At 36.9% G+C, this 50631-nt stretch overlaps 1 protein-coding gene across 3 annotated transcripts; it reads left to right on the top strand.

Moving 5' to 3' along the window:
• Positions 1–13063: 13063 nt before the first annotated feature.
• LOC130737490 (myosin-8-like) lies at positions 13064–37351 on the top strand. 3 transcript variants are annotated; one of them, XM_057589273.1, is made up of 40 exons: positions 13067–14083; positions 14704–14832; positions 17729–17872; positions 17965–18110; positions 18591–18747; positions 18847–18905; positions 19021–19180; positions 19341–19490; positions 19582–19724; positions 19918–20064; positions 20177–20278; positions 20917–20974; positions 21067–21168; positions 21556–21593; positions 21766–21892; positions 21978–22148; positions 22234–22365; positions 22454–22563; positions 22659–22719; positions 23045–23222; positions 23322–23527; positions 29495–29614; positions 30119–30217; positions 30360–30650; positions 31177–31281; positions 31372–31511; positions 31605–31719; positions 32039–32059; positions 32191–32247; positions 32361–32531; positions 32765–32920; positions 34173–34355; positions 35102–35200; positions 35310–35380; positions 35476–35575; positions 35882–35938; positions 36287–36343; positions 36463–36543; positions 36643–36722; positions 36808–37351. In XM_057589273.1, exons 1-40 carry the CDS (start codon positions 14081–14083, stop codon positions 36926–36928), a joined length of 4647 nt encoding a protein of 1548 aa, XP_057445256.1. In that variant the 5' UTR covers positions 13067–14080; the 3' UTR covers positions 36929–37351. The 3 variants fall into 3 exon arrangements, with proteins under 3 accessions (XP_057445258.1, XP_057445256.1, XP_057445257.1); XM_057589274.1 differs by lacking the exons at positions 13067–14083; positions 14704–14832 and adding an exon at positions 16852–17153; XM_057589275.1 differs by lacking the exons at positions 35102–35200; positions 35310–35380; positions 35476–35575; ... (3 more) ...; positions 36643–36722; positions 36808–37351 and having other exon boundaries at positions 13064–14083; positions 34196–34337.
• The last annotated feature ends 13280 nt before the right edge of the window (positions 37352–50631 follow it).

Below are 50631 nucleotides of genomic sequence, written 5' to 3'. Positions count from 1 at the left end.
GATTTGTCTTCTATTTTCTCTTAGCCCCAACCTTCTTGGGCCTGCCTCTTAGCCTTGAAATTTTAACGATCTCATTGGTTGGAGAAGGATGAGCAGATGAGGAAGGAAAAGAGGAAAGGTTGGGTCCCAAAATCTCCCGAAAAGGAGAACCAAGACCAGAGACATCGCCGCTCTAATCCACTCCAAGGCCTTCGCCCTCTCCAATCACCCCGACCACAAGAGAACCGAGAGCCAGAGGGTCGAGCTCCGGGAACAGGAAAACATCGAGAATCCTTTCACCCGAGCTTCTCCCCCTAACAAGCCTAAGATCCATCTCCACTTCTTCACAAAACTTACCTCTAGCGCTGGTACTGTGAGAAAACCGAAAAACATAGGCCTTCATGACGTCCCTAGGGAACTTGGCCGGAGCCACCAACAAGGCCGCCCCACCCACCCTAAGACCATCCAATGCACAGATAGCAGAAGAGGCTTGTTTCTCTGAGAGAAAGCGGACGAAACCAAAGCAAAATCGCCTCCCAAACTTGTTATTTCATTGTACAAAAACCCTTGATATGCGACCAAACAGAGAGAAGAGGCCCCGAATGTGATGGTAGCCAATCGTTTCTTCGATGTTGTCGACCAATAGAGTAGAAACACCGCGCCAAGACCCTCTGCTGCTCGAATCCAGAAATCCCTTCTCGTACCTTGTTTCCTTTTTTTTTTTCCGAAACAACACCATCGACTTCTAGGTCCAGGATCGGGTTTCCCCAAACCTGCTCCGGTTCATCGTCTTCCATCTCGACATCATCGTCGTCGGGCCTAGGCCGTGATCGCCTCCAGCCGCCGCATGGCCTGCTTGGGTTGGAGAAACCCTAGCAGAGCTTGGCATCGTTCTTTTAAGAAGTCACCAATATGTTGACTATTTTTCAATTTCCCCCATTTAATATATAAATATTTTAAATAAATAAAATAAATTTGATAACTAAAAGTGACTTGAACAAGTATTAGATGATACATGTGATAAACTAATATATAATTATTGTAAAGCAAGAGAATAAATTTTTAAAAAGTTAAATATATATAAGTAAAATTAACTTGAACAAGAATTAAATTTTTATATTTAAGGTAGAAAGTATGTCTAAGGAGAAATGTGTTATTATATGAGAAAAGCATGAATCAATCATGTATGTTAGTTCTAATATTGAATGCCCTGGATTAAAATATCAAGTTAAGAAATGTTTTAAAAATAATTAAACATTAAGTCACTGGTGGTGGTAGGTTTTGGAGAAGGTGGTATGTTGTGTTTTGGGGGGTTTTCGGTGGTGTTGTTGTTGGGTGAGGGGTGGGTTTTTGGTGATGGTTTGGGTGGGAGTGGGAGGAGGAGGAGAAGGAGAAGGAAGAAGAAGATAAATTTATGTGTTTGAAGACAAATTTCTGGGTTTTTGAGATAAAGATATGAATTTATGAGTATGAGATAATTGTGAAAGGAAGAAGAACTAAATTTGATGTAAGAAATTTGTGAGAGACTAAAATAGATGTGAAAGTCCGCGTGGACTGATGACTAGATAAAAATATTTCCACATAAGTTTTACGACATCATAAAATCTATTTTAAATCAAACAAAATTTTGCAGGGACAACAAGACATGATTTTTTTTAGGGACCATTTCAAATTCATGTCTATAGTAAAGGCAGAAAACATATCTAACCTAATTTTTTCAAGGGCCAAATTTAAATTCTTAGTTCTTATTTCTGAGCTACGAACTAAGAACTGAATTCTTAACAATTTGAGGGGGCTGACGTAGAGTTCTTAGTTCTTAAAAATAAGAATTAGTTCTTAGAGGAGGGCTCAATTTACTCCAAGAGTAAGTTAAAATACTTATTCCAAATCTTGTCCATAAATTTTATTAAAATCTAACGGATGAGATTAAAATTAAAAAGATATCACGTGACCTATCTCCACATTTCTTCCTTGCGTGTACCTTTCCCCTTTCCCCGTTCTTTCACCGTTCTTCCTCACAGCCACCCTATTTCTTCCTCATGCTTCTTTGCAAGCCCAATTTACTAGGTGTTTTCCTCGTTCTTCTTTCTCCACCTTCTCCTATTTATTTGCCTCTGAAGCTGCTGGGTGACACATCCTTCAGAAAGGGTAGCAACGACACCAATTAGGGATTATCTTATTCATAAGATCTATCTCAGTAAATTAAATCACACAATTGAGTATTGACAAGTAACAACTTGATTATGTATTGCACTCCTCAACTTGAAATGTGGTTTTTCATATTGATTCAACAATTATTCCCTACCTATATCAGTATCTCGTGGGAGACATAGGTAGCGTTTGGTGACGGAACGGAACATGACAGAACAGAACGGAACAGAATAGAACATGATGGAACAGGACAATAATGTTCTATGTGTTGTGTTTGATAACTCCAAGTCAATAGAACAGAACCATGATTTTAATTACATATATAACCCTGCATGTTTAATATTTGATTGAGGAAAACAAATTGAACTCAATTGAACATTTTGCATCGAAACCGTTTGTTATTGCTTACTTCATGAAATAATCACACTATCTCGTGGGAGACATAGGTAGCGTTTGGTGACGGAACGGAACAGGGAAGAACAGAATGGAATGGAACATAACAGGATGGAACAGGACAATAATGTTCTATGTGTTGTGTTTGGTAACTCCAAGTCAATAGAACAGAACCATGATTTTAATTACATATATAACCCTGCATGTTTAATATTTGATTGAGGAAAACAAATTGAACTCAATTGAACATTTTGCATAGAAACCGTTTGTTATTGCTTACTTCATGAAATAATCACTTATTTCTTTAAAATAATCACTTATACACCCTATGGTCACAATTATAAGCAAAAATGAACTTTTTAGATTCATTGAATAAATGATGTATGTGGTCATTAATATGGACCACATACATCATCTATTCAATGAATCTAAAACCAAACTTTTGCTTATAATAGTGACCGGAGGGTGTATATTGTTTAAGTTGTTTCAGTATGCTATTGAAGAAAGAAGAAACCTAATTATCTATTTAAGCTATTTTAAGTGCGTTTATTTAGATTAAAAATATTGATTTTTAACTATAATTTTTTTAAGAGATTTTGAGAAAAGCATAAATTGATTCCTGTTCGACTACTCTAATTAAAATCACTTTTTTTTTATCTTCCCACATCTATCATCATAGATTTTCATTATAAGTTAAAGTAACTGTTTCAAATAATTTGTTTTCAGCTTCAGTTGAAACAAACACAAAAAATGATTTTTTTGATTAAAAAGTGATTTTTTCAAAATAAGTTGAATTAAACGCATTCTAATTCGCTCGTTTATCATTGCTTACAAAAACTGATTTTACTTTTGAAAAAATAATTGATTTTAAGTTGATTCATGTTTGATTACTCTAATTAAAATCACTTTTTTTTATCTCCTCTCATCTATCATCATAGGTTTTCATGATAAGCTAAAGTAACTGTTTCAAATAATCAAATAATCTGTTTTCAGCTTAAGCTGAAACAAACACAAAAAGTGATATTTGATTAAAAAAGTGATTTTTTTTATTTTAAAAGTGATTTTTTGATTAAAAAGTAATTTTTCCAAAATAAGTTGAATCAAACGCACTCTAATTGGCTCCTTTATCGTTGCTTACAAAAAGTGATTTTACTTTTGAAAAAAATAATTGATTTTATTTTAAGTGATTTTTTTGAAAAAGTAGATTTTTATTTAACTTTGTCTACAAATATAATAAGTGCTTTCAATTTTATAAGTGATTTTAAACTGTTTAGATACATAAAATTTCAAATATAAATATGAGTATTTTTAAACTTGCAAAAGTTTTAAGAGAGTGTTCCGTTCTGTTCCCTTCCGTTCCACCCTTTTCCAGGGAACCAAAGTGTCTCATTCCTGGAGCCTTTTGTCTCGTTCCGTTCCATCTTAAAAACACGACAAACACAGAATGGAACCCATGTGTCCTGTTCCGTTCCCTTCCCACTTGTCTACCAAACGCTACCATAATTATAATGTAAAGCTTAGTCTAGGCATCAATTTTCGAGGCAGATAAGTGGCTGCAAGAGGTTGAAGCCACGAGGTTCCGAAGCTTTGATGATTAGAGGATTAGAGGCTCAAATTCGTCAAAACCATCCCCATCTTGTTTGACATGCTGGGTCCTTGACTTATTGGGAATATTTTACAGTGGAAACATGAATGTCTGTTGTTGCAGGAGCAGCGGGAGCGGTCATCTGTCTCATGTACTTAAGGAGGGGTGGTGGTCGTTTTGATGCAGGATCTTTTCAACAGATTGCGTAGGTTAGTAACTTCATAGGCATGTCATTGCTTCAAGGGGAATTTAGCTGGTGTTTTGGGCCGCATGGATGGATTATGGAGCTGATGTTGAGATTCGCTTGCTGAATTTGGCGGGTTTGTTGTTGGTGTCGTGGGCTGCTGGTGCTGTTGTTGTTTACTGTGCTGTATTGGTTTGAGGGTGTCGTTGTTGTTTCTTGCTGTTTGGTTTTTGCTGGCTAGGTTTTGTATTTTTTAGGGATGGTGTGGCATGTTTATGTGGGTTTAGCTTCTAGCATATGTGGTGATTTTGTAATAGGGATGCATAATTGGCTATCTTAAGGGTGTGGTACTCTTTTTCCTTGCTAGTTCTTAGCAAGGTTTTTAGTGAGGCTCACCTTTAAGGTCTTTATAGCCATTTTATGGAGGAGTTTACTTGGGAGCCGGATAGTTCTATTTGGGGGTATAGATGCTCTTGTAAGAGCTTTGATTGTCTAGGCTTGACTCATTATTAATAATACTTCTTTCATTTTCAAAAAAAAAAGTGGCTGCAAGAGGAGGAGAGGTGTACGAGCTTAGTGTTAGAGAAGTGGGAAACGATCGAAGACCTAATTGAAGGAACAAACACAGGTTCAAACGCAGTGCAAGGAAGGGTCACGTGATATCTTTTTAATTTTAATCTCATCCGTTAGATTTTAATAAAATTGAGGAACAAGATTTGGAGTAAGTATTTTAACTTACTCCTGGAGTAAATGAAGCTCTCCTCTAGTTCTTATATAAGGAGTTTTACTTTTTGAGTTATTAGCATAAAAATTTAATTTTTTCTCTCTCATTCATCAACTTATTTAATTTAGGTATTGAATTAGCATTTAAATTTAAATTAAAATGATATAAAAATAAAAAATATTACTAATATAATGGTATTGTGGGACCAGATGAATAATGTTAATAACTAAGAAGTCATAACTCATGGTTGGAGCAAAATCTGCTAAGTGTTGCTTAAGCATATGTGGTAGTACGAGTCCGCATGAATAATTCTAAGAACTAAGAACCTAGCATTGGAGATGCTCTTAATGTGTTTTATATTTTAGTTTTTGTATGGTTGATAAATCCGTGGATGCATGTACGGTTTCATGTTTATATATAATTAAATGTTTGAAGACACAAAAACTAAAAACTAATAAAAACTAATGTTTAATATAGCATGTATCGTTTTTAGAAAGCATAAAGATATATTAAAGAATATTTTTGGGAACAAAGATCAAAAGAGTACTGAGTAAAAAATGTGATTAGTAAAACAAAAAAGCTAATCACCTAACATTTAAACGCCAAACCCAAAAACCCTAAGATAAAAACACCAAGCAAAACCTCGATTAAGAATATACACAAAAGACTACCACATAAGAGCATCTCCAATGGAGTCCTTATTTTGAGACCTTAAAATAAGATCCGGATCTTGTTAGATCCCACCATTGGAGCTATCCTACATGGCATGAGATCTTAGCTTTTGCTAAGATCCGTGTCTTAGCTCAGGTACTCTCAAATCTGGGATCTTTAACAAAATAGTATTTTTTTTCTCTCTCCTTCAGTAACAGAATCAAAGTGAAAAATAGGGACGGAAAGAATGAATCAAATTCATTAACAAAGAATGATATACAAACTACAAACATCAGATTACAAAGATTAGGAAATGGAAAAAAAACCCTAAAAATTCCTAAAAATTAAAATTAAAATAAAACCCTAGATCTATCCTCACTATGTCTGCTAGGAGTGTTCGCAGTTCGGTTTAGACCGATTTTAGGTGAAACAAAAAACCGATCCAATCAAAATTCTTTGGTTCGGTTTCGTTCGATTGTTAGAAAAAAAAAATTCCAAAACCGAACCGAACCAAACAGATGATGAACGGTTTGGATCGGTTCGGTTCACCGGTTTCACAACGTTTTTTTTTAATATCAATTTCACAACTTTAAATTTATAGGAACCACATATGATTCACAACTTAACAATGCATAAAAATTCCAAATCAATAACTCAATCATAGCTTAATTCAAAATCCATAATCAACAACTTAAGTACTTAACAATGTAGAAATGATTAAATTAGTGTTTAATATTAGTACCATTAAAAATTAATAATAGAAGGGGGGGTTGAATAGAGTTTTCAGAATAAAACTTCCACCTTAAAGATTTTGACAAATCTTTCGAGACACAAGTAAAGTGCTAAAGATAAGAGATAGAAAAGCACACAAGTATTTTATCCTGGTTCACTTGATAAATCCCTCAAGCTAATCCAGTCCACCCGTTAAGGTGATTTCTTCCTTCTTAGAATGAAGGCAATCCACTATTCAGAGTTTGTTACAACTGCACTAGCAACCTGCTCAGTGACTAACAATACAATGAACTAGTAAACACTAAGATTCAGTCTCTTAGTCTTTTCAAGGATACTGACCTAACTGGTCCCTTAAGGAATCACCACTAAGATACACAGATCCTAGTCTTCTTAAGGATACTGACCTACCCGGTCCCTTAAGGAAAAACAAACAACTGTTTGAGGTTGGTGTTTACAAAGGTTTGCTTCTGAATAAGCTAAGTGTAAACTAAATAAGAACAGATGAAGAAAGTGGAGGCTTGAATCTTTTCTTGTATTGCAGCTCTTGGTTTCTTTCTCCTGTCTTTCTTCTTTTCTTCAGCCTTAAATAGTCCAAGGTGCAAAGGATATCTCTGTTGAGAGAATGTGACCGTTGGAGGGCATTTCTGGAATTTCCAGAACCTGCTGTGGCTGAACCTTGGTAGGTAGGCTTGTCAGAATAGTACACTGCTCTTGTACTACTTGATAGAGACATTTGCCTTTAACCATTGACTTCTGATCTGACGACGCTTCATGTTGGAACTTGTGAAGCTTGGTGATCAGAGTCAGAGGGAAGCTTGGATCCTCTGACCTTCGTAACTTCTGCTTCTGGACCTCAGAGTAGAAAGTACTTGGTCTTCAGAGCCAGCTTACTCTTGGACTTCAGAGTTTTCACTTCTTAGCTTCTGGACCTTCAGAGCTTCTGGACCTTCAGAGTCTCTGGACCTTTAGAGCCTTTGGTCTTCAGATCTTCTGATCCTCAGATCTTCTGATCTTCAGATCTTCTGATGAATATATCTTCTGGTATCAGAATCAGAACCTGTTTGTCAAAACACTCAAGACAAACGTTAGAGTACCATAATTGATCATCCACAAATAAATACTTGTTATCATGAAAACATAGAGTTGTACCACATGACCAAATCTTGATCTTACAATCTCCCCCTTTTTGATGATGACAAAACCATGTATTTTGATGAACAACTCTAAACAAATAAACTGAATACACTCAGAGTATAAGGTATCAGAGTTAAAGCTTATCCTGATGTGTATAGTTTATCTAGCTCCTTCTGAATCCAAGACTCGAGGTTGATTCTTAGCTAAGCTCCCCCTGAATCTAATACTTAATATCAACCTCGTTAGAAGTATCTAGATTCTGAGCTATATTGAAGTATGTGATCAGAGTTAATTGAGTCATAAGATGTATCAAAGCATTAAAAGAGATGACATCAATCAGAATGTATCGTCAGAGCATAGAAATTGATCACATAAGGGAGTTGTCAAGATACTATTAGTTCTCCCCCTTTTTGTCATAAGCAAAAAGAATGAAGGTGGAAAAAATTAGTAAGAGCATAAAACGAAATACTCCCCCTCAGAAGGAATACCAAGGGATACTTGGCTTCTGATTAGTATATCTTCTGATGAGAGCAGAAGTGTGATTCTGGTGACATCTCCATTCTGGACAAAATTTCATCTTCAGATACTTCAGAATGAGAAGCTATGAACCTACTCTTCTTCTGATGATGCAAGTCAGAAGTTGTAGTAGCATCTTCTGATGTTGTTGCTTCGGGTTTGTCAAGTTCTGAGTCTTTGTTTCTTTCTGAAACGGTCATGCTCATCTCTGCAAGCTTTTTCAGCTAGCTTTGACTTAACAGAGTCAAGCTTATCATTAATTCTAACATCAATAGCGTTCAGAATATCAACAGAGGGTTCTTATCAAAAACCAATGATTCATTGACGAAATCTTACTCTACTGATGCCTCCAAGATCAACTTCACCTTCAGGTTCAAGTTTTGGATCTTGGGACATATGCCTTTCTCCCGTCATGTGTTGCCTGCATCCACTGTCCAGGTTCCATGGTTGGAGTTTCGATGGACCTATTGAAGATATCTGCAACATATATAATCTTATCCCTAGGTACCCACTTTCTGGGTCCTTTCTTGTTAGTTAGCCCAGAAGTTCTGACAACTTTGGGTCTTTCAGCAGGATAATATAAAGGAATTTGAGCATTATATTTTGACATAGAGAAAGTTCCTTTCTTAAGAGATGATGGAGCAACTTCAGAAGGTTTAGAATAACCAATGCCATATATTCCATTTCTGCTTACGCCATAGATCATCGAAGCCATTAAGCTTCTATCTACGCTCTTAGCCAGGAATCTTTGAAAGAATTTTTCATACTTAAATTCATTCTTACAATCAGAGGCATCACAAGCAATAACTTCTTCTAACTTAATAATTTGATTTTTAAGCACAGATTTAGAGTTAACTAAAGCATGATTACTCACATTTAATTCAGAAATCTTTTTCTCATGTTCAACAGAGGTTTTAGAGGCAGCAGAGAAATTCTTTTTCAACTTCTGAACTTAAAGATGCTTTGTCTGAAATTATGGATAAATATAACTCAAACTAATAGTATCTTGACAACTCCCTTATGTGATCAATTTCTATGCTCTGACGATACATTCTGATTGATGTCATCTCTTTTAATGCTTTGATACATCTTATGACTCAATTAACTCTGATCACATACTTCAATATAGCTCAGAATCTAGATACTTCTAATGAGGTTGATATTAAGTATTAGATTCAGGGGGAGCTTAGCTCAGAATCAAGCTCGAGTCTTGGATTCAGAAGGAGTTAGATAAACTATACACATCAGGATAAGCTTTAACTCTGATACCTTATACTCTGAGTGTATTCAGTTTATTTGTTTAGAGTTGTTCATCAAAATACATGGTTTTGTCATCATCAAAAAGGGGGAGATTGTAAGATCAAGATTTGGTCATGTGGTACAACTCTATGTTTTGATGATAACAAGTATTTATTTGTGGATGAACAATTATGGTACTCTAACGTTTGTCTTGAGTGTTTTGACAAACAGGTTCTGATTCTGATACCAGAAGATATATTCATCAGAAGATCAGAAGATCTGAGGATCAGAAGTTCTGAGGATCAGAAGATCTGAAGACCAAAGGCTCTGAAGGTCCAGAGGCTCTGAAGGCCCAGAGGCTCTGAAGGTCCAGAAGCTCTGAAGGTCCAAAAGCTAAGAAGTGAAAACTCTGAAGTCCAAGAGTAAGCTGGCTCTGAAGACCAAGTACTTTCTACTCTGAGGTCCAGAAGCAGAAGTTACGAAGGTCAGAGGATCCAAGCTTACCTCTGACTCTGATCACCAAACTTCACAAGTTCCAACATGAAGCGTCGTCAGATCAGAAGTCAATGATTAAAGGCAAATGTCTCTATCAAGTAGTACAAGAGCAGTGTACTATTCTGACAAGCCTACCTACCAAGGTTCAGCCACAACAGGTTCTGGAAGTTCCAGAAATGCCCTCCAACGGTCACATTCTCTCAACAGAAATATCCTTTGCACCTTGGACTATTTAAGGCTGAAGAAAAGAAGAAAGACAGGAGAGAGAAACCAAGAGCTGCAATACAAGAAAAGATTCAAGCCTCCACTTTGCAGAATAGCTCTTGATCTGTGATGATCTCTGAACTCCTTCTTTTGATCTTCACTCATCTTCTCCCTTGGGATCTTTACACCATGTTCATCAACAGGAGGGGTGTAGCCATCAACAACAAAATCCCAGAGATCAGGATCAAAGCCAAGAAAGAAGCTTTTGATTCTGTCTTTCCAGAAATCCAATCTCTGACCATCAAAGATAGGTGGTCTTGCACTGTATTGATATTTGCTTGTAGTAGTGGTGGAATCCATGAGTTGTTCACACTGGCCCGGATCTACTGAACATTGTTAAGTGTGGTAATCAGAACTTGCGCTCTGATACCAATTGAAGGTGTGAAAAACGACTAGAAGGGGGGGGGGTTGAATAGAGTTTTCAGAATAAAACTTCCACCTTAAAGATTTTGACAAATCTTTCGAGACACAAGTAAAGTGCTAAAGATAAGAGATCGAAAAGCACACAAGTATTTTATCCTGGTTCACTTGATAAATCCCTCAAGCTAATCCAGTCCACCCGTTAAGGTGATTTCTTTCTTCTTAGAATGAAGGCAATCCACTATTCATAGTTTGTTACAACCGCACTAGCAACCTACTCAGTGACTAACAATACAATGAACTAGTAAACACTAAGATTCAGTCTCTTAGTCTTTTCAAGGATACTGACCTAACTGGTCCCTTAAGGAATCACCACTAAGATACACAGATCCTAGTCTTCTTAAGGATACTGACCTACCCGGTCCCTTAAGGAAAAACAAACAACTGTTTGAGGTTGGTGTTTACAAATGTTTGCTTCTGAATAAGCTAAGTGTAAACTAAATAAGAACAGATGAAGAAAGTGGAGGCTTGAATCTTTTCTTGTATTGCAGCTCTTGGTTTCTCTCTCCTGTCTTTCTTCTTTTCTTCAGCCTTAAATAGTTCAAGGTGCAAATGATATTTCTGTTGAGAGAATGTGACCGTTGGAGGGCATTTCTGGAACTTCCAGAACCTGCTGTGGCTGAACTTTGGTAGGTAGGCTTGTCAGAATAGTACACTGCTCTTGTACTACATGATAGAGACATTTGCCTTTAACCATTGACTTCTGATCTGACGACGCTTCATGTTGGAACTTGTGGTGATCAGAGTCAAAGGGAAGCTTGGATCCTCTGACCTTCGTAACTTCTGCTTCTGGACCTCAGAGTAGAAAATACTTGGTCTTCAGAGCCAGCTTACTCTTGGACTTCAGAGTTTTCACTTCTTAGCTTCTGGACCTTCAGAGCCTCTGGACCTTCAGAGCCTCTGGACCTTCAGAACCTTTGGTCTTCAGATCTTCTGATCCTCAGAACTTCTAATCTTCAGATCTTCTGATCTTCAAATCTTCTGATGAATATATCTTCTGGTATCAGAATCAGAACCTGTTTGTCAAAACACTCAAGACAAACGTTAATGTACCATAATTGTTCATCCACAAATAAATACTTGTTATCATCAAAACATAGAGTTGTACCACATGACCAAATCTTGATCTTACAGCATTTTTATCCAAAATATGGTATTGGGTGCTTGCATTTTTTACAGATAACATTTGAATTTCAACTTGCTGTCAATTTGAGCAAATTGTGGTGGTGGAATCATGACAGATGCAGCTAAATTTCACGATGAAAGGACCACACCTGGAATCAGTAGTGGAAAGGGATCCATTGAGGTTTATTTGTACATCCTTTGATGCATCCAAGGGCTGTCATTTAATATTTATTAAAATTTAAGGACTAGAATATTCTGGACCACAAGAAGAATCTGTTGGCCAATGTGACTGCAGGAGGGGCAGGACGGGAAAATCTGCACGCGAATTCATATTTTTTAGATTACAGTTATATAATAATAATAATAATAATAATAATAATAATAATGTAAAGTTAATTTGCTCCATAAACGTGGGATCGTGCACGATATTGTCCGGTGTGTGGATTAGAATATGAAACAATACATCATGCCATCGTCTCTTGTTCGCAGGCTCTTGCTATTTGGTTTGCCTCCCCATTGCTTTGCCAACTGGAACTCAAGGTGATCTTTCTTTTATGGCATGGCTAAAGAAGGTTCTTAAGATTTGTGATGATTCGAGGACCAAGAGTGTAATGTCGCTGATTTGAGCTATTTGGATAAGAAGGAATAGAATGAATTTTGATAGTTACCTCGTGTCAGTGGAGTAGACCATCTCCCTTGTCGATTGCATCTACAACTCGCAAGCACAAGATGACTTTATGCACAATATAAGGTCTCCAATGGTTTGGATTCCTCCACAGCCTGGCATGTTAAAAGCAAACATAGATGCTACTTTCTTGAAGGAAAGTTTTTTTGGTTTTGGCCTAACTGTAAGGCATGATCAAGGTCAGATTATGACTTTGGCGAGCTCCCCAGGATCCTAGACTAGCATGAGAGTCTGTGCTTGAGATGGGCTATCCAGATCTTTCATCAGTTAGGGTTTACATCTATGGTTTCTGAAATAAATAGCCTTTTGTTGCATAATGCGAGGAAATCACCAAGAGCATAACGCTCCTACTTGCAAATGATTGTGGAGGATTGTTGGGGCCTTTGTTGAGTTTTTGCCTCTTACAGTTTGGTACATGCGAAGCAAAACACTATTGTGGCGGCATACTATATATCAAAGTTAGATTTATGTGATCCTTTTTCCATGATAGGTTGAGGAGGGTCTATGGCATATTGTTACAAACAATCCGAAATCGCTTTATGATTAATGAAATTTTACTTTACTTTAGGTATAAAAAAAATAGAAATCATAATAATGGAATAATAGCTGGCAATCGTAACAATAAAAATAGAAAAGAGTGTAGATTTAACCACATCAGAAAAACTAGTTAAATCTCCGGTTTTCCTTGAAGACAGGTATCATATCTGTCAAGGAAAAAATATAACGTGACACCGCTGCACCAATACAACTTAGTAAGTGACATTTTCTACACCGTTGAATTCACCCAAAAATAAAAATAATTCTACAGGATATTCATGATTCAATTCAATGGTTAAAAAATTACCACACTGGTGATGTTGCACCGTAAACTAGCTCTTCAAACAATGTGGGTGGTTGCATGATTGAGGGTTTGATTCAACATAGGTGCAGATTCTGGCGACCCCAACATTCAATATTTTTCTGCATTTGTTTGGATTCATCATTATAGGAACCAGAATTGGTGTTGCTATTGAAGGGAACATGAACATGTGTTGAAAAAAGATTACGAGACATGTTTTTAGGAATTCACAAAAGATGGTTTTTGGGCTTGGATATCAACAAGGTTCAGGTTTCTTAATTCAACCAAGGGGATTCCATGATGAAATTATGCATAGCGGTGTGAGATTCATCACGTACAAGCAATGAATCCAAGGTGTGAAGAAACAACGAGGGATTCAGAGATTTTCTTCTTTAGTTGGAAATATACATGGCATCTTTTGAGTGGAATTAGAACACCATGTCAAGATGGATTTCATGGTGTTTCAGTCACATAATATAGTTTTCTGATCGTGTTTAATGTGTCATTTTACTCGTTTGTTATTGGGGAACAAACCAAGAGAAAGAGAACAAAAAGTTTGAGTTTGAGAGAGAATTTAGGAAATTAGTTAGAAACATTGAAAAAAGAGTGAGGCAAAAAGCAAGGAAGAAATAAAGGGGAGATAGTTGCAGAGGAGGGGTTAGCATAGCATAGGTTGGAATTGCATCTTCTTCTTCTTGTGAAGCCTCTTCTGCAACGACAATTTCCCATTTCACATCTTCCAATCTTGATAGCAAGAAAGAACAGCATTGCAGTAGATTATAACAAGTTTCTTTAGTTAGAGGTAGAGAATTCAGCAAGAAATTACTCATTGCACCCTTTGGTATTAGCAAGAATTTCAGGGTGGGTTTTCTTCACATTAATTGGTTGGTAGCTTCTGGTGATGAAATCTCAGGTTTGAGCAGCTGATTCTGGTATCCATTTGGGTGCATCATATTTCATTTACAATGGTAAGTAACTCTAGTCTCCAATATCCCATTGTATATATTGGCTTTCTATTTATGCTCATTATTTAGTTTGGCATCACATTTTTTGTTAAATAAGTGAGCAGTTTCTATTCATTCTATATTCTCTTTATTGTCTCACTGTTTTTAGTACTTCAATATGTTGAGTTTTCAATTGTGAGTTTGGAGTCCCACATTGTTAAAGAAAAGACTAATTGAAAGCAATATAAGACATGTGATCACATAATTAAGGGATTTGAGGTAATTATATGGTGTTAGATTCTTTTAATTGTATTCTTAGTGAGCCCATTAGTGTAGGTTTTCATGCTTTCGACTCTCATGATCTCCCCAATACAATATTTGGGTGCTTTATTTTTATGATTGGACATTTACCAGACCTTGATCCACCACTCGTTCCCTTAAGGAGAGGTAAATGTAATAATTTTGTAAGTGCTATTTGAGTAAGCTTTCTCCGGTAGGCTGGTCTCTAGCCTTAAATTTTTTGTTAAAAAAAAGTCTCAACAGCTAGTTTGTATGTAAAAAAGTGATTCTTTTGATGCCAATATAACCTCAAACAAAGTTCTACTGTGATGATAGAGGCACTGATTGTTCTTTTGAATGCACAGGCTGCACAACTCAATTTTGTAGTTGGATCTCATGTTTGGATTGAGGACCCTGATGAAGCTTGGATGGATGGAGAAATTGTGGAATCCAAAGATGATGAGATCACAGTTAGCTGTGAATCAGGCATGAAGGTAAGTCTCTAGGAATCTTTTCAAAATCCATGCTTCATATTTGTTAGATTTAAATGGAAATACAATATTTAATTCTTCTGGTATAGCAATAGTTCATTCCTATTCTTTAACTATTGATCATTTAGCTGCCATATGAAGAATTATTAGCTTCATAGGTGAATTGTTTTCCTTCCCTTTTATTTTCTATAACTTTTTCAAGTAACCTTGATGGCTCACGCTGAAATAGTGAGTATACAATGCATTACCCCTAACGATACTTAGATACTTAAATAATGGAAAATTGTATAGATACCTTTTTCTCTCTTCTTATCACTTTTATCGATACTACTTCTCTCTTCTTTTACTTTTCCACCCTGAATGTCTGTTGAATATATGTGCTAAGTGGATATTTACAATCATTTTCCTTACACTAAATATCCAAAATAAGAATTTTGTTGCATAAAAATACTCGAGTAGAACTATGTCTCGTAGAAGATACTTATCATTCAAAAAATTTAATTACATCTGATATTACATTGAAATTATAGAATATATTTTTTCACCTCATTATAAAATATTTAAATAAATATATAATAATTTTATTTATTTTATTATATCTCATCTTTTTTATTTAATTTTACTTGTCATTAAGGTAGTGTTTGGTTTTGGTTTGAGGGAAGTGAAGGTGAGGATATGAGTTTTTTTAAACATATTATGTTTGGTTTAATATTTGGGATGAGAGAGGGGAGAAATGGAGGGGCCAAACCCCTCATATCTCAATTTTACGAGGGGGAATATTTCCTCTGGCAAAAATACCCTTCTTTTAGTTTTAAAATCAGCAAGATTTTTTTTTATAGACAATTGTTAGTTGTTAATAATGTTAGTAAATTAATCTCTCCTCAGGGTTCGAACCCTGAACTCTTCACCCTTTATCCCACCCAACCCTTATGTCCCCTAACTTTTACCACTTAAACTAACTTTCGGGCCCTAAAATTAGCAAGGGTAACTTGTTGGGGAAAGATGACAAATAATATAAACTGACAACAATTAGCGGAAGCTCCTGGATCGACTTTTCCCCTGCGTGCAATTAAAATAGGCTACAGACAAATAACTCAGGCAACAATTAGTAAGCACAGAACAGAACAAATAAAATGCAAGAGACACCAGAATTATTTTAACGTGGGGAAAACCCTCAAATAGGTAAAAACCCCACGGGACCAAGCCAGTAAAATTTTCCACTAATAAATTAATGGGATACACCACAAGTCTTCCTGGAGCCACCAGGGATCAACAAAACAATTACAATCTTCACCAATAAGGTGGATAACAACAGAGTAAATCTTACCCCAAGGGTACACTGAAACAGTACAAAGAGAAGGCAAAACACGAGAAGAAAAATACTAATATTACCAGCACATTGACAGGATTCACACACTGTAATTTCACTCAAATAAGAGCACCTTTGCTGTATCACTCTTCTGCCAATGAACCAGTCTTCTTCTCTTCTCCTCTCTGTCACTCACTGTTTCGTTCCTTTTTTTCTTTCTTTTCCTGCGAGGCTTCTTTTTCTCTCTCTCGCTTACTGTGTCTCTATCTCTTGTGTGTATGATGTGCTTCACCAATTCTCTATTTACAGAGAGTCATAGTCTTCTCTCCAACGGTACTTTTCAACTCAACGGTACCATTCATCAATTCCTTATATTTCCAAGGAATTCTAATTACTCTTCATCTCTTGCTAACGGTACAGAGGCTGATCAATCTCCAGTAGAGAAATCTGATTTCTCTTCTCAATTTCTTTGACTTCACGTGACAATTGCTAAGGCAAGGAAATAAGGGTATAAACCCTTTTTGTGCCAACATGGGCTACGGCCCACTCTTTCTTTAATTCTTCTTTTTTTTTTCTTTTAATAATAAGTTGTAGTGGGCTCACTTGTTTGGTGACCCACACAACATAACTAAAGTAATTTTATTTTAAAATCTCTCCCTTCTCTCAGGTAGCAAACATGAAAGAGTTGTTTCCTCTCACATCTCCACCTCTTAATCAAACATGATAAAAATGAGAATTCATCCCCTCCCCTTCATTGAACCAAACAATCCCTAAGTTTGCAAACATAAAGTGTAGCAAGGAATAGCATACTTGCTCAGTGGCTAATGAATGGCTTCGCAAGCATTTATCTCTATTCTTTCTGCTTTTCCTTCAATGCCCCAAGTCCTAGACAGTTTTTTACCGTTTAAAGAAAAAAACTACTGTCTATGCATCAATGACAATCCCTATGCGTCATGGATACTTCTTTCGAAAGGAATAGCATACTTTAGCTCTAACCATTTCAAGAAATTTCTAAGTAAGCTTCTCTGTTACTACTTAGGGTTTGAATTAAATCATTCGGTTAATGGTCAAATTAGTCTTAAATTACGTAAGCGAGTTTGATTTTAGTCTCTCGGCGGAAAGTGACGTTTAGTGGCGGTCGTGTTTATAATTACCGGCTGTTTTTTGCCACCACTAAATATCATTTTTCCGCCAAGGGATTAAAATCAAACTCACTTACAAAATCAGAGATTAATTTGACCATTAAACCTAAATCATTTCAATTACACCACGGATTCAATCTTGTATCGAAGAGTGAAAACTGAAAAATATGTTTCTAGTAATGCAGATTTGGTTTTAGCACTGATTTTTAAAACATTTTATTTTGAACTTATTTTATGAAATTATCATAGTTTAGCTCTTGATGTTAGCTGTTGAATCAAACTATAAAAAGGTATTAATGCTAGACAATACTTGTGATACTGCATTTTTGAATTGTAGTTGATCAAAATATATTACTCCACTTATGGTATCAAATTATAGCACTCTTCATGTGATTTTTTTGTTCATATCACATTTTAATATATGTGTGTGTCTATATTTCAATTCAAGGTTGTGAGCAAAACAGCTAATATCTATCCCAAAGATCCTGAATTCCCGCCAAACGGTGTGGAAGATATGACAAGGCTAGCATATCTGCATGAACCAGGGGTCCTTCAAAATTTGCAAGTTCGATATGACTTGAATGAAATATATGTAAGATCTCACCTCTAGTTTCTACATTGTGATATGTTTTGCCGTAACATTCACTGTAATGAAGCCTTAGCTTTTGATTATGGTGTTTGTAGACATACACAGGGAACATATTGATAGCAGTGAACCCTTTTCAAAGGTTACCTCATTTGTCTTCCAATAGTACGATGGCACAGTATAAAGCTGCGGCTTTTGGTGAGCAGAGCCCCCATCCTTTTGCAATTGCAGGTTCTGCATATAGGTATCTTGTTGTTGCTCCCAGTTTCTGAGCCTTGGTTATGACATTTAAGTTTTCTTGTATCTAAGATGAAAGTAGGTCCAGAATAGTTCTATAGTCCATAAGAAAAAAAATAAAGTTGATATATCAATTTCGACAATTCAAGCTCTACATGATATAAAGTTAGAGAGATGTCCTTCTTGCCCTTTAGAGAACATTTCATGTTTTTGTTCATTTTAAAATTTATTCTAAATCATCAGAAGAATAATATTTTTGTCTCTTGCATTAGCGATTCTTGTTGTTGTTGTCTAAACGTTTGAAGCAATGTCCTAAAGTTTCTTTATAATCCATCTGCAATCTGGAGTCGACATCACTTAATAGTTATTCTTTCTGGGTTTTATATTATCTATAACTTTGGCTAGTATAAAAAATTCTTTGCAAATAAGATAAAACTATGAAAAAGTAGTGTATCTGCATTCACCAGAAATGACAAATCATTTACAGGAAGATGATAAATGAAGGAGCAAGTCAAGCTATTTTGGTTAGTGGAGAAAGTGGAGCTGGTAAAACAGAAAGTACAAAGATGCTTATGCATTATCTTGCCTTTCTGGGAGGGAGAGCAGCAACTGAGGGACGCTCTGTGGAGCAACAAGTTCTGGAGGTAAGTAATTAATTATTAAGAGAAGGAAGGGGGTTTAAAAATTGTGCTTAAGATATTTGATTTTGAATGTTAATCTGCTTACTATTCACATTTCTGCAGTCCAATCCTGTTTTAGAAGCATTTGGTAATGCAAAGACTGTTAGGAATAATAATTCAAGGTATTGAATTTATTATTGATGAAGTTACATTTTCCCATATTTGCAATCTCCATTGTCCCATGCTTTCTCTTAATTGGTTTAAAGTCTGTCCTAAACTTACATAGTATAATTTCAGTCGTTTTGGTAAGTTTGTGGAGATTCAGTTTGATCAGAGGGGAAGAATTTCAGGAGCTGCTATCAGAACTTATTTGTTGGAACGATCCCGCGTATGTCAAGTTTCTGATCCTGAGAGAAATTATCATTGCTTTTATATGCTTTGCGCTGCACCACAAGAGGTACATAGTTCTTCCTTTATTGGATAAGAAATTTATGCCACAGAAATTTAGCTCTTCTGCTTCCATGATGTGTAATAGATGTTTAACATTAAGAAATCTTCTAATTTTCAAATAATGAGCCTTTTATGTGAATTTATTATTTGAGCTCTTCCATATCTAGGATGTTAATAGGTACAAATTAGGAAATCCAAGAACATTTCATTACCTTAATCAATCAAATTGCTATGAGCTGGATGGCGTGGATGATTCTAAGGAGTACCTTGATACAAGGAGAGCTATGGATGTCGTTGGGATCAGCTCTGATGAGCAGGTACCCGTCACTAACATCTTTGTTGAAGAGTTTTGTTTTTCCTTGTTTTTATTCTTTTCATTACAGGAATTTGTCATCCCTCTCTTATCAGGATGCCATATTTCGAATAGTAGCTGCTGTACTTCATTTAGGAAACATTGAATTTATCAAGGGAGTGAATGATGAGATGGATTCCTCTGAACCCAAAGATGAAAAATCCCGTTTCCACCTAAAAACTGCAGCTGAACTTTTGATGTAAGTGAATTTTCTCTTTAGTTACTATATCTCTAGAAGATCAATATGGAAAATCTATAACAGCTATAGTTATTTATTTATTTATTTGTTTATGGTAGGTGTGAATTTTCTCTATAGTTACTGTATCTCTAGAAGATCAATATGGAAATCTATAACATCTATAGTTATTTATTTATTTATTTGTTTATGGTAGGTGTGATGAAAGTTCCCTTGAAGACTCCTTTTGTAAACGTGTTATGGTGACTCGTGGTGAGGCTATAACAAAATGGCTTGATCCAAACTCTGCAGCTCTCAGTAGAGATGCATTAGCTAAAATAGTTTATTCAAGGCTTTTTGACTGGTAATTTATGTGAAGTTTATGGGAAAATAAATTCGTTCATATACTATAAAAATTTCACTTCTATATGGGTGAGTTTTTGTAAATTGATTGACATGAACATCTGTTAATCCAGGATTGTGGACAAGATTAACAACTCTATTGGGCAAGATCCAAATTCACAGTACTTAATTGGGGTTCTGGATATATATGGATTTGAGAGTTTCAAGACTAACAGGTGCTTAACCAGTACCCTTTACCCTGGAATTTATAAAAAAATTCATGAAATTGTTTCGATGGATGACGTGGAATTATTGACTAACAAATTTATGTCCTGTCTCTGAAAAAGTTGATAAAGCTTTGACTTTTGTTTTATGTGTTGGATGATGTTTTTTTCTGAGAACTTTGATGCTATCTGTACATTATTTTGATATTCTTCTGTAAGAGTACTGTCCACTAGGTAAAAACATTCTTATCTATGGATCTGAAGTTTTTGTTTCGCTTAATGGATTCACACTGGATAAATGTGACGGGAAAAAAAAAGATGCAGAAGAAATAATGGACACAAGATTTTAATGTAGTTTGGATATTAACCAAGGCCAACATGTAAAGGTGACAAAAGTAACATGCTTATTCACTCAAAGATTGACTTACTGTGAATAAGTAATATTAAGTATGGTGCATGGCACACCTAAACAAAATTCAAGCAACAAACACGAGTTCTTCTGCTGTGAGTGTATCTGTCATCAATGAAGAAATATTATTCTTGTGATATTGTGCTTAATATTAAATCATGAAATTTCTTGGATTGATTTTCCTTTTGTGCTATATTACTAGCTTTTTCAACTCATGTAATATTTTATTGATCTTCTGCAGCTTTGAGCAATTTTGTATCAATTTGACAAATGAAAAATTACAGCAACATTTCAACCAGGTTTGATTCATTTCTTTTGTCCAATTTTTAATTCATTATCTGGTAAACTATGTCTAGTGACTTGATTAACAGTTCTTTATTTCATTATGCAGCATGTCTTCAAAATGGAGCAAGAGGAATATACAAAGGAAGAGATTGATTGGAGTTATATAGAGTTTGTTGATAATCAAGATGTTCTTGATCTTATAGAGAAGGTGTAATTCACCCTTCCATCCTTTTTGTCATTCTGGGAAAGTTCCTCCAGATTACCTTCTCATTCTTGCATTAAATGTGTTTTTATTTATATTTCATTGGTTTCACCATTGATTTAAGATAATGATTTAGTGATAATAAATGTATAGCTCCCATTCTAATAAATACTCTTCACATTAAGTTAGCCTGTTATTAATAGTGATTATTCTGTTGATGTTAAAAGTACCTACATTTTCTGACAAAAATAATGAAACGTGTTAACTAAATTTTTTATATTACAAGGTGTATAAAAAGGAAGTGGATTTCTAGCTTGTACTATAACTTCATATAGAGCTATACTTGTTCTTTTACATGATATCTTTCTAATTGGTTTTTGTTCATAACTTCAGAAGCCCGGCGGTATTATTGCTCTTCTGGATGAGGCTTGGTATGTGTTGATTATCATGTTTCAATTATTTGTATTGTGGCCGTTCTTTTAGATATGGAATGGCCTCATTTTGCAGTATACACATATTACTATATATGCGTGTGCGTGTGAAGTGACATCTATATATGCATATACTTTGAGATTGTGAGATTGTCCTGCTTATTCTTTGTAGTATGTTTCCAAGATCAACGCATGAAACATTAGCTGAAAAGCTATATCAAACATTTAAGGACAATAAACGCTTCAACAAGCCAAAGTTATCTCGTACTGACTTCACGATCAACCACTATGCCGGTGACGTAAGTGATTTACATTTGTGTCTGCATAGTTATCCAACATCAACGTGAAGGAAAAGGCTTAATCTATGAAAATTTTCAATTTCAGGTCACTTATCAAACTGACCTTTTCCTTGATAAGAATAAAGACTATGTTGTTCCAGAGCATGCTGCCCTACTCAGCGCTTCGAAGTGCTCCTTCGTTTCAGGGCTTTTCCCACCTTTATCTGAGGAAACTTCTAAATCTACAAAGTTCTCTTCTGTAGCCTCTCAGTTTAAGGTCGGTTTTCTTTTGACATGAATATAATTGCAAATCATCCGCCTTGTACTTATCACTTTTATTCTCAATGCATATATTATTGAAGCTACAACTGCAATCTTTACTTGAAACACTGAGTGCTACTGAGCCACACTACATTCGTTGCGTAAAGCCAAATAATCTTCTTAAGCCAGGGATATTCGAGAACAACAATATCTTGCAACAGCTTCGGTGTGGGGTAAGTTCAATGCCATTTTGGTCCTGCTCTCTTGTATGGAAAAATTATTTCTCCAACTGACTTTAGACTTTATGGATACCATTTACAGGGAGTTATGGAGGCAATTAGGATAAGTTGTGCAGGATATCCCACTAGAAAGCACTTTGATGAATTTGTTCAGCGGTTTAGTATCTTGGAACCTAAGGTTCTTAAATCATGGTATTTTAATGTCATTTCTGGCTTCCTTTTCTGGTCATCTAGAATTGTGATGTGAAATATTTGAAAACAACTAATAATAACCAATATGTTCACAGCCCTGACGAGGTGACTGCTTGCAAGAGGCTTCTAGACAGAGCGAACCTTAAAGATTATCAGGTGCCAATTAACATCCCATCTCTATTAATATCCATTTGTGGCATTAATTTTTCAGGATAATTAGATAAAACATAGATGATGCTACCTTTTTTCTAACACATTGAACTTAATATGGATTGGAATGAAATTTTGTTTGGAGTTTTTTTTTTCTTCTTTATTTTCATTTACATTGGTTCAAGTAATACCACAAATGAGGCAAGAAACGTTCCATCTTGCTACCACTAATAGAGTTTACATCTATGAAGTTGTTACATCCATGTGCTTGTGTGAGTGCTGATATGAGATTCTTGCGTAAAAGGATTGAAAAATTACTCTTACATTGCAGATTGGAAAGACAAAAGTGTTTCTGAGAGCAGGTCAAATGGCAGAACTTGATGCATGTCGTGCTGAGGTCTTAGGAAGATCTGCAAGCATTATTCAGAGAAAAGTTCGCACATTTATTTCTCAGAAACACTTCAGTTTATTAAGATGCTCTGCCATAGAGCTACAAAGGGTTTCTAGAGGTATAAATCCTGTTTATAGTTGTTTGCTACGCATCAAAATCTTGAGTATAGATTTTCTCAATCATTTGTTTTGTACATACTCTTGTGAAATTAATGCAGGACAACTTGCACGCCATCAGTATGAGTGCATGAGGAGGGAAGCAGCTTCTTTGAAAATCCAAAAACACTTCCGCATGCATCTTTCCCAAAATGCTTACAAAACTATTTATGCCGCAGCTGTTTGTATTCAAACTGGTATGCGAGGGATGGATGCTAGAAATAACCTTAGATTCCGGAGGCGGGCACATGCTGCAATTGTTATTCAGGTAGGACTGGACAGTGTATTTTCTCAATTGAACAGGACTGCTATCAATTATGCTACCTTTGTTTTCTTTTCGATCACTGGGTTAAGACTACATACTTCTGATCCTTCTTGTACACCACAATGGAGGGAACCTCCTAGCGGACCACCACTATATATTACTCACCTTACTTTAAAACTCAGTCTCTTTGTTACTAGATGTCTTCTGTTTTCCATTCCTTTCAACACATTTTTATTTTTTACAAATGGCAGAACAAGCTTAAGGTTGAAGAATTGGAATTGTTAGTTGATAGGGTCAAGAGGATGCAGAAGCCTCTTATCAGTCAAGTCTATGTTAGACGCAATAAGGGGAACTAGCTTAGTGCTTAATAATTAGCTTAGTCTTAATAAACCTTGTGGTTAGAGAGACTATAAATAAGAACCCATGGTTCATAGTTAGTTAGCTTTTGCATATTGTTGGGTTGTTGTAACTGAATCCCTGATTCAGTTAGGTAGTTACAGAGCTTCAACTGAATTGGGATTCAGTTGAGCTTCTCTGTTTCTGTTATGTTCTTCTTCCTCAGGATTCTTCTTCTACCAAGCTTTCATATACAGATATTGTTCCAGTTCTGCATTTGCCTCTGAGTTTCTTCTATCTTTGTTAGCTTTTGATTTGCCAGTGCTATCACTGGTATCAGAGCACCGATTCGGTGCCCTGAATTCCACGATTTCCTGAAGCTGCGTATGAAGACTCGAAGCATGGCGCGCAACGTTGAGGACTGGCAGCAAGAGCGTGAGGAGATGCGAATTCGATTGGAGTTAGCAGAAGCGCTTGCGAAGAAGCATGAGGAACAAATCGCTGAAATCGTGGCTAGGTTTGGCCACAATCACGATCGCACCGGAGAACACTCTCAGGAAGGAATCGGTAGCAGTGGTGAGCGAGTGGATGATACGAATCGCAAGGAGAAATGGAGGAAACTGGAGATTCCGATTTTCGCCGGCGAAGACGCGTTTGGATGGACGCATCGATTGGAAAGGTACTTCTTGTTGAAAGAAGTTAACGAAGAAGAGAAGATGCAAGCAACGGTTATGGCTCTTGAAGGAAAAGCTCTGAGCTGGTTCCAATGGTGGGAACTGGCAAGCCTTCAAGCTAGCTGTTGTACGCAGGTTTCAACCTTCCATGGTGCAAAATCCATTTGAACAGCTTCTGGCTCTCAAGCAATCAGGAACTGTTGAAGAATTTGTGGAGCAATTCGAAAAGTTTGTGGGAGCATTGAAGACTATAGATCAAGAATTTGTTAGAGGAATCTTCTTGAATGGCCTCAAGGAAGAGTTGCAGGCAGAGGTAAAGCTTTATGAATTGAATTCTTTGTCAGAAATTATTCAAAAAGCTTTGTTGATAGAGCAAAAGAATTTGTTAGTCAATAGGAAAACTGGTTTTGGTTATGCAAGATCTTCTGGAAATTCCAGAGCCTATCCTTATACCAAAACAGTAACTGTAGAATCCAAATCAGGTTTGGATAAGAAAACTGACTCTGTTGTGAGTAATGGTGCTCAGAGTAGTACTGGACAAAATCTGAGTACAGACAGTGTCAGGAACAGGGGAGAATTTAGGCACTTAACTGGTGCTGAGGTTAGAGAAAAGAGGGAAAAAGGTCTCTGTTTCAGGTGTGATGAGCCCTATAATAGGGAGCATAGATGTAAAAATAAGCAATTCAGAATGATAATATTGGATGAAGATGAGGAGGAGGATTTAGAGGTTTTTGAAGATTGCATGCATTCTCTGAAATCCTTACATTTGTCATTGAGTTCCATGTCAGGGTTTACAACCACCAGATCTTGGAAGGTAGAAGGGTGGTTGAAGGAAAATTTTGTGGTAATCTTGATTGACTGTGGAGCCTCCCACAACTTTATTGCCACTGATTTGGTTGACAGATTTCAATTGCCAGTTCAGGACACTCCTTCATATTTTGTGGAGGTTGGGGATGGTCACAAGGTAAGGTGCAGGGGGAAATGTGCTCAGTTGCAGCTACAGATGCAGCAGTTGGAAGTGGTACAGGATTTCTACCTCTTCACTTTAACTAGAGTAGATATAGTTTTGGGGTTGCATTGGTTAGCTGGCTTAGGGGAGGTCAAAGCTGACTTTGGGAAGCTAGAGCAGACAGTCAAACAGGGAGACCAGTTCATCAAGATCACTGGAAATCCAGCTTTGGCCAAAACTGCAGTATCATTTGGAGCACTGATGCAAGTCCTCAAGGAAGAAGGAGAGGGGTTGCTGATTCAGTGTGAACCACACAAGGGAGAAGAAGAGATTCAGAGGGTAGTTTCCACTTCTATTAAGGACTTGTTAGTTTCTTTTGAGGATGTGTTTTCAGACCCTATGGAACTCCCTCCTACTAGAAGGCATGGCCATGCTATTCATCTTCATGAAGGAACTGCCATCCCTAATTTGAGGCCCTACAAGTACCCTCACTACCAAAAAACAGAAATTGAGAGATTGGTAGGGGAAATGTTGGACTCTGGGGTGATAAGACACAGCATCAGCCCATATTCTAGCCCTATTATCCTTGTCAAGAAAAAAGATGGAGGTTGGCGGTTCTGTGTTGATTATAGAGCCTTGAATAAAATTACCATACCTAATAAATTTCCCACTCCTATCATAGAAGAGCTTCTTGATGAGATAGGGGGAGCTACTGTTTTTACTAAGCTGGATCTGAAATCTGGTTATCACCAGATCAGAATGAGAGATTCTGACATTGAAAAGACAGCCTTCAGAACTCATGAAGGCCACTACGAGTTTGTGGTGATGCCTTTTGGCCTCACCAATGCTCCCTCAACATTTCAAGCCCTCATGAATGAAGTTTTGCGGCCATATCTGAGGAAGTATGCTCTAGTTTTTTTTTATGACATCCTGGTGTACAGCAAGGATGAGACATCTCATGTGACACACTTGAAGCAGGTTTTGGAGGCTTTGAGGTCCAATTCCTTGAAGGCTAACAAGAAGAAGTGCAGCTTTGATCAACCTAGACTAGAATACTTAGGCCACATAATTTATGGATCTGGGGTAGAAGCTGATAAGTCCAAAGTTGCAGCCATGAGTTCTTGGCCAATTCCAAAGGACTTGAAAAGTCTAAGGGGTTTTCTGGGGTTGACTGGCTACTACAGAAGATTTGTGCAGGGATATGGTAAAATTGCCAAGCCATTGACTGAGTTACTGAAAAAGGATAGCTTTGTTTGGACTTCAGAATCTACAACAGCTTTTGAGACCTTGAAAGCTGCTATGATAAATTTACCTTTGCTGGCAGTCCCTGATTTTACTAAAACATTTGTCCTTGAAACTGATGCATCTAGTAATGGGGTGGGGGCTGTACTAATGCAGGAGGGTAGGCCTTTGGCATTTTGGAGCAAGGGTCTTTCACCAAGGGCTCAGCTGAAATCTGTTTATGAAAGGGAGCTTATGGCTTTGGTTCAAGCAGTTCAAAGGTGGAAGCATTACTTGATGGGGAGACATTTCATAATCAAAACTGATCAAAGAAGTTTAAAATTTTCTCACTGACCAGAGGCTCTTCAGTGAGGAACAATTCAAGTGGGCAGTGAAGCTTATTGGGCTGGATTTTGAGATACAATTTAAACCTGGCAAAGAGAATCCAGTGGCAGATGCTTTCTCTCGCAAAGACATGTATTCAGCAATCTCTGTGATCCAAATGGCTGATGGAGAAGATTGGTTCCAAGGGGTGCAACAAGAACCTAAATGGAAGAAGGTCATTCAGGACTTGGCTGGAGATCCAAATTCTCATCCGGGTTGTCAATATCAGGCTGGCAGATTGCTTTATAAGGGCAGGCTAGTCTTATCTAAGTCTTCTAATAGACTTCCCTTGATCTTGGCTGAATGCCATGATAGTGTTTCAGGGGGACATTCTGGCTTCTTCAGGACCTTTAAGCGAGTTTCTAGTTTTTTCTATTGGGAGGGAATGAGGACATATGTAAAACAGTATGTGGAAGCTTGTGATGTGTGTCAGAGATACAAATACTCTACCTTGGCTCCTGGAGGTTTGTTGCAGCCTTTGCCTATTCCTACTCAAGTATGGCAGGATATATCAATGGATTTTATTTCTGGCCTACCTAAATCCAGGGGCAAGGATACTATCTTTGTGGTTGTGGATAGATTGACAAAGTATGGTCATTTCTTTGCTTTGGGGCATCCTTTTTCTGCCAAGGATGTGGCAGCTTTATTTGTTAAGGAGGTGGTTAAGCTTCATGGGTTTCCAGCTTCTACAGTTTCTGACAGGGACCCTTTATTCCTTAGCCAATTTTGGCAAGCGATGTTCAGGTTGGCAGGTACTCAGTTAAAATACAGTACAGCTTACCATCCTCAGTATTAGAAATTGGGAGGCCTATACTCAACCACAAAAGCTAGCTCAAGAGTTGAGGTTTGCACAACCCTTATAAACACTTGATTGACCTTATCTCTAGCCAATGTGGGACTTCTAACACACCCCCTCACGTCCAGGATTGAACAGACTGGAACGTGGGAACAACAATGGGTGGCCCAAATATGGGAGGTCTCCACACAACAAATGGATCTAGGATAGGCTCTGATACCATATTAGAAATTGGGAGGCCTATACTCAACCACAAAAGCTAGCTCAAGAGTTGAGGTTTGCACAACCCTTATAAACACTTGATTGACCTTATCTCTAGCCAATGTGGGACTTCTAACACTCAGTCAGATGGCCAAACTGAGGTGGTCAATAGAAGTCTGGAAACATATCTCAGGTGTTTTGTTGGTCCCAAACCCAAGATGTGGGTGGATTGGCTGTCTTGGGCAGAGTTTTGGTTTAACTCTACATACAATGTTTCTGCTAGCATGACCCCTTTCAAAGCTCTCTATGGGAGGGACCCTCCAACACTCATCAAAGGTTCTACTTTCACTTCTAAGGTGGAGGCAGTTAACCAATTGTTTACTGCAAGGGATTTGATTTTACAGGAGCTTCAGCAGAATTTACTGAAGGCTCAGGAGTTAATGAAGGTCCAAGCCAATAAGCATCGCAGACCAGTGGAGTTTGCAGTTGGTGATTGGGTATTTCTCAAGCTTCAACCTTATAAGTTGAGGTCTTTGGCTCACAGGCCTGTGGCCAAACTGTCCCCTAAGTTCTATGGTCCTTACAAGGTTCTTGAGCGCATTGGATCAGTAGCCTATAAGTTGGAGCTTCCAGCTCATGCTAAGATCCATCCGGTGTTCCATGTTTCTTTACTGAAGAAAGCTTCCCATTCTGTTCCACATCCTCAACCATTACCTCCTATGCTTTCTGAGGAACTGGAACTTCAGGTGCAGCCTGCTGAGATTTTGCAGTGGAGGGAAGATTCTGAGGGCAACCTGGAGGTCTTGGTTCACTGGGACAACTTACCTTCTTGTGAGGACTCTTGGGAAGTTGCTGATCAGCTGCAGAAGGCTTTCCCTCAATTTCCCCTTGAGGACAAGGTGGCTCTTTTGGGGGGGAGTATTGATAGGGTCAAGAGGATGCAGAAGCCTCTTATCAGTCAAGTCTATGTTAGACGCAATAAGGGGAACTAGCTTAGTGCTTAATAATTAGCTTAGTGCTTAATAAACCTTGTGGTTAGAGAGACTATAAATAAGAACCCATGGTTCATAGTTAGTTAGCTTTTGCATATTGTTGGGTTGTTGTAACTGAATCAGGGATTCAGTTAGGTAGTTACAGAGCTTCAACTGAATTGGGATTCAGTTGAGCTTCTCTGTTTCTGTTATCTTCTTCTTCCTCAGGATTCTTCTTCTACCAAGCTTTCATATACAGATATTGTTTCAGTTCTGCATTTTCCTCTGAGTTTCTTCTATCTTTGTTAGCTTTTGATTTGCCAGTGCTATCATTAGTCAATTTTTTTACTCTGTAATAATCACATCTTCATATAATATGATATTTAGTTAACTTTTATGCATAATGCCTAAAGTAAAGTGAGTGAATTTGTATCATAGGGTTACTACAGAGGTTATTTAGCTCGTACATATTTCCGAAGGCTAAAGAAAGCAGCAATTGTTGCACAATGTTCCTGGAGGAGAACCATTGCACGTAGAGAACTTCGAAAGCTTAAAATGGTGATCACTCTTTTCCGCTTCCTCTTGTTTAATAATTCTTTTATCATAAGCAAGCTGCTGGTATTTTTTATTACAAAGTAACTGACATTCTTGAACTTTTTTTCTGTTTTAAAAGGATTTGAAATATTTATTTGGTGACAGATATTTTTATTTGAATTTTCCCTTTGCAAGAGTAGGAAAATTTCATTATATAAATAATATTCTAGTGCTTCCGTTTTGGATATAATAATTCTTGCCAAAATCTAAAATTGTGGTTCTTTTTGTATCACTTCATGCAGTACACCAGTTAGTCTTAACTATAACAATTTATCTGTTGACCATGGTTTTATTGGTGGAAAAAAATGTTCTTTTTTCTCCCTCAAAAGTCCAAAACCTATATAGTGCTATATCTTTTCTTTATGTGAAGTTTGTCCTTTGAATCAGCTACACTTTAACTGTATTATGTATGAACTTCTGTTATTAGTTATTATACATGAAAATGATCTAACTTTTAAATTCCTGCAGGCTGCTAAGGAAGCCAAGGCTCTAGAAGCTGCCAAAATTAATCTAGAAAAGCAAGTTGAAGAACTAACCATGAGTCTACAAGCAGAGAAGAGAATGAGGGTAGTTTATTTATTTATAGTAAATGAAAATGTAGAAGCGTGAAATTAAGTTTCTTCATGTCATTGCTAATATGGTAAAAGTATTAGTTTAATTATATTATTTTACTGACATTCTATCTGTTTTGGTTGATTGTGATATTGAGGAAGCCGAGACACAGGAAAACGAAAAATTACAACATGCTTTGCGAGAGATGGAGCTTCAATTCCAAGAAACTAAGGCAACACTAATCCAGGAGACACAGGAAAATGAAAGATTACAACATGCGTTGCGAGAGATGGAGCTTCAGTTCCAAGAAACTAACTCAACACTAATTCAGAAACGTGAGGCTACCAACAAAGAAGCTGAGAAAACTCCAACTATACAAGATTTTTCTGTTAATGTTGTTGACAATGAATTGATTGATAAGCTTACTGCTGAAAATGAAAAACTTAAGGTAAGCATTGTCAATAATTTCTTGCTTGATGATCTCTTTCATTGTATTCTCCTCAAATACTTAAATACTACAATGCGTTTACAAGTATTATTGACAATTTTTTCTATTTCCTAATTTGCGCAACCTAAATTCGTAATCCTAATCATGTATAATTAATAAGCTTCCCTTAATTGATTGATACAACATAAAATAGGAAACAAGAATAATAACAGATTTCCTGACAAACAAACATTACATAGGAAGTGTTTTTTTTTATAAGCACGTAGGAAGCGTTTGAAAGCATTGTGCATCCGGGTATGTCATATTAGAAAAATTATTGATTTTTGACGTTTTACTGGAGATGGTTAATTCATTGGAAAAGAAAACTACACAGAAGTTTCCTGTTAATGTTACTGAAAATGAAGTGATCAATAAGCTTAGTTCTGAAAATGAACATCTGAAGTTATACATTCATAGAAGTATTTGAAATTTATCCTTGTGGGTGTGTCATATTACCAAAAAAATGTTGTTTTTTGTTGTTTTACAGGAGATGGTTAATTCATTGGAAAAGAAAACTACACAGGAGTTTCCTGTTAATGTTACTGAAAATGAAGTAATCAATAAGCTTAGTTCTGAAAATGAACATCTCAAGGTATACATTACTTATAAGTATTTTAAATTTATACTTGTGGGTGTGTCATGCATGATATCCAAAATTACTGTCACTTCTGATGCTCTGCAGGATCTTGTTGGTTCATTAGAAAGAAAATTTGATGAAACAGAGAGGAAATATGAAGAAAGTAGCAGGCTTAGTGAAGAGCGCATGAATCAAATTATAGAGACGGAATCAAAGATCATTGATCTAAAGACCAATATGCAGAGGTTCTCATATCGGTTTTTGTTTCTACAAGATTTCATTAAAATGTATATTTGTTGTTTTCCTTGTTTTGATATGATGCCTTTGTTATATGATAGGCTTGAAGAAAAACTCTCTGATATGGAAACTGAGAATCAAATTTTGCGGAAGCAATCACTGCTTAGTTCATCATCCCAGAGAATGTCAGGAAAATTTACACCTGCTACCGCTCCGGTAAATACTAAATGTTGTTTATTAAGTAAGGTTTTTGGTACTCTTAGTTGTCAATTAACAATCCATTCCATTTACTTATGATTAATAAAACTATCCTCAGTTAAATATTTTATTATTTAAGCCTAGTCCCAAGTTGTTATATTTGTATTTGTCTATTCATATATAACATAATTGAGGAAGTTTTGGAAATTTTCATATATAAACAAGTTTAATGAGTAGAGTGAATAAACAACTCTTTGTATCAAAGTCTCTGACTATCTTCCTTGTTTGACCTTCCTGGAGATGATATTAATTTCTTTTTCTCCTTTTGCTACTGCAGCCTTTGGAAAATGGTCATCAGGTAATAAGAGGCTTTATATTTGAAAGCCCTTTAACAATCCTTGTGATTTATATATCGTCTTGGTCCTTAACAAAAAATATTGTTCCGCCTATCCTTTTGCTATGGTTTTAAGAGAAGTCTATTTTCTATAGGCACCAGCAAAGACATTTGGTTCAGAAGTGAGGAGATCTCAAATGGAGAAGCATCATGTATTTTCTAGCAGAACAGTTCTTTCTTTTTAACATATTTATTTCACTTTTTTATGTACTTCCACATTATTTGGTCAGATTACCATTTTGTTTGCTTTTTTTTTTTGGTGTAGGAGAGTGTTGATGCTCTATTCAATTGTGTGGCAAAAGATCTTGGGTTCTCAGAAGGAAAACCTGTTGCAGCATTTACAATTTATAACTGTCTTCTACATTGGAGATTTTTTGAAGCAGAAAAGACAAGTATATTTGATCGTCTTATTCAGCTGATTGGTTCTGCAATAGAGGTAACTTGCTGTTTATTAAAATCATTTCTTGTCTTTGTCTGTTGGAGGTTGAAATATATTAGATATAGGATTTGTTTGAAAACTTGATGAAGGTATAAAATGAAAAATTTACTACTGAAATTATTCTAGTCGCTTAAATAGTGTTGAAATTGAAACGATACTACATTTTTTATGATACATCGATGCTTATTTTTATAAATTCTCACATGATATTACATTTAACATTTTTGCAGGATCAGGACAATCATGATTCTATGGCTTATTGGTTGTCCAATACGTCTGCATTGTTTTTCCACCTTCATCAATGTCTAAAAGTACCTACATCAACATCAGGGAAGCCACCAACTCCAAATCCAAATCCAACGACATTTATGGCAAAGATTACCAGGGTATTAAGTTTACCTATAACTATCTAATTTTTAGCAATATGCTGGACATAAGTTAATGTGAACTTTAGGTCACACTGCATAAAAGAGTAGAAAGTTAGAGTGCTGTTAGAACTTCAGTTAGTTTGTTATGGCTCATTTAGTTTTCTGTTTTCATTATTCAGTTGCAATACTTCAACATAAATCTTAGAGATTGTATACATTTCCTAATCATTTAAGTCATTATATCATTCTACATTTCAAATATGGTATGAGAAGCTTTCTGATCAGGGGCCATGAAGCCCATAGCCACCACTATGGAGACTCCTCCTTCTTAGCTCATACCCACCGCTCCCAGAACCGGCACTCCTTCTGTTCAGCAGTTTCCGGCAATTTCCTCTTTGCCGCATGCGATTCAGTTATCGGATAAGTTTTTTTTTGGAGACAATAAATCGAATCAAAGCTCACAAGCTTAAGCAGTTTTTCCTCAATCCTGCAATCCCACCCAAATTCCCAAATGATCACAATCAAAGCACTGATTCTGTCAATGCAGCCTACTCATTTTGGGAAACTCAGGATCAGTTTCTCTTATCTTGGCTTCAGTCGTCTCTGTCTTAATCCTATGCTCACACGTACGATAGATTGCAATCATTTTTTATTAATTAAGGGAAAATATTGAGTCGTTCCCAACTTCATGCTGAGCTTCGCACCATCAAACTTGGCAACAAACCAATCTCTGAGTTTCTTGTTCACATAAAGTCCATTGTTGATTCTCTTTCCGCAATTGGTTATCCCATGAGCTCAAGCGAACATTGCAATGTTGTTCTCCAGGGTCTTCCTGTTGAGTATGGACAAGTGATTACTCTGATTCATAGTTGATTTCTCTTTCCGCAATTGGTTATCCCATGAGCTCAAGCGAACATTGCAATGTTGTTCTCCAGGGTCTTCCTGTTGAGTATGGACAAGTGATTACTCTGATTCATAGTTGATTCTTGATTATGTCTGTCGATAAGATCGAAGCTCCTCCTCCTCCTCCTCCTCCTCCTCCTCCTCCTCCTCCTTTGAGGGGAAGTGTTGTAATATTAGAATATTTGTTTTATTATTAGGAGTAATTAAGGAAACAGTAACATTTTACTCATTTCAGAAGAAAGGAATTTTACTTAATAATTCATAAGTACTTATTACTCATTTCATTTGTGCCTCATGTGGTAACTTAATTATCATAATTTTTATACAATGATAATAAACTCAAATGAAATGCTATGTTGTTTCTCAGAGTTTCCGCTCATCTTCCAACAGCCTTTCCAGTAATGCAATGGATGTAGAGAATCTGGTTGAGGCCAAGTATCCAGCTTTGCTTTTCAAGCAACAGCTTGCAGCTTATGTCGAAACAATATATGGAATTATTCGAGAAAATTTGAAGAAAGACTTGTCACCTCTGCTTTCTTCTTGCATTCAGGTATGTCGACTGTACATTTTGTTGACAAATATGTGTTTTTTTGTATTTCCATGTGTATGATGCCAGTGTGTAACAAAAAATTGGCTTGGTTTCAAGATGTGGAATCCATGTTGAATTACCATTTTTTTAGCTCGACAGAAATTTTATTCTTTTCCAATCCACGGGTAGCATTTCATTCCCCTCTTCCATTTTTTTTGAGGAGTCGAGGGCTCATTTCTAATGAATCGAAATGATCCCTGGATTGATCAGAAGATCCTTCAACGAATTTACAGTCCGTCCCCATTAACCGCTCGGGCATCGACCCAGGAAGAATCTATTTTTTTTTCTTCTTAGCCACACTTGTATACTTATATGCTCTAATTCGGGTGTAAATCTTACATCATTTTGTCTGGATGTCCAAGGAACTCAAAGTAACTTTATATTAAAATTTAGTCCACATCCATGTCTTCAAGATTGTTACTTTATTCCTTCCTCTTCTGTCTTTTTTAAAATTACTTCTGCTGGTATCTTGTTTGCTCTTGTAATGACATGCATTATTTGATGATTTAGTTTTAGACTTAAGGTTTCCAGTTCAATTTTTAGGGAAATATGAGAGATGTTCGTTACTTTTCTCCTTTTTTTGTTCAAAAAACAAAAAATTGGAGGTCAAGGGTTTCTTTATCCTGTATGGGAAGTCCAATTTAGATCTGGATGAGATTTTGCAGTGTCATTAAACTTATTCAACTTTCATGCTATTATGATTTCAGGCTCACAGAAAGCCAAGTGACAATGGCCATCCAGCTGGTTCTTGGTTTAGCATAATTGAGTGCCTTAATAAATTTCTCAAGATTCTGAAAGAAAATCATGTATGTGAAGGTTTGATAGTAGTAGGATAGTAAATTAGTTTCCTTACACCCTTTGCCTTTGAATCCTTTTCTTTGTTATAGAGCATACTGATTTTTAGTTTTGTCTCAGGTGCCTCCAGTTCTAGTTCAGAAGATATTCAATCAAATTTTTCAATATATCAATATGGAACTGTTTAATAGGTAAGTTTCCTTGTTTCATTTGGCCCCTTTTCGGCAATGTATTTTATATATGCATCTGGGTTAACTTATGAGTTGGGAATGTTATTTTTCTCCAGCCTTCTTTTACATCGAGAAAACTGCACATTCACCAATGGAGAACATGTTAAAGCAGGGTTGGCCGAATTAGAGCTATGGTGTAGTGACGTAACGGAGGAGGTATCACTATTTTCACTAGTTTATAACTTCCCTAGGCATAATTATGTCCTAGATTTGGCTCATCGAGTAAAGTAAGTCATCATAACCATTAATTAAGAAATCAACGGTTGATATTATTATAATATACTTGCACATACATAACAAACTATTGTGTTAATAGAATCTTAACATTGATTTCTCGATAAGCGGTTGTGGTGACTTACTTTACACTCTAAAGTGAATCCCTCGTTTTATATAAGATAAATCCTCAAGTCTCATACTTTATGTGAACAACGACTTAGCTATTTAATTAATAACCTTTTGCAGTACGCTGGCTCATCTTTGGACGAACTCAAGCATGCTAGGCAAGCAGTTAGATTCTTGGTATGCCTATTACTTGCTCTAAAATATTTTTTCTCTATTAACAAGTATCGTGTAACCTGGTGGTCAGTGATATTTTAGTTAATAGTTGTTTTGGCTAATTCTGTCTCACCCTGGATCCACTTGGGCAAATTGAATAAGATTTTGCTCTAAACTTACAATCTTCTTTTTTCCTGCTGAAAGATTTTTAAGATATCATGTGAAAGGACACTTCTTTACTTGGCATTTATGATATTACTGAATGTATAAATTAGTTATACACCATAACTTGAGAGTGCAGTACAAGAGTTTCCTATATCCTTAAGCACTTGTCTCTCCCCATGTTTCAATTTGGATGCAATATTTCTGCAGGTTACACAAGAGAAGGATGGACTTTTGTATGATGATCTTACAAATGATCTCTGCCCTGTAAGTGATTTTCTTTAAATATGAATAAATGAAAATAGGTGTAAGCTAAAGTTTTGAATGCATTAACACACTTGAAAAATTAGCAGCTAAACCTTGACATCTATATATGCTGAATTCAGGTCCTGAGTTCTAATCAGCTCTATAGAATATGTACACTTTACTGGGATGTCAATGACAATACGCAAAATGTATCATCGGATGTAAGTTGCGGAGAATGATGAAAAGAATACTCATTTTTCTCATAAATTACTCTGTTATCTTAATATTAGTTGTTATAATACTGCTATGTACTTGTGTAGGTCACTACTAGATTGAAGCTTCTAATGACAGATGGTGTGGAAGATGATGACAAATCGTTCTTGTTGGAAGACAATTCATGGTAAAATTCTTGACTAATGGTGCCGATACAAGAAATTATATTTTAATTACAAACTGAAGTTTTCATCACTGTTTTCAATCTGCAGTCATCCTATTAACATTGAAGAGTTTCCTAAGACTCGTCTAGATAAGGCCGCTGCCAGAGTAAAACCTCCTGCAGAACTTCTTGAGAAAGCATCATTCCAATTCTTACATGATTATTGTTAGTCTACATGTTATTCACCTTAGCTTTCCAGGTTCAAAATGTCTTCTCTGGTTAAACACCATGCTGTAAATCCACCCATTCCTTCCCCTTTCTTGTATTTTTAGTGGTATCCATATATTATATGGTTGTGATAGCAAAAAGGCAGGGTAGGTTTATAATTCCTGTTAGCATTTTCTTTTGGCCTCCAGTTTTTGTAGTTTATATGGGTATATGGATGTCCACTAGGGGCACAAATCTTTGTATTAGAACAAGGAAAGAAAAGTAAAATGTGTAAAATGATAGGAATTGATCCAGTAGATTGTTGTTCTGCCCTTTAAATTTGACATTAAAGAATGTGGCATGTTATCTTCAAATGCTATGGTGAAATTGCTCATTTACTCAAAGCAGCACTCTTTGTAATAATTAAACCATTTGAATTATGAGGCAAATTGGTTGGTTTTATGTTTCAATTACAATGCTAAGGTATCTTGTCCTTAAGTTCATCTAATATTTTAGTATATCAATACGATGGTCAGTTTTTATTATACAATGATGAGCTTTTTTAAGGGGAAATAAAGCGATAAAGCAGGAAAATAAAGCAGGAAAATAAAACCTACAAGCCTAATATATCCCTAGACGAAAATGGCACAATCGTCTCCAAAGGAAAATGAAAGTAAGAGATGTGAAACTGCATTGGAAACTCGACCCAATACCAGCTAAACAATTTGCAGAGGTATTAACTATCTTGGGACATGACACAACTGCGCCTCCCAATTTTGTGTCATGTCAAAGCATCACCCTTGTAATAATTAAACTATTTGAATTATGAGGCAAATTGGTTGGTTTTATGTTTCATTTACAATGCTAAGGTATCTTGTCCTTAAGTTCATCTAATATTTTAGTATATCAATACCATGGTCAGTTTTTATTATATAATGATAAGCCTTTTTAAGGGGAAATAAAGCGATAAAACTGGAAAATAAAACCTACAAGCCTAATATATCCCTAGACGAAAATGGCACAATCGTCTCCAAAGGAAAATAAAAGTAAGAGATGTGAAACTGCATTGGAAACTCGACCCAATACCAGCTAAACAATTTGCAGAGGTATTAACTTTCTTGGGACATGACGCAACTGCGCCTCCCAATTTTGTGTCATGTCAAAGCATCACCCTTGTAATAATTAAACTATTTGAATTATGAGGCAAATTGGTTGGTTTTATGTTTCATTTACAATGCTAAGGTATCTTGTCCTTAAGTTCATCTAATATTTTAGTATATCAATACCATGGTCAGTTTTTATTATATAATGATAAGCTTTTTTAAGGGGAAATAAAGCGATAAAGCAGGAAAATAAAACCTACAAGCCTAATATATCCCTAGACAAAAAGGGCGCAATCGTCTCCAAAGGAAAGTGAAAGTAAGAGAAGTGAAACTGCATTGGAAACTCGACCCAATACCAGCTAAACAATTTGCAGAGGTATTAACTTTCTTGGGACATGACGCAACTGCGCCTCCCAATTTTGCTCAATAACTGGCGAATATCCAGAAGGTATTGGGCATAAAGATGGAATTTGAGCCTCTCATCTAAAATAGCTTCAAAATCTCCAAGTAGTATGTTCACAACCTAGTAAATGCCATAAGTAATAAAAGTAAGTCATGAGTTTAAAATCAAATCCTCAACACTATTTACCTCACAACTTTATGCCATAGCTTAAAAGCCTCTTTTATTTGGTCCTAGCTCTCCATTCTTCTGACTCATAATTCTTGGGCGTAACACAAAAAATTCACCTCGTTTACAAGCTAATAATGCTTTGCTGACGCAAAAATACTTTTATTTTATAAATTTCATCCTTAAGAAATTCGAAGACATTCAATCTCATTAGGGATTTCTAATAAGTTCTCGCTTAGCCCTTTTTCCTTACGTCGAGGTTTCTCTATGAAACCTTCGCAACGCTAATCCCTAGCAACATTACAACCAAAATTCTCAAAATTAAACACATCATCATAATGATAAGGAAAATTTCAATTTCCTGCTCAAATGATATTCGAGTAAAAATTAGGTTTTTTATGTAGGGGTGTCGTTTTCCATTATTTCAAAACATGATCGAAATTATTTGGCGGCGTCAAGAATTTATCCCTCGAATTATAACTACATCTTAAGTGAGTCATTAATATTATTTTCTCTTTTTATTTAATCCATTCACTTCTTACACGCATAATTATACTAATATAAATAAAAAGCACAAAAGAATAAAATTAAATAAGTTTATTTTCCACGACAGTTCCTTGTCTTACATATAACAATAGGTTGATGCTTTATTCTTTTATGAAAGGGGAAGTTGTAAATGAGTGATCCCTTCCCTGTGACACATTGATAGGGAAGGCCACCATTGAGTAAACGTTTTCTATAAAATAGCAGTGAGGACACTTTCTTCTCTACTAAAAGGGGGAGATATTTAATGAGGGCGCCACTCTAAAGTTGTTTGTTTCTTTTAATACGCAACTGATGCGCCGACAAGTTAAATTCAACAAGAAAGCCTCTCCAAATATGAAGAGCACTATACTTAGCCAAAGCCTTGGCCAACCAAAGGGCCCTTAGGACCCGAGCCTTAAGTCTTTCGAGCTACTCCCTCCGTCTCTAAATAATTGTCCACTTAGAGAGAAATTTTTTGTTTCAAAATAACTATCCACTTATAATTCCAATGAAGCATTAATTGATATTTTTCTACATAATGTGCCTATAGGTAAAATAAATTATGAGAGATAATAATGTATTTTATAGGGTAAAATAGGAAAATGCATATAATGTTTTAAAAAGTTAACAAAATTTATTGCATTCTTAATTTGTGTGCATCTTCACTAAGTGGACAGTTATATTGAAACGGAGGGAGTACAACCTCGATGATAATCCTAAGCACAAGCCTTGATGAAAGTCAAGCAAAAGGCTTTCAACAATAAATCCTCTCCAAATATGAAGAGCACTATACTTAGCCATGGTGCTTTTTGGTTCTTTCCATAGTGTGTTTTATAAAGTAAATGCAACGGCTTCTCTCACACTCAAACTTAAAATTTCATAAAAATATGCATATGATTAAGAGTGTAACCTATACTGCTTTGAGGTCACACTTTCCTATCCGTTGAAGTAAACAGCGTGGCTGAAAGTCTAAAATGTTAGGCTTAATAGAATTTTTGGTCCCTAATGTTTCACGATTTGACAAAAATTGTCCCTCTAGGAATTTATTAGGTTTCGTAGTCCCTCACTTATGGCGTCTGTTGCAGAATCAGTTTTTCGTCCATGTTCTGTCAGTTTTCTAACGTTAGACGCCTATGTGGCACCATTAAGTGAGGTGGCAAGCTGATTGGAGAGAGAAAACACAGACCAGAAAAATCTTCATCGTCATTCTTCTTCTTCTTCTTCCTTTCTCAATCCTACCATCTTCTTCCCTTCACCACCAATCACAACACCACCAAAAATTACACCAGCTCAACATCATCATCTCATCCTCAACATGTGACTGAGTGACTCAAATCTAAACCCTTTTCAGCATCATCATCTCACCATAACCCCAAATTTGCAACCCCACCACCATCCCCAATCTCTGTCCAGCCACCTCAAATCTCTACAATTCAAAGAAACCCTAAAGATTAAAGTTCTCAATTTAATAGAAAAAAAATCTAAATGCGTGGAGATGAAAGGGGGAGGGTGGCGACCTGAACGGTGATCTGGGAAATGATGAAGGGCTCGATCTGTAACGCCCCGACTTTCAGGGGTCACAATAGTAACCTACTAAAGTAAATATGCAAGGATTTCCAAATTGGATTTATATAAACGAGTATATTTTTTTTCTTTTCAAAGTATTTCCAAAACATATCATGCATGCTCTCAACTACAGATATATTTACGTCCAGCCTTGAACAAGGCAAGTACCTGAAGGTAAGGATGAATGATTACAACATACAAAACCTAACTATTAGAGTCGGATTTAACAAATAAGGTATTGTGCAATGACACCATAAATCTGATATACTCCCTACGATTTCCACATTGGGGGACCACAGGAAAGCAATGTATCGGAACCTACCCGAAACCTCAAATATAAAATCATTAAATCATTATGCAAGCTTTAACCAATAATGGCAAGCTCTTTATCCCAATGTTCTAGCCTTACACTCGACTCTACTCTTCGAGCCTTCCATTGATCTTCAAGTTCTCATCTCCGATTCGTACGTAGGTTAAGCTTCATCGAAGGGTCTCCATTGCCTAATAGCGTTAAGCGCCCAAATAACAAGTAGCAAACAGAAAAGGTTAACTCCATGGAATCACCTCACATAAAAGAGAAAAACATGTTATTCGAATTTAGTACTAAAATGGTAAGTAAGCTACCACCTTAATTTAAGATAGATGAAAACACATCCAACAACCTAAAATTAAACCAAATATCAACAAAATCCAATATAAGTACCTTGTAGTGCAACTATAAACAACTACCAAGATGGATCAATTAAAAGCGTCTCGTAAGACAGGACAATCACGTGGGACAATCACCACCACATTACCATTTCAAATAATAATAACATTCTGAAGAATGAGACAATCACGTGGGACAAATTACCACCACATTGCCACTTTAAATAATAATAACATTTCGAAGAATGGGACAATCACGTGGGAAAAATTACAACCACAATGCCACTTTAAATAATAATAACTTACCGAAGAATGGAACAATAACGGGGGACAAATTACCGTCACATTGCTACTTTTAATAATAATAACACTCCGGAGAATGGGACAATCACGTACGTGGGACAAATTACCACCACATTGCCACTTTAAATAACAATAACATTTCAAATTTCAACAAGCATAAGTCAAATCAAACATGCATACGAACTTATCAAATCAACATTAACAACAAGGAGATTCTTACATAATTCTCGTCAGACAATTATTGAGCAGTTCATGTTATATACACAATAGGATAATCAATTAAACAAACAATATTCCTCAAACATTCAGCAAGCATACAACATAGCAAAGTATGCTAATATTTCAATCCAATTACAATCAAACTAAACACCTTCATCTCCAGCACAAGCAGTCTAGTTAAAGCATGCAAGACTCAAATGACACTTCTATACTGAGTTACCCTTACCTCGGATTTCTCCCTCTAGCTCAACATCACAGTTCGATCCAAAATCAAGTTCCTGAACTCAGCAAGTTCTCTGGGGTGTTCTCCTCCATTGTGAAATCTCACAGCTTGCTCCAAAACCTCATTCCTCAGCTCAACTCGTACCAAACCTTAAGTAAAATATTATTGCTTAGCCACTAAGAAACAATACAATCTAATGACACTAATCGAAACCGAAAAAACTTTCGAAGCTTCTGAGTTCGAGGTTTACGCACGAATGGAAGATTTTCCTCGAATGGGTAAGTTTTGACTCGATTCGAGTTTAGTACATAACACTTTGTTCAACAAACTTCAAAACTGTGTAGCCTCTTGGACAAATTTTTAGACACATGAAACCAACCCAAAAAATTATAATATTTTTACTACATGATCAACAACAAGTCTCTTAAACCCCAGTAAAATTTCAAGTCCAAAGTTTAAGTAAGGATTTCAGAAAAATCATACAAGGACTGAAGGTCACACACATGGGCAGTAGGACCTTTGCTCGCTAAAACGTGCATAGCTCGAGCTACAAAACTCGGAAAGACACGAAACCAACACCAAAATTTCGACTACTTAAAGGGCTACAATAACCTTAAGGCCAAACTTGCCCATAATTTATTTTTGTTCCAAGTATCAAGCTCAAAAGTCTCGGCCACCTATCCAAAACAAGGCTTTCTGAATTTTTTCTTCAATCTAATTTAATTCCTAGGTATTCTTAGGTGATATCTTGGGTAGGAAAACACTCGGAACAATTACGAGACTTAAAACGCGAATAAGGGTCTTTTGGTCCACTTTAAAAGCTCAAAAACTCATAGTTGATATTTTTCGAATAAGTTTTGAATAGTTATAAACAACGCATTTATCAACAACTGATACTAAAGACGCTAAGCAAGGTTAAGGCTTTTTGCATCAAAAAGTAACTGTTGATCAAAAATGGGTTTTTGGCTAAGATTTCGGATCTACGGCACCACGTGAGAATCTGAGCGCATGGATCATGAATATGAAGTGTATAGAAGGTATAAAAGGTATTTGAAAGAAGAAATGAAGCTAATATGACATTTTGTAAAAAAAACTCCAAACTTTGAGCACAGAAAGACATAGGAAACAAGAAAAAGGTGCATGGATAATGATCCTTACCTCCGTGTCTATCCTATGCAACTGAATCGCGAGGAACGGTCGAAGAATGAACAAACAACGCCATTCATCTCTAGTATTTATGAGGATTTTGTGTTTTTCCTCCTTTTATAGGAGGAGGAAAAAGAAGAAAAGGTAAGATTTCGTGGTTCCGTTTGTTTTGGTACATTCATCTGCTGATTTAAATTGAGTATTCGGCGATAAAATATCGAAACTCATTTCAAAGCTCATTTAAAATGAGAAAATTACTTAAACATAGTTTGTTTGCTTCAAAAACTGCCGCAGAACTCCTTTTTACAATTGACATCGGATGAGAAAACTTCCTTCATAAGAAAGATTTCTAGCAATGAAGGAATTAAGACATCGTGGGTGGAATTTCCGGAAGAAGCTTCCAATGAAAAAACCTTTTATTCAGGGTCTTGCTCAAGTCCTTGCAGAGATAAAGTCTAACTTTATCGAGTTTTCGTAAAGCGAAAACTATCGAGCTTACAGTCGAAAGTTTTGTAATGGAATACAAGGGAAAAATACCCTAAGGTTCTTATTCTATTTCCGTTTTCGAACTATATCTTAAACGATGCTCTAGTAGCGAAAATAGCATTTTTCGGAAACTCTGAACCATAGTCGGGTGTGAAAACGACTCGTGCTATCATTCAAACTGACTATAGTGTCATAATCAAACATATTCTGAAATTAATTATCCTTTAAATAATTTCTATGATTCGCAATTAAATTCGAGTTAGGAAAATAACATAATATTAATAGAGCATAAACACTCAATTAATTAATACAACGAAAATAAATAAATAAGCTACTTATTTATTTCAAGGTCTTACACGATCTGTAGGCGTAAAATTGGTACCGGTTGAGGAAGGAGAGGAGGGAGAACGAGATCAAACGAATCTTCATCATAGGAAAAACCTCGGATTGGAGAGAATAAGAAGACGAAGAGAGAGGTTTCTCAAAATCGCTAACCCTAAAATCGTTCCTCGTCGTCGTCCATCATCAATTTCATCGTCACTATTTGTTTACTTTCTCTGCGTCGGTTGCATGATTATTTTTCTTCTCCCTTTTTTTGCCTTCGATTCTATGTGATTTCTAGTTGGGGTTTGCCTCAAGGTTGAGGTATTGGATCTGGGTTCAAAGTGAGAAATCTCATATCTGGGCTCTTAGGTTTGAGTTTTTTACTTTCTCTGTTCTAGGTTTTGCATGAAAAATCTGGGATTGGTGGGTTGTTGGGTGCTTCAAGTTTGAAGGGTTATGGGGATAAGGTGTTAAGGTTGAAGGTTTCCCTTTTTTTGCCTTCGATTCTATTTGTTTTACTTCGCGCTCAAACCTATTTCCTTGTGACCTCTTCAACTACTTTGTCCGATTTTCCTTTTTTAAACCCACGTATGGTTCTTTTCGTCCTTTTGAAGAAAAGGATTTCAAACATGAAAATCTTCTTTCTTTTCTCCCTTCTTATCTTTAATTTTTGCAATTCCTTGATGACTATGATAAGATCCATCTTTCTGTACTGGATAAAGGACTGTTCTCAATTCTTCCCAACTTGGCACGCTACTTATTTTACCATTCGAAATCCTTTTGGAAGGAGTCGGTTCAAAACATCTTTATTGAAGTTTCTTCTGATAAACTTTATGTCTCCAATTCCATAGATTCATCTTCCATTACTCATAAGAAGCAAAAGTTTGACCCCTTCACACTTAGGAGGTTTCAATTGGGTTGATAGAGAGATCTTATCCACAAATTATCGATATAACTCCCCTTTTGAAGTCAAAAACGTAGTTGCACCTGAGAATAGAAGAAAACTTAATCCATACTCCTTCATAATCCCGACCAGAGGCGACTGCGTATGTGCAGAACAACCTTGTGGGTTTTTTATGTTCACATTTGTTTTCTCCTAATTGGGACTCAAGATTCCCTTACTGTGTTTGAATGTCACATTCTTTCCTTCATCTGCATTGCTCCCTTTCAACTTCACCCTACTTCTTGGAGTCTTATTAGAGGATTCTAAGAACTACGTGATTTCCTTGGGATTTCAACTTTACCTTCCTTGTTTTTTTTTACAATTTTCAGATCAATAGATCGGTAGATCAAGTAAAGAAAAGATTCGTCTATTTCAAGATTTGTATCTACAAGAAGATCTTGAAGTCGTATCCTGAAAATAAGTGGTCCAAGGACATGTTTATTTTCATTAAACTCATCGCAACATAATTCCTGATGTTCTACCTTTTTGGAGCAGTAAGGATGGAATCAATATTTTCCGTTGAAGCAAGGAGAGAATCCTTGAGTTTTGTAAGAACTGAAAGGGATTTTAGAATGAATGCCATGTTATGCAAATGAACGACCACACTTATATATTTTCTTAGAACAAAATCAAATTTTATTTATGACATCAAAAGACTTGAGATAAACCACCGCAACTATTTTTATAGGCACGAGTTCGATGATAATTGTCTCTATAGATGTAAGTAAAGTCCTTATATGGAGCTTCCGAGCGGTCATTAGACACTGGTTGGAATGATATACTCATTTACTAAGTCATCTAGTCCACCCTTATGACACTTACTTAAAATCGAGTCCTTTGAGTTGGGCATGATGCTATTGAGTCTATTGGCCTATAAGCGGCTGAAGCAGTATCCACACAACCAGCATCTATAAGACTAATCCTCTCGAGTCTCGAATATCACAATAAGTGAGTAAGACTCTTTCAGTAAATCATTCTCATACATATAGCCTAAGGATCAAACATTCAACTAAATGTTTAAGAAATCCAGCTATTTATCAATTATGGTCGAACTTGTTGGCAATTCATTATTGTTTTTTTTGTGAGTTTAGGTTATCGCCGACAGTCGTGACTAATCTTCTTGTTGTGGGTCCTTGCTCTAAGCCGTCAATGGCCGACCACAAAAATGCACTTCATTTTCATGAGTGTGATTTAAACCTCTAATTTCATGGTTAATGAATGAAGTAAACTAACAATTGTGCTACTCTAATACCTAATCTGATTCTTGTTTTTAATCAGAAAATGTTTACGCGTTACTGATGCCATAGTAGATATATTTTCTTTTTAACCTTTCATTTTTTAACGTGGCATAACATATATTAAATCATAACCGGCATAGAAGCCAAAAGATCTGCCTGTAAAAGGCTACATAAACTCGGGGGACCCTCCTCCACCCAAACAGTATTTGAAAGGGTAGAGGCGTTCCGAGCCATAAAATCAGCACAAGTATTGCCCTGTCTATGAGTAAAAGTAAACTCAATACAATCAAACAAACGAACAAAAGCCTTACAATCCTGAAGCAAAGAAAATAAAGGAGAATGACCAACACCCTTCTTCCAAGCATGGAAAAGCTGAAGATAATCAGTCTCAAACTGCACCCTCCTGAATCCTAACTGTGAAGAAAGCTCCATGGCCCAACGGAGACAAAACGCCTCTGCCATCGTGGCTGAAGTAGCAGCCGTCGGGTAGTGTGAAGCCGCCGCCAAGATCTCGCCATCCTCGTCCCTAGCCATCATACCGAAACCAGCAAGAAAATCACCACCAAGAGAGGCATCCACATTAATTTTAGGCTTAATACATCAGAAGGCCCCTGTAATTGTAAAGGGAATGAAATCCAGGGCCTGAAATTTTTTTGCATCAAATTGGGTCCCTAGGAAACTTTTTTTAATTCAATTAAAGTCAAATGCTGTCAGATCTCAATTTTGTCCTAGTCATCAATTACATGTGACTTTTATAATTTTTTTTAATTAAAAATAATAATAATAATAATTTTTAATTCCAACTCAATTATTTAATCAGGAAAAAAAAATTTAAAAACTAAAAAAACCTAATTTAATAATCCTTAACTAAACAATCTAATAATCTAAATAATAAAATAACCTAATAATCTAATTATAACCAATCCTAATTAAACCCTTTCATCCCCAAATTGAACCCAATTACAAATCTTCCTCATCTCCAAATTGAACCCAGACAAGAAACTCAACTCTCCTTCCTCCTCCATCACCAAGAACAACAACCAGTCAACCATGGATTCCAAATCCCCAAGAAACAACAACCATCACCACCACCTTCTCCCATCACCTCGCAGCTCAAGCAGCAGCAGCAACACCAGCAACAATGCAAGCTGACACCCCATACCCGACTACCTTCATCGGAAACCCATCTCTGTGACAGAGGAAGAGAGAGAGAGAGAGAGGTTTGGTGTGGCCGCGCCCAACAACACAATGCTGGAGCAGTGCTTAGGATCTCGCCGCCTCCGCCAGCTGCAGCGCGCCTCGCGCCGCGGCTTCCTCACCTTCCTCTGCCTCTTCCTCACTGTCATCGTGCTTCGCGGCACCATCGGAGTCGGCAAGTTCGGAACCCCCGAGCACGACCTCGACGAGATCCGCCACCGCGTCGAGCCTCACCGCGTCCTTGAGGAAGTTCAACCCGAAAACAATGACCCCAACAGCTACGCCACCTTCGACATCTCCAAGATCCTTGTTGATGAAGTCGGCGGCGACGACGAAAAGCGCGATCCCAACGCGCCCTACACTTTCGACACCAAGATCTCTAACTGGGACCAACAGCGCGCGCGGTGGCTCCAGGACCACCCCGATTACCCGAATCTCATACGACCCAACAAGTCGCGTGTTCTTTTGGTTACCGGGTCTTCACCCAAACTGTGTGAGAATCTGGTTGGGGATCATTACCTGTTGAAATCGATTAAGAACAAGGTTGATTACTGCAGGCAAGTCGTCCAGATGCTCACCGGATCCACCGAGACCGTCAAGCAAGCCTCCTCTGAATTCCTCGCCAGCGCCGCCAAGCCCAACAAATCGCACCACCACAGCGCTGTTGCGTTTCTTGTTTCAAAGCCTCCATCAGAATTTTCTTCCTCTCTCAGAGCTTCAATCTGGGTTTTTTTCCTCAGTAGCATTACAGGGTAGGGGAAAGGGACACGAGGGGTTTTTGGTTCAATTGAATTTTGATTAGGAGAAAGTGGAGGAGGAAGGTTCCAAAAGATGATTAGGTTTTTTTATATTAGATTTTGTTAGGTTAGGTTTTTTTATATGAGAAGGAGAGGGTATTTTATTAGATTAGGTTTTTTTTAATTAGATTTAGGTTTTTATTAAGTTTTTATTAAGTTTTTATTTATGCTTTAATATATGAGTTGGATTTAAAAAATTAAGTTTTAGAATTTTTCAATTAAAAAAAATTTAAAATGCCACGTGGAAAAGCTGAGTAGGTTAAAATTGAAGTCACTTCAGCATCAGACACACTTTGTCCTTAATTGAATTAAAAAAAATTTCCTAGGGACCCAATTTGATGTAAAAATATTTCAGGCCCTGAATTTGATTCCCTTTACAATTTCAGGGGTCTTCTGATGTATTAAGCCTTAATTTTAATCATCCCAGCTGCTGGTCTCAACCATTTTGCAACCACAGACCGCTCCATCTGACTCCCATGCGTCGCTAGCTGTGAAGGGGACTCCATCGCTGCAAAACGAGACAGCACCGTAGCACAACCAGGTTCACGGAGCTCGAAAAGAACCTTGTTCCGACCCTCCCACAAGCAATAGATCATGCACTGAACTTCTGCAATGCACCAGCCATCCTTGTCACACAGCACCGCAGCCATGAAGTCCATGAAGGTCGATGTACGAGCATCTGTGCGCACACCCAGGCTCACAAACCAGCAACCTCGCGCAACAGGACAGTGGATAAAAAGATGATCAATGCTCTCCTCCTCATGGCCACACACCGGGCAACTAGGATCCAAGTCCATTCCTCTACGACGCAAACAAAGCCTAGTGGGCACCGCTCCAACACACACACGCCATGCCACCTCCTTAACCCGAGGAAGGGATGGAGCTTTCCAGAATTTCCGCCAAAGAGTCGTGTAACACCCCGATTTCCAGGTGTCACTTTAGTAACCAAAAATAATCTTTACGCGGAAAACAGGTAATTTTTTTTTTCGTTTTCTTTCCTTTAAATCAAAACGATAAAGAAGTAAAGACAAAACTCAACTACTAAACTAACCAATATACATCAAATATAAACATGTACAGCCTCAGCTGCACTTCCACGCCCCACACACTCGCAGTGACTCCAAAGTAGTGTGCCCGTAGGCAAATATTTACAGATCCAGAAGTGTGAGTGAGAAAAAGTATAATTACAAACCACCAGGAGAAAGTCGGCCTCAAAATGGCCTAAGCAAAGACCCCTATGGTCCGACTGACTCACTGTGATCCCTCCGTAAGAGAACCACACAAAAAGCCATGCATCGGGAACCTACCCTGTCCCAAAAGCAAAACGAATCAGAGCTATTACAGTAACAACCAACTCCAAAAGACTCTAACCACCCATACCCCACACTACTATCATCGACCCTCCCTCGATCAGGCATGAAGTCCGGGTCCTCGTCGAAAGCTTCAGTAATAGTCGTTCCGCTCCGGGTCTTTCCCGCACAACGAATCATCACGAACCGGCTGACAGACGCCTGGCAGCAGGCCGACCGCCCAAACACAAACATACAAACAAAGCCAAGGCGCTAGGGTCAACTTACAGAATACAATAGATATACAATCAACTTGTGATAAAGGGGATATATATATATGTTGTATATATATACATATAAGTTATGTATTGCCTACTCTAAGGTATATACATAGCATGTTCTCGAATCTCCTACACAGTTCAATCATTAATACCTAACGATGTTCATCAACATCAAATCATCATAATCTCAACATATGAAGTTAGGTGATAAGGTTAGTCAAACAATGTATCGTCCTCCCAACACACACGTATCCAACTAAACCAATGTTCCCTGTCGTTGCCCTAGGGTAAACGACGATGAAATCTCACGCTTCCATGAAGTCTCACGCTTCAATGGGGTCTTACGCTTTCACGAAGTCTCACGCTTCAGTGAAATCTCACACATTCACGAAGTCTCACGCTTCAGTGAAGTTTCGCGCCTTCACGAAGTCTCACGCTTCAGTGAAGTTGCACGCCTCCGCAAAGTCTCCCGCTTCAGCAAAGGTGTACGCCTCCGCAAAGTCTCCCGTTTCAGCGAAGGTTCCCGTCTCCACGAGGTCTCCCGCCTCAGTGAAGTTTCTGCTTTCACGAAGTCTCACGCCTCAGTGAAGCTTACTCACTTTCACGAAGTCTCACGCTTCAGTGAAGTTCCATGCTTTCACGAAGTCTCACGCCTCAGTGAAGCTTCCCGTTCTTCACTATGGATGGACCATTCCCGTTATCCATCCTGGATGAACCATTCTCGTTATTCATCCTTGGTGAACCATTCCCGTTATTCACCATATGATATGCACAGGTGAACCATTCCCGTTATTCACCCGATTGATGCAATATGGTTAGCCAAACAACGAATCGCCCTTACCACGGAAGTGTTTAGCTCACAACCCAATC

This window comes from Lotus japonicus, chromosome 2 (assembly GCF_012489685.1).
Source record: "Lotus japonicus ecotype B-129 chromosome 2, LjGifu_v1.2".
NCBI classification, from domain to species: Eukaryota; Viridiplantae; Streptophyta; class Magnoliopsida; order Fabales; family Fabaceae; genus Lotus; species Lotus japonicus.
Note: the sequence above shows the minus strand (reverse complement) of the source record. Positions and strands in the feature narration are given on the sequence as shown.

Bases quoted from the DNA above. Each gene is read 5' to 3' on its own strand.
- LOC130737490 (XM_057589273.1), top strand. The intron at 18,748-18,846 runs GTAAGTAATTAA...ACATTTCTGCAG, and splicing joins TGGAGCAACAAGTTCTGGAG to TCCAATCCTGTTTTAGAAGC. The intron at 35,576-35,881 runs GTATCACTATTT...AACCTTTTGCAG, and splicing joins GTAGTGACGTAACGGAGGAG to TACGCTGGCTCATCTTTGGA.